The sequence below is a fragment of the Schistocerca gregaria genome, chromosome 6, assembly GCF_023897955.1.
Source record: "Schistocerca gregaria isolate iqSchGreg1 chromosome 6, iqSchGreg1.2, whole genome shotgun sequence".
NCBI lineage: Eukaryota > Metazoa > Arthropoda > Insecta > Orthoptera > Acrididae > Schistocerca > Schistocerca gregaria.
This window is the reverse complement of record NC_064925.1, coordinates 355,406,569-355,478,657: the sequence shown is the minus strand read 5'-3', so window position 1 is coordinate 355,478,657 and position 72,089 is coordinate 355,406,569.

Genomic DNA, 72,089 nt, shown 5'->3' with positions numbered 1-72,089 from the left:
TGAGTACACCATCGGAGGAGCTCCTGTCTGTGATGAGCGTCAAGGGTAACCGCAGTCATGGTCTCCGAGCTTGTAGTCCATGCTGTTGCAAACGTCGTCGAACTGTTCGTGCAGATGGTTGTTGTCTTGCAAACGTCCTCGTCTGTTGACTCAGGGCTGCACGATCCGTTACAGACATGCTGATAAGATGCCTGTCATTTCGACTGCTTATGATACGAGGCCGTTGGGATCAAGCACGGCGTTCCGTATTACCATTCTAAACCTACCGATTCCATATTCTGCTAACAGTCATTGGACCTCGATCAACGCGAGCAGCAAGGTCCTGATAGGATAAACCGAAATCACGATAGCCCCAATCCGACCTTTATCAAAGTCGGAAACGTGATGGTACGCATTTCTCCTCCTTACACGAGGCATCACAACAACGTTTCATCAGGCGACGCCGGTCAACTGCTGTTTGTGTACGAGAAATCGGTTGGAAACTTTCCTCATGTGAGCACGTTGTAGGTGTCGCCATTGTCGCCAACGTTCTGTGAATGCTCTAAAAAGCTAATCATTTGCATATCACAGCATCTTCTTCCTGTCGGTTAAATTTCGCGTCTGTAGCACATCATCTTCGTGGTGTAGCAATTTTAATGTCCAATAGCGTAGCTTGGACGAAGGTGGAATAGCATTTAATAAATGCACAACCATCAGTACTCAAACGGTAGTATTAGGTAGTGAAGTAAATACCGAAAAGACGTCACTATTGTTTAGTGTGTTCCCACCCGCAGCAGATTCAGACTGTGCGGTTCTGTTCTGCAGCCAAACAGGCGGGTGTTGTGTGGTGGCACGGAGCGCAGTAGAGGGGCAGGCGCGGTGCATTGTCTGCCCGGCGCACCTGACGGACGCTAGCGGGCCGTGGCGAGCTGCTGGCAGCCAGACCGCCGCGCAGTCTGGGGGCGGAGGGGGCGGCGGCGGCGGCGGCGGCGGCGGCGGCGGCGGCGCTCTGTTTGAGGAACCCCAGGCGAGCGAAAACCAATTCCGGCAGCCGTCTGGAGGGGTCGCGGAAACATCTCTGGGCGGCGCGGCGCCACTTTCCACTTTCAATTTCCCGGGAAGCGCGGAGGCAGCGGGGGTGGCAGAAGGGGCGTGTACAGCCGTGTGAGGGAAAAGCGAGTGAAATGTAGGTTGTCGCCGCCGCTCCACGCAGCCCCACTCCTCTCCGGCGTGTATGGGAATAAAAGCGAGGCGTCTGCCGTCAGCTGTGGCGGACGAGCATTTTTCCTACGTGCAGATTCAAGTGTCTGTGTTTTCGTGCCTTGCTTGTGACTCCTCGTTCGTGAGTCTATATGTGTTTGTGTGTGTGTCTCTGTGTGCTTGCGTTTGAATCTGTCTGTGCCATCTCATATGGACGTGCATAGAAATACATCAAACAACAGCTTCTATTTCGTCTCTGTTCCTTTCCATTTACCTCCTAGCTGGTCCCCTGTGTAAGAGAAAATAATATTTGTACGGAAGTAGTTTTAGTGATAGAGAAGTTAAGCAGTTTCGCTGAGTACTTCGCCGTCTACAAGAAATTCGGTAATGCATATAATAAATCGTATCCTATTGTGTAACAATAACTTTTGTTTATTACGGCTACAAGCTGTTTTGTTTGTTTTAATTGTTGTTTGACCGGACTTATAAAGTCAGTAACTGACAAACGTTTGGCTATCGGTGTAGAGCTTGTCTTTTCCTAACAGGGATTAAACGGTGTCGTTCGGTACTTTCTTCTGAGATTGGTCTTACAACGTCATGGTTACACTCCGAGCCACATAAAGTTAGCTGAATGCTAGGCAGTTACAGAACCAAATTCCCTGTCAGATCGCGATCAAGCACCAACTTCCACGCAGCCTCGAGATAATGCCAAAATTTTCGAACTACTCATCAAGTGAAGCTGAAATAATTCCTTGGAAAAGAATCGAACTTTCAGGAACATTGCAGACACTTGAAACTACGACTGTGACATTTCAATCGACGATACCTGTGTATAAGTCAAATCCAGTCAACCTGAATTAGCATATATCAGCATTGTAAGCTCCATGAGAGTTCAGTTTTCATCTGCAATGGAAGTTTGACGGCAAATTTCACGTAAACGGTATGGATTGGGAAACGAGTATACTGATCACAGAAGGCCATGCATCATAGTAGACACACACATTCACACACACACGCAAAGCTGAATTGAACCCACTGCATAATTTTGAATGTAGTGAAGGAAAAAATATGTATAATTTCTATTGAATATTCATTAATTCAAGATCAGAAATGCTTCGAAAACCAAAAATTATGGCGTCAGAGTTTTTTATGTAAAAAATCACCATATTAAAACTAGGCAATTTAGCGGAACATGTTTAAACTGCTATCTGTGGAATCTTACTTTGATGCAGATATGTTTCCCTGCTGTTGCTCTGCATCACTGCTAACTTTCTCACATTTATTTAAACCGATTTCTGTACATTTTATTACCATTACAGTACCAAAACGGGAGACAACGAAAAAAATAACGTTTACATAATCTCGATTCAGTTGCGAAAACGGAGACACATGTCTGATTACTGAAAGAAAGAGCAATCAAAATGACTGACTAAAAACATTCCTCTGGACTATCATTTCTAATAAATGGTAACATAGCACTGTTCTAAACGCACAATTAGCTATGGAACTAAACGATGAAACAAAATATTGATGGTGCTGGGACGGTTATAGATCGTGTCGGCGTGAAAATAAAAAAAATAATCATTCATTTGATGTGAAGACGGAGAACTGGAAGTACTCTGCGCTTAATGAAACAGAATTTATAGTTTCAGCTACGTAGAAAGTATCTGGAGTAAAAAAAAAAAAAAAGAAAACAACATAATGACGTCTTTCAGGTTACAAGCACGCATGCTACAGGATGAAATACTTGAAACTATCTCTTTTCGAATGGATAAGCTTTTTCTAAACCAGTGTCGTATGGATCTCTGTTCAGTGCAAGCCATTCGTTTGGAGAATGAGATTTTCACTCTGCAGTGGAGTGTGCGCTGATATGAAACTTCCTGGCAGATTAAAACTGTCTGCCGGACCAAACTCGAAGTCGGGAACTTTGGCCTTCGCAGGGGAACTTCTGTGACGTTTGGAAGGTGGGAGACGAGGTACTGGCACAACTGAAGCTGTGAGGACGGCTCGTGAGTCGTGCTTGGGTACCTCAGATGGTAGAGCACTTGTCCGCGAAAGGCAAAGGTTCTGAGTTCGAATATCGGTCCAGCACACAGTTTTAAGCTGCCAGGAAGTTTGATTCGTTTGGATGTTACCGCCGCAGCTTGCACGTCAATATAGCCACCTTTGAGATGCATGTAGCTTCTCATTTGGCCTCACTGGCTAGTGGATACTTTAGCACAGATTTCAAGTACATTAAACTCTAATGTGATTACCCTAAATCGATCCCAGGGTCTCCTCGTCACTAGGGAATAAAGCAAGACACTACAAAATCTTTCTTCCTAATTTTTTAACTATTATTAAGGGCCGCCTTCCACCCCTACAGTGCGACTGCTACGGTCGCAGGTTCGAATCCTGCCTCGTGCATGGATGTGTGTGATTTCCTTAGGTTAGTTAGGTTTAAGTAGTTCTAAGTTCTAGGGGACTGATGACCACAGCAGTTGAGTCCCATAGTGCTCAGAGCCATTTGAAGCACCCCTACAATCCACAGTGGTGAATTTATCGTTCTGGTATTTTACGCACGCCTTATCATCCATAAAACCAAATAAATATCACAGTACGTTTCCGAAGAATGAAATGCCAGCCAAATATGCTCCTAATTGGCTGTGAATTTAGACGAAGCTCATACACAGAAATTGCAAGAAGCCAGTCGTGGAGCCTTGACTTACTCTAGACACTTTGGTACCTAACTAGTTCCAACAGAACTTTATCGGTCCGTTGTCTTCCACATCTGTTAAGAGAATAGAGGCTGATGGGACGTCGTGTTCAGGCTTTGAATAATCAGTAATGATGAATACTCATCAAAACCTTAAGCCTTAGTACTGCTGATGTTATCTTCATTTGGTTACAGGTGCATCGTTCTTATTTTTGCAGGAATCTTTTTAAGTTCGACAAATCATTTTTTTGTAAGTGACGTACCAGTCATTGCTTTCCAGGGGTCATGCCTTCCAGGGGAGATGCCTTCCAGGGGTAATCGTTTATGGCCGCACAGACAACAAGCTGTCACCATCATCGGCCGTGTCATAACGTTTAATTTCCTAGTGTTCATGTATGCTCTACAAAAATATTATCGCGTGAACTTTCTTGCAATGATTTCACTGTAAGTAACTTATTTGGCACTGTTTTCCATGCCGGCTGGAGTGGCCGTGCGTTTCGAGGCGCTGCAGTCGCTGGTTCGAATCCTGCCTCGGGCGTGGACGTGTGTGAAGTCCTTAGGTTAGTTAGGTTTAATTAGTTCTAGGCGATTGATGACCTAAGAAGTTAAGTCGCATAGTGCTCAGAGCCATTAGAACTGTTTTCCATGCCCACGTGGCCACAGCTGCACAAACAATGAGCTCTCATCTTAGCCTAATGTAAATTGAGAAAGAATATTCACATTTGAATTTTGTCACAACAAAGATTTATTAAATACTGAGTAACATATCCCCTTCCCTTCCAAAAGTCACATGGGAATGACTACGCAGTCAATGGGCACCCGCCGTTCTTAAATAACTTTCTTATCACGCTGTGTGCGTGTGTTAATGCGAATTTGTTAACAATTCTTTTGTGTCAGTTGTAATCGATACAGCTGCATAGACAACTAAAGTTCACCAGCTTTTGGCTTTTGTGGTGGTGTGCGATCTATTAGGCTGAAATAGCGACCAGCTCACAATCTGTTGGCAACGGCTTTGCCGCAGTGGATACACCGGTTCCCGTGAGTTCACCGAAGTTAAGCACTGTCGGGCGTGGCCGGCACTGGATACGTGACCATCAGCCGGCATGCGCTGTTGTCATTTTTCGGGGTGCACTCAGCCTCCTGATGCCAAATGAGGAGCTACTCGACCGAATACTAGCGGTTCTGGTCAAAGACAACCATCATAACGACCGGGAGAGCGTTGTGCTGACCACACGCCCCTCCTATCCGCACCCTCCACTGAGGATGACACGGCGGTCGGATGGTCCCGATGGGCCACTTGTGGCCTGAATACGGAGTACTTTTTTTCACAATCTTTTGTTAGTTACGGCCTTTCGCCTATCTTTTGCAACTACTACGCAGGTTTGCTGTCTGTATGTACCGTTTGTAAACGTTCAGTCTCTTTTCTGCTCGCCAACAAAAGCTGCTAGGCGTATGGTGCCCCAGTTGGTTTCTGAGAGATTGAGAGTGAATGTATTACGCCCCAGCTGTAAACTCTGCAAGTTAGTTATTGATCACACTTCTCTCCTATATCCAGTTCACTACACTAACATTACACTTATGTTAACATATCTCACATCCTGATTTGCTTTATGTTCTAACGTTAGAGCAGGTCATGTTACTGTGTTATTCAGGTAAGGACCTGGTGAGGGAAGGATATGTGCTGGAATTTGGACCTCTAAATACAGGTTCTCCCCACTGCACGATTAATTCCAGTACAGCTCCTACCCTGCTTTTCCTCTCTATGGATTTTACGGAGATGCAGAGAAAGGAAAATTGAAACCCGCAACGTAATGTTCATGACTTTTCACGCATAATCGTGCAGCTACTCATATCGGTGAATAGTGGGAGGCAAATCCTCTCCATGGCAACTTGGCCTCTTCTAACATATTTTAGAACTTCATGACAGTATTCTTAAATAAACAAAGATGCTCAACGGTTGATCAGGAGGATTCACAAACAATATGTTGCAAACCTGTCAACTCTCAAAAACAAGGATGTAGGCTTCTGCTGTAAAGAAATAAGCTACATAGAAGAGATCATATTGTAGCAATCTTCGCTATGCTATAACATCGCCTCTAATTGAACGCTGTCATATACGTCTTTGGCCATTAAGTATCCCTCACACATATTGGTCAGAAGTGGGGACAATTGTCCAGGCAATTATATCATCCAGAACGATTGGAGTTATTGATCAATTTTCAAGGAGTTCCTTGCGGGTTGGGGGAGTGGCTACGTAAGCAACAACCAGTATTCCGTTTGAGTCCATAAACGTCTCACGGCACTGCACTGAACAGATATTTGAATGTTGTGCGGAGGCAACATTAAAAGGCTTTTATACTCGAAAAATGTCGCAGATAATTACAAACTATGTAGGGTAGTTGATTCAACAACATTAGAGAGTTTTTTAAACCTTGTCAAGAAACAAGTGCGGCAGGATGTTTATAGTGCTGATATCATAGATGATAAATGTAAACCTCTTCGTAACACGTTCCTCATGCTTTTTGAGAGTTTCTTTCCAATAGAACGTTCTAAACGGTGTATTAGCATTAATTGGCAGCCCGAGTCGCGGACAAGTTGGATAAGGATGTCATGTAGAACAAAGCGAACATTATGTCAATATGTTACAAGTAGTCATCATCAGGCTACTATAGTCCGTTATAAACAGTATTGTAAGGTGCTAGAAAATGTTATTAGGAAGGCAAAGAGTATCTGGCATGCAAATAGAATAGCTAATTCACAGGATAAAATTAAAACCATTTGATCAGTTGTGAAGGAAGCAGCTCTCAAATCGAAACTGAAGTGTTTCCTCAATGGCCACTCCTTCTATTCTGTCGAGGAGTTCCTTTAAAGATTAAGCTGATTATTGTTGTGTTGTTTATTACGTTTACTTAAACTTATAGACTTTTTCCGGGTTCATATAAATTTTATTTTCATCTATTATCACTTTTCTGTTCATTTTCTGGCTTATTCCATGACCTTGGAGATTTGCTCCTCAGTTTGATCCTACGGAACATGACGTATAAATAAATAAGTAAAACAGAATGATATTGCTGCTGACTGTCAAAAAAAATGTGTGTTAAATCTTACAGGACTTAACTGCTAAAGTCATCAGCCCCTAAGCTTACACACTACTTAACCTTAATTATCCTAAGGACAAACACACACACCTCCATGCCCGAGGGAGGACTCGAACCTCCGCCGGGACCAGCCACACAATCCATGACTGCAGTGCCCCAGACCGCTCGGCTAATCCCGCGGGACTGCTGATTGTCCAAACCTCTGTAAGAAATACATCAGACGCCGGGCGTCGTGGCCCAGCGGTTTTAGGCGCTTCAGTCCGGAACCGCGAGACTGCTACGGTCGCAGGTTCGAATTCTGCGTCGAGCATGGATGTGTGTGATGTCTTTAGGCTAGTTAGGTTTATGTAGTTCCAAGTTCTACGGGATTGATGACCTCAATGTTAAGTCCCATAGTACCCAGATTCATTTTTTGAACTACATCCGACTGGGTCCCTCGGCAATATGTGAAGTGTACGATCTAGAAGTGGATGTAGCACTTATTGATGACTACGCTCGTCTATGTACGACAGATGGATCTCTGAAAGCCACTGAAATGACATTCCCAAATTTTTGAGTCTGCTCTTATGGTTTTGTAGTATATGTTGTTGATTGCTTCTAACAACAGAAAACACAGTCAGTTATAAAATAAACTGGAAATCAAATGTACTTTCTATCAGTCAGCAATTATTGTTTCAGTTGCTCACCAAGTAAACGAGAGAACAGTTGGTGAAATACGTAAACTTTATTTTCTGTTTTGTTTTAAATAAACCAAAGTTTTCTAACGAAAATTGGAAAATAAAGAAACAGGAACCAAATTAACGTGCAAGCAACAGAAAACGGAAAAAGCAGAACACAAACGAAAACAGCAACGTAACATAACAAAAATCAAAATTAGAACTTGAGAAACATAGAAACTATTTTTTTTTCATTGGGTGGAAGTCGCACCCGAAGGATGGCTGCTGAGACCCCCAGCTGCATCCCCTTCCACATCTTCATGAACATGCTTGGCAGCATCCATTAGGGTCTCGTCTGCCCCCTCCTCTACTTCTTCATGGGAATGGCCAGTCTTATAATCTGTGAGACTGTCAGGCGCTCCCTCCTCCAACTCGTCACGCGCTTGGTCGATCTTCACAGCATCAACGAGACCCTCAGGTGCTCCCTCCTCAACATTTTCATGGGCATAGTCAGTCCTGTCATCATCTGTGAGAGGATCAGCTGCACCCTCCTACGACACTTCGTGGGCTTGATCCGTCTCCATAGCACGAATGAGATTCTCAACTGCTCCGTCTTCCGCATCTTCACGGTTTCGGTCCATCTTGGTAGGAACCACGACACTGTCGGATTGCACCCTCCTCTTACAGTTTATTGGATTCCTCCACTTTCAAAGCATCAGGGAGACTTCACGGACTCTATCACTCTCGATACTGCTCATCTAAGAAACCACGGTAGATTTAACTGCATTCTCATACTACAAACAACATTATTCAACTAGAACTTACATCACAAAATTTAGAAACTGTGATGAAATAAGAGATGTTATAGAGCATTATTATTTTGAGAATGATACAAAATGAGTAAAGAAATCAAAATCGGAACAGTACAGGTAACGATTGGCAGCTGACAAGGTAGATGCAGAGCTGTTATTACCAAATAGAAACATTGAAGTTTATGAAGTCAGTATACGGTTTGAAAAAGAAGGCATCATCTGTTCTACAAGATAGCGATGAAGATCTGATATTGGCAGTAGGCCTGTAAAGAAAAAGTTTCACTAATCCATGGTAAGTTATCAATTAAACTAAATCATAACTTAGTTTCTCAGCAGAAATGGCTTGGATATGGGTATGGACAGTGTTAGGGAATTCTCTCTCCTGATGGTATTGTTTTAGTAAAAGTCTTCTCATTGGGAGTTACCCTACTCTCTGTACATTATCACACGAAGAAAATTGTGTCGTTATAAGCGCTGTGTGATTTGGAGATTCACTAATGCTACAGAATTCCTCATTTGCTCTTATTATTTGAGTTAACTGTGCTACACATTCGGTCTGCAGCGAGCCATGTCCTCTCAGGACAACTTTCTTAACTTTAAACATATACAGATAGCGACCATATTATTCTTAGTATCAGGTTATGTGGGAATTTTTTGTAGATAGTGATGTGGCAGCGAAGAAGAACATATGCTGCCTACCTCTGCAACGGGTAAGGTCTCACTCTATGCAGCAGCGCGGCGTCAGGTCGCTCTAGGAGGAAGGTAGCTGCGCGTGGATGCTATAGCTTGGCATCTGGCTGCTGTGTGCCTCATCCCAACCAGTGACTTGGCTCAAACTACTCGTGCGGGTCCGTATTCGACTGATTTGATTGCTTCCTGACGGATGGAGTCCTTCACTGTACACTACATTTCAAAAGAGTACTCCCAAGTTCCTGACGAGCGAGCAGTCAATAACTTGGCTGTGACTTTTGTTCTATTGTACTCGTATGACACTTGGTGTCTCAAACAGCAAAATTCATATACTTTCATCTGTATGGTTGCTTGGCAATCAAACATTTCCTCTATCAGAGATCGTTAAGAATTTGTTACAGATTTTAAAATAGTTTTCACGTATTTTCTCTCGCATCTTTCTTAATGCACTTTCGATATTTTTTGAAGTTCTCTGGCTTTATTTTCGTATTGGTACGATACGCTGATCTTGTACTGTTACACCCAAATAATAGCAACTTTTTATGCTTCCGTATTTTCTGTATGACCTTGCCACATTGGTATGACTTCCGTGTCCAGCTCTGCAGATAGCGATACCTTAGATTAAATGCAAACATATTGAACAGATGACTGTGGATAGAACTGACTAATATACCGTTCCAGTAGAGGATTAACAGCATTTCCAGTAGCTTCAGGAATAGCAGTTCCAATGAGTAGCTACACTGGCACTCCATCGTCAATAAAGAAAACGAAGGGGGCAAACTGCTAAGCAGTTCGCGTAACTATGAAAGAAAAGATGGACTGTTTTCAACAGCATAGTGGACGTATTATTGCAGCGAAAGAAACAGGAAGCTAATTCGCATATCCTTAGAGCTAGTATACTAGATTACAAATGCCGGAGACAATTAAGCTATGAGAGTACGTGTGAGGAGAGAATAGAAGTTACTCATGGAGTAAAAAGAGCGAAATTTTTATTGTGGTCGGACGCTTGAATGTGGAACAGAAGGAATTAAAAAGGAATGCTCAGGGTTATCATTTTAAATTGGTTTAAAAATCATGAAAGGTGGTTGCGTGCCTATTGCTAACCTCGAAAAATCAAAATGCTTCAAAGAGATGTTGTTTAACAAGACATAAATATGAAACCGAAACTTTAAACTTGTCAACGTTTACAGGAGCAATTTTGGACTCTCCCAGTAATTTTCTGTGCATTTACTGCTTAGTGAAACTGATGAAGGTGCAGTAACGTAGGAAACCTGGTAAATGGAATTCAAATAAGTTAAAAAACCCACAATTTGGCGATTGCTTAACTGCGAATATGAGGAAACGATCCACTAAAGAGGAGGAAAGCAGTGGATCAGAAAACGATAGCTTGCGGATCTGAAATAGAGAAAACAGTAAAGGATCAAATTCACGAAAGGACAACTTCCAGTAGAAATCCTGGTTATCTCGCCAGATATTGAATTATATTGTGGAAGGAAAAAAATTAGAAAACAAAAAAGCAGACTGGATGCAGAAGGAATGTGAAACTACAGAAGCCTGCGTAACAACGGAAATATATGTACCACATACAGAAAAATTAAGGAAAGCCAAAAAGAATTGAGATTCAGATACATGAATATCAAGACCTTAGACGACTGGTCACTACGAAGCAAAGGATGGAGGTCTGGAAGCTACATACAACATGTGGATAGGTCCTAAAAAGGAATCAGTGCAATAATAGTGTTATGGGAAGAGGAATCCAACGATGATTAGATGTGAGATACAATAAAGTGAAAAGAATTTCACTGAGCAGTGAAAGACCCAAGCCGAATGAAGGTACCTCGAGTAGACCACATTGCTTCAAAGTTATTGAGATCACTGGCAGGAATATGGAAAAGGTTGTCTACGTGATATGTAAGACACTCAAGGCAGAAGAAACACTCTCAGACTTTGAAAAACATGCAATAATCCCATTCGCGAAGAGCTGAAATTAATACAAATGTGATGTTAACAGAATGTCTACGAAAACCCTAAACTGAAAATACTGGTAGCAGAGAATCTCCCGGGAGATCAGTTTAGGTCCCGCGAAAACGTAGGGACAAATGAAGAATTGGGGCTCTAGGACTCAGAAGATATACGAAAGAAAGGCGAACTTACGTAAACAGCATCGGGACTTCTGAACGTAACAGGGATAAAATACATTGAGCGAGAGGTTATCCACAATTGCTACAAAGACCACAATGCGATTATAAGAGTCTAAGGACTTCACAGGCATACAGTAGCCGAGGGAGATATTGTGAATTATCGAGCATTGCGCTCTCATTCAAATATATGGCCGAAAGTGTCAGACTACTCGAACTGTGAAACGAACCCTCTTGTCCAGGACCACGTCCCACAAAGGGCGCAGATTCATTAGAAGATGGTATACTGTCTATTGTCTATTGAGGCCTAAGCGCTGTAGTGTGCGAGTGAGACAGAAGAGAACCTACGTCTGAGGGGAACACAGAGTGTGTCCGTCTGCGGCTGAAGAGATGTAGCAGTGTTCAATATGGCGGACCTAAGATCGGATGTAAAGCGAAATATTCATGAAAACTGTTTAACTCTGTAGTAATGCAAGGAATGAAGTGAGAGTAATTTTCATCTGTGTGGTGTGCGTACTGTAAGAATTTCGGTACACACACCATCAGATTATTTGACTTGTCGCTCTAACGAAGTAGGCGAGTGTTAGCAATGTGTCTCGTGGTCTTATCGTGGTGTGTTTATCTTCTGCTGTTAGGTCAGACTATAGAAATGCCACTTGCACTCTTAGAGTAGCAGATTGACGGTGACAAACTTTAAACAGAACTTCATTAATTTTCACACACATTTATTAAAATAATAACAAGCATACAATTACTTAACTTGGTTCTGGATGCTATTTGCAGTTCACAATCTGAAGTTCCTTAGGTATTGGTACGTTACTCTTATTCTCACATATCTCTGATACTTGACAAAAGTGTCAAGTATGTTCCTGGCTATGTACAGGAATATGGTAATCATATTAGGCGCAGACTGAAACTTGCCTATAGACTGGTACAGACTAATGCAAACTGGTACAGACTGGTGCAGACTAATGTAGACAGACTGATCGGAGGTCTGTGCACTCGTTATAATACCTCGCGTGTTCAGGTATCACTGCGCGAGTGTGATCCGCGAGGAGAAAAGGTTAGCAGCAATATCATTGGCTGCGTATTAATACGCGGATCAGCGGAAGCAGAATTTGGTCCGTCTCTAAGGCAGCTCAATCTCGTAGTGTGTAGACGGACGAGCGCTGCGCCTGCGCTGTTGTGCTTAGCGGGGCGCGGTCTAATGGAAAAGTTGTGTACGCCCTGACTACGCTGAACTATGTACACAACAATCTGCCATCCTCAATAAATTTTCATTCTGATCTCAATAAAAGTTGAATACTGATCATATCTATAATAGTTTAGGATTTACTGTTAAAGAGAGAAATTAACAAGTATTGTAACAAAGACCTGAATGCTAAAATCCGAACGCTTTCGTCAATCATAGCGATCAACATTTCATACTCAGGCGTATCATTACAATGACAGACTTTGTAAATATCAACTCCGTAATTTTATTTGTTAAAAGATATAGTAAATTTAATTTATTAGAATAACCAGTTGAGCATCAGATCATCATTTCCTCCACACATCACGCTGGACGATGACAGCATGAAAACTTATTCAATCATTAGGTAACCGAATATTTGTTGTAAAGTTCAGAGCATAATGAAAAGTGAAACGACTTACAAAGTTCCGGGTTATGTAGTATCGCGTGACTCAGTCTGTTAACGGTGAGCAGCCGCGCGCCTGCTGTGAACTCCAACTTTTCGCGTAGATAACTTGTAATTCACGATGAGATTGTGAATGATCGAACTGTGTCAAATGGATATGCCCTAGAGTGTAACAGTAGTTCAAAATACGACCACTTTCGATTTTAGCTTTCTGAAAATATATTATGCTAACCAAATCGCAACTGTGTGGCCTACATCATTTATGGGTCGTTAATTTAGTTCCCGGTATTATTATTACTTTTGCTATATGTTATCGGGTATATCACGTAACTAATGAGGAGGTATTGAATAAGAGTGGGGAGAAGAGAGGTTTGTGGCACAACTTGACTAGAAGAAGGGATCGGTTGGTAGGACATGTCCTGAGGCATCAAGGGATCACAAATTTAGCATTGGAGGACAGCGTGGAAGATAAAAATCGTAGAGGGAGACCAAGAGATGAATACACTAAGCAGATTCAGAAGGATGTAGGTTGCAGTAGGTACTGGGAGATTAAGGAGCTTGCACAGGATAGATTAGCATGGAGAGCTGCATCAAACCAGTCTCAGGACTGAAGACGACAACAACAACATATATTATCTTAACTTTGTATTTCGCACACTTGCCATCAGGCAGAATACTTAACCAAAGGGCCCAAAGTGTCTAATTTAGGGCGTTTAATGCGACACGTATAGTTCTACTCCTATCCGAGTTTGGGCGAAGACATTTTGACGAAGAAGAACTGCATGAGAGCCCGAATATCTTTGGGATGTTAGCTCGCAATATGTCTGTAATCTATTCATAGTGTTCTTCAATGAGTACGTTCAGTAAGTAGAATGATAAGTGAAAAGAGATTAGAAACAGGGATTAAATTTTGGGAGAAAAAATAAACCTTCAAGACCAGTCGATGGAATTTCAGGTCTGTCAGAGACAAAAATTTACGTGGGCTGTTAGCTGGACGAAATGGGTAACGTCTTGAAAAGAGGTTACCAGATAAACATAAACAAAAGAAAAATTAGTTTTGAAGAGTACACTACAGTTAAATCAATAGCCGCAGGAGGAAATACACACTCCTAGAAATTGAAATAAGAACACCGTGAATTCATTGTCCCAGGAAGTGGAAACGTTATTGACACATTCCTGGGATCAGGTACATCACATGATCACACTGACAGAACCACAGGCACATAGACACAGGCAACAGAGCATGCACAATGTCGGCACTAGTACAGTGTATATCCACCTTTCTCAGCAATGCAGGCTGCTATTCTCCCATGGAGACGATCGTAGAGATGCTGTATGTAGTCCTGTGGAACGGCTTGCCATGCCGTTTCCACCTGGCGCCTCAGTTGGACCAGCGTTCGTGCTGGACGTGCAGACCGCGTGAGACGACGCTTCATCCAGTCCCAAACATGCTCAATGTGGGACAGATCCGGATGTCTTGCTGGCCAGGGTAGTTGACTTACACCTTCTACAGCACGTTGGGTGGCACGGGATACATGCGGACGTGCATTGTCCTGTTGGAACAGCAAGTTCCCTTGCCGGTCTAGGAATGGTAGAACGATGGGTTCGATGACGGTTTGGATGTACCGTGCACTATTCAGTGTCCCCTCGACGATCATCAGAGGTGTACGGCCAGTGTAGAAGATCGCTCCCCACACCATGATGCCGGGTGTTGGCCCTTTGTGCCTGGGTCGTATGCAGTCCTCATTGGAGCAACAGTGTCCCTAATTTGCTGGGAAGTGGCGGTGCGGTTCCCTACGGCACTGTGTAGGATCCTACGGTCTTGGCGTACATCCGTGTGTCGCTGCAGTCCGGTCCCAGGTCGACGGGCACGTGCACCTTCCGCCGACCACTGGCGACAACATCGATGTACTGTGGAGATCTCACACCCCACGTGTTGAGCAATTCGCCGGTACGTCCACCCGGCCTCCCGCATGCCCACTATACGCCCGCGCTCAAAGTCCGTCAACTGCACATACGGTTCACGTCCACGCTGTCGCGGCATGCTACCAGTGTTAAAGAGTGCGATGGAGCTCCGTATGCCACGGCAAACTGGCTGACACTGACGGCGGCGGTGCACAAATGCTGCGCAGCTAGCGCCATTCGACGGCCAACACCGCGGTTCCTGGCGTGTCCGCTGTGCCGGGCGTGTGTTCATTTCTTGTACAGCCCTCTCGCAGTGTCCGGTGCAAGTATGGTGGGTCTGACACACCGGTGTCAATGTGTTCTTTTTTCCATTTCCAGGAGTGTATTACCAAATGTCTTTGAAACTGGTACAGTGAGCTTCGGTCTTCTGTAAAAAATAACAGATGATTGCCAAAGTAAAAGTGATGGAAAAATAAGAATGCCAATGCCGGCCGTTGAGGACGTGCGGTTCTAGGCGCTTCAGTCTGGAACCGCGTGGTCGCTACGATCGCAGGTGCGAATCCTACCTCGGGCATGGATGTGTGTGATGTCCTTAAGTTAGTTAGGTTTAATTAGCTCCAAGTTCTAGGTGACTGATGACCTTATAAGTTAAGTCGCATATTGCTCAGAGCTATTTGAACCATTTTTTTCAGAATGCCAATATTGTGGGACAAATAACAGAACGTGGAATATAAATTTCAGTGTCAGAAAGTCTTCTCTTACAGTATTCTGATTACTGGTGCAGCCTGGTACATGATGAAATGTTTACGATATTTAGAATTTGAGATCATACGGTTTTGAAATATTCTTCTCCAGGAGAGTGCTGAAGATTTGTTGCTTAGAACGTGTAACATGCGAGAAGGAAGTGTTCAAAACGGTGAAAATTGTCTTTGTGACACAATTTGACTAAAAACTGGTATCAGTTAATAGTGCAGATCATGCGGCTTCAAAAGATTTGTTAATAGCGTAATGTGAGAGAGTCAGTGGCAAGCGGAGTGGGAGGGGAGTAAAAAATTCTACAGACGGAGAAGGATTGAACAGAATAAAATGAACGTGTGTTGCAGTATTTAGAGAGGGGCGAAAAGGTTCTCGGAGAATAGACTTGTGTGGCGATCTGAACCACTCGAGTCTTAGCCGGACAGTAAGACCACGCATAGATTTTTTAAGCGTTGCCTGGACCTTCCTTAGGAAGAGGTTAACGCCGTACTGATGCTATTCATACTAGAAGAGTCTTTAAGACTAAATGGACGTAACCTCACACGAAAAACGTTCTTTCGTGGTATATTCTGGCCGTAGTGGCCAACTGATAATACGTAAGAAAGCAGCTGTTCCAGCAGTTCCACATTCTATAGCTTCATTACGCTTCTAATATTCGACGCACTTTCTTTCGCCACATTCTTTAAATTAACTACTGACCCTTTGCAACACTTGACTCACCTAGTGGCTGTCTTAACATTCCCCCATACTGTTCTAGATTGAAGAAATGACAGCACACAAAACCTTATCTGTGGTCCTATATATTTTAGAAAAGCGTCCCATATTTAATATCAATTACTGGTCACAATCGGCAACTTTTGTGGCAGCTCATTGGGTTTCTCTTATAACGTTTTCACCATCGACATACCTGATACCTTAAGAGTGCACAACGCTGAATTTTATGAGGAAGAACGCAGTGGAACCCGTTAGTTAAGTAAAGAGTTATGTCATCTGCCTTGATACTCGTAGCATTCTGGAGCCTTTCTAGAAAACGCAGCTACAGGCAAATGCTCGAGAACACGCTGGGCAAATCGGCAGGTGTGACGGTTTAAAATATTCTGTGGCTACTGTAAGTATTGTATGCAGTTATAATTAGTTTCCCCCTTTCGAGAGTGCTGTCTACATTTATTGTAACTTTAAAATTTCTTAGAATTTGTTATATGAGATTGTTAGTGACCGTAGTCCCGAATCAGAAAAGTTTCGCGAGTCTATGTACCAAGTAGCTACAGGTGATCACTGAATTTCTACCCATGTTTTTCTAGTGTCTTAACACCAAATCACTTTACTGAATAACAGACGCTTCAGTTCCAGCAATTGAAAAAGAATCAACAAGATCAGCTGAAAATTTCGCATGCTGTTCTGTATGCATTGCACAAACCACAATGTAGCTCCATTTCGAATTCAGTTCTGGACGAGTTGTTCGTAGGCAGTAGGTAATCACTCTCACTTCTTTCACGTGACAAGAAACTGCTAAGATGGGATTCATTGGAAAGGATACCCGGAGACTCGTACCAGACACACCAGAGATATCTCAAGTACTACACTCTTCCGTGGATATTGTAATTAGAAGGACTAAATGACATATTACCTTTTCTGCAATTCAATGAAAGTGGAGACTCAGTGGTAGGATTAGGGAACCTGTGCAGGAGATCAAGTTACCAGGGAATAAAAGCAAGATAATGCCCGCTCACACACTGCGAGTTTCCATTGCTTGCCTCCGTGCATGACAAACACTATCTTGTCCAGCAACGTCAACTTACCTCTCCCCAATTTAGATCGTTGGGAGCATTATAGGCAGGGCCCTATATCTAGCTCATTATTTCGATGACATAACGCGCCAATTGGACAGAATTATGCCTCCGAAAGACATTCAACAAATTTACCAATGAATTCGAATCCGAATACTTGCTTCTATAAGGGACAGTTGCGGACCAACGAGTTACTGATTTGCTCAACTTGTGAATCTCTTTCTCTTAAATGGATCATTCAGCATTTGTGAAACTGTTATCATTTATTTGTCTGTACATGTACATCAGATCTAGTGATTACCGAGCCATTCGGAAAATTTCTTCTTGGGGTGTTGATTTTTTTTTCTTTTTGTTGTTTTAGTACAATAGCATTTGAGGCATTGTGCTATCGCAGAATGTTGAAGAGTGTTTTCGCAGGCCGGACATCAAATGGAGAAGCGCTCTAGAGACGGAAGAAGAGAAGACATGTCTCTTTAAAAACTATCCAACACAGTAGTGACACATCGGCCGATCATCTCCTGAGACATGATATGGCCGCAGGAAAGTATCACTGAACGGACAGCAGAAGGAAATATCCTAATAAGCAAATCTAGAGTAGAATACATCAGACATATCATGGACGATAGCAGCTCGACCATTAATGTCACTATCAAGGGGACGGCTCTAGACAGAATTTCATGGCGAGCTGCTGATCCCCTGCCTGATGGCTGAAAACCTGAAAGTAGGAGATTTCTGATAAGTTTTGGAATTGGTGCAAATATTCCCAACACACTTTAAATATCGGGAATGTATATGTGACATGAGTGATTACGGTTCTCCTGTGTTACATATAAGGACTGAAGGGAAGCTTTGCAAGAAATGGTCCTCTGTTGGACTCCATCCAGAAGTGAACTTCTTACCAACCCGTGACAGCACTGTCAAAGTAAACGTTGTTTCTTAAAAACATCGACTCATTAGTGTTAAGGTTTTGTCCAAACTCGATCTGCCTGGAACTGAGTAAAATCCTCACTACTGATCCAGCCGTAGCTTAAACAGTTTAAACACGAAATCAGCATGCTCCTCTATCTAGAAGATAAGGGAATTCCTCATTATAGATTAAAATGTGCTATGGCAGTCGTAATACCGTGTTCATTCCCTTTAGGTTCACAAATTTCCATATTAATGATGATGGAGACTGATGTGGACGTACAGGTGAGATGACTCCCAACTCTGTTCTCGCAGTATCGCTAGCAGATACTATGTCGAGGCATACACCTCTGATTCACTCGAAGGAAAGGCAATAACACATCGTAATAACTTATGCCACTGATTTCATGTCCTCTCTACCAGTTGCTCTTATCGTCATCTCATACAAATAGTCTTGACTGAGAAACTATTTACAAGAGTACGGACGTTTGCGTCCACATTTCAAGAATCGTTGGCAGGGTCGTTATAGAACAAAACAGACTCCACTAAGGTACAATAAAAGCTCTCAGTAGGTCAGCTGTGTTGGAAGACAGACTAAGAATGTCTTCGCTTGGATCGCAGGATAATATATTAACACAGTGGCAACGTTTATGAGGTCCTATTTATCCTGGTCATTTGTTTCAAAGAACCAAACCATAATACTCGATGCCAAGCGTACTGAGTAGATAAAGTGCTTTTTGCATCTCAGTCATCTGTGTTAGATGGGACATCCCATTCTCCAAGGCATCAATCTCTTGGGTGTTGTAATTGGTTCTGAGTGCTTCCTCCGTCCTCTGCACCTTCATAACATGTTCATTGCTGGTCTACATGGCGTCATTTATTTCCATCTTCTGCTTCATATCCACTAAGACGTGGGTATACTGCTCCAGTGTCCAGGTCTGCTAACTGGTTTTCATAATCTCACTTATATAATTAAGTGCACAGCAGTTTATTTCTTTGATAGAGATACTGCTTCGCGCAAGTATCACTGTTTAGTTTGTGACAAATGTAACACCCTAATTATATAACCCATAATCAACACCCTTTTGGTGCAAAAAGAAATAGAAAAATCAGTCATTCTGACAGTGATGACAGTTCGTGACAACAAAATTTACACTCCTGACAGTCTGATTAACAAGAATGTTACGTAAATACTAAAACTTATCACAAAGAAAGGACCGCATGAAAGAATACCACGTGATATTAAACATAAACTTTAAAGAAAGAATTCAAAAAATTATTATTTACGAAGTTAAAGCCCAGACTGAAACTGACCAAAGATAACAGTTAACCTATAAGAGAGTTGTAGCCTCATCGAGGTGTACGTTCTCTGTGACTAGAATGTAACCCGGCAATGGAAATGTTAATTTAACTTGTACTCTTGCAATAGTCGTACGCATGTTAAGCGCTACTAGATTGATTTAAAACTGATCTGAAACTTACAAGTTTTACGGTTGGAAGTATTAGTCAGAAGTCGGATAAAGTAAAATCATGTGTAGCGTATAGACAAGTAACGGGGTAGTTGATATATGTGACAGAAAAATAAATCGTGTGGCAGCTGACTTGTGATGGGGCTTAGCCTTCATGATACTTAACAGTCACGAACATCAAAGGACACAGAAAGAGACTGATCGCCGAAGTAAACTCAATTATTAGACTTGAGTAGGAAACAGATAAATGTTACGAAGAACCTAGAATTCCTCAGAAGATCCTGATCTACAATCCGGGAAAAGAGATATTGGAAGACCTAGAAAAATGTGACAATTACGCAGTGTTGTCAGAAGCTATCGTCAAACTCAGAGTTGCTGATGCTAACAGACGCAATTCCCTGAATGAAAAATTGGTTTGTGTGCTCAGTGTAGGGACAAATTATTACGAAGAACAATGAACTTTAATCCAACTTTAATTCTTCGTGTCTCATAGATCATTTATAGGACTTTAAAGTGTATTTGTGGAATTAACTGATTCTTCGGGTAACATAAAAGTGAAAAGTGATTTAGTGACAATTTAACTGTAAACAGCAATAGGTTTACACCCAAATACGAAGCATTCAGAACATTGCTCAAGGGTATGTTATCTCTGAATTTACGTCGTGTAGTTGTTGAATACGCAATGTAGCGACGCCTTGACGACGGAATAATAAGTAACAACTCAATATCCTCCAAAATTCATGATGTGACAGCTTTGGTGGTGGATTGATGATTCAAGACATATTTTCAACATTTGAATATCCATTCTCAAACCGGGCATAAGAACTGCAGTCAGCAACTTCACGTGAACTGAATAGTCTGCCGCGAGCATCCAAAGGTCTTTGGGTTATCATTTCAGATCAAGGGAGTCATCGCGTTATCGAGTGGTGCAGTCGCTATATTTGTAAGTGGAGAAGATCGATAGATATAGAACACCATTGCTTTAATTACAAGCAAGGTTGGCGCACACACTCCGGCGTGCTGTTCCATCGACACTTTGATATCAGTTCTGAGAGACAGTATCAGAAAAATAACCAAACCACGCGAGGGGTTGGTTTTTATAATAGTTACAGACTGGCCTTGTCGTGATCGGCGGACGCCGTTCCACGTTATCACGACTGGGACAACCACCACCATCGAGCCGAGACAAAACGATACTTCACGCTGACCAGAAGAGCCTATGCTTGTGCGTTATATGTTTACATTACAGATCAGCATCTACGAAACTCCCATTCTTCTTGGAAAAAAAACTGTGAAGGATAAATTCTAGGTGAAGCAAGAGATAGTTAAAATCACTTGTAACCAGTGAACAGTGAACTATATCGAGAGCGGTTGCTTCAGCGAAACTATGCATCTCTCCAAGAGACTAGCAACACGAAGATCGTATTCCATACAAAACTGCCACAAAACAAAGTTGCACTACGCCAGCAACGACTTTTCTCCAAACTGAAATTCACCTGCTAGTCTTACACCATTGCCTCGTACCTACAATACTGATAGAACAATGTGTCTCCGACTGGCAGTAGATGTTGAGGATTATGTAATTAATTTTGATCTCTGGTTCCTTAATGGAAGTATTTTGTTTTAAAATATGATTATAACTCATCATTCCAATTTTCTTGTCTTGCGTTCTTAAAAGGCTTTCAGTTAAATGATTGCTATTTGCCTGTTTAAACGTTTGAGTGAGTTAAGAGAATATATTATTTTGTAATTAGTACTGATTGTTCCTTTTAGGTAATACCTGACTCATGTGTCCAGTAAATGAGTGTCTAGTCAATGGTGATGCACTGTCCTATTGCTAGCCTACCCCTTCCACTCCACAGCCTATTGAGCTGCTTTGTGTCGACATTGTGTTCAGAACACCACTCTGACCTGACATTTCACCGTTATCGTCATATTTTTCGTCTGTGATGTGTTAAACAGTGCCGTTTCCCATCGTTCCGCACTGCGAATACGCGTCACATCGATAACGATTTTATTGAAACTGGAAGTCTTTTGCTAAGCTTACACCCTTCCCTCAAATTTGCAGCAGTGGTAGACGGATGAGTCTCCAACCAGCAGTAGTCTTTGGTCAGTTGTGACTCGCACATGCATTGGTCTATAATTTTTTCTTATCAAGTTCTTTGAAGCTGCATTGTGTCACACAACCCAAGGTTATTTTATATCGAACCACAGTATTCCGCAGAAGTTACAGTCTGCAAGACCTAAAATTTACCTCATGGTCTTGTAACCAATGTATTAAAATATTTGACAGTAATAATGTGAATCCCTTAAATAGGCATTATTAAAAACACGAGAGACGACTGAATTTGGAGTTGTTGAGGCTTGTCTAGTGTCAGAAATTCTCTATAGACATTATCGGGCAGAGTGGCTGAATCTGCAATGCGTGCTTTCCAGAAGTTGTTGCTCTTCCTTCGCTCTTACCCTGTGTGAGCCTGTCCTGTCGAGCCTGCTCTTCATGGCAATAATGACACTGATTTACCTCAGAGGGACACTCCTGCAGTTTCCGCTCAAGTCGCTTGCGACGATTGGGATGCGATGGCTTGCAGTCTGTTTTCGGTGGTGGGCATCAGACGGTGGTATTTAATCGGCCACATTTCCTCCATGATGCGCTCAACAACATAGCCTTGTGGATAGTTTCTTTTTACCATCTGTTATTCAGCTAGGATGGCTTATGCCTAACAGATAGAAGACTTTAGACCACCGACTTAGGTTTGTTAAACAGTCTGTGTATTCATTAAGCAGCCCAATATGACGGCTATTGAATAATGTGAAATGCGTTGCTATAGACGTCTGTTAAAACTTAATATTAACTGAGAGGCACACGAACGAAAAGCCAGGAGAATATTTTCATCTAGGATAGTTAATATAATAAGCGTTAAGTTGACATGACTACTGCTAAGGTATCCAGAAATAATGAACCCATGACTTAAAAGGAAAAAAACAACGGTGAAAAGATAAGTACAAGGTTTGGAACTGTAATAGTGGCAACTATTTATTTACAACTCGTTCAAACTAGATACTTGTTTCAAAGTTTTACTGAACTTCAAAGTAGTCACCAGCATTGTGTGTAACCCGTTGCCAATGACGTGGATGTCGTAAGATGTCCTTAGCAGTTCCAGGTGTGTTGACAGTTTGAGCGACGCGGTATATTGCCCGACGAATTTGTAGCAGCTCTGAAACGAATGCCCTAAAGTGTTTCCTTCAGTTTAGAAATCGAATTGAACTTATGATGGTTAAAGTCATTGGCGGGGGGGGGGGGGGGGGGGGGGGGAGGGGGTATAGCACTTAGCAGCCCCATGAGTTAAACAAATCAGTAACAGCTTGCACTGTATGTACTTGAGCACTGTCCAGCAAAATGATGGCAGGTCCTACAGAAAGTGTCATCACTTCTGTCTCTATGCTGTTCATTTTTGGAACACAACCTACAACCAGCTTGGAGACAGAAGAGATGACACTGACCATCATTTTGCAAGACAGTGCTCAAGCACATACACTGCAAGCTGTTACTGACTTGTTTGACTGATGGGGCTGCTAAGTGCTATACCACCTACTAAACTCCCCTGAATTAAGCCCTCGCAAGTTCAACTCGATTTCTAAACTGAAAGAAACAATTCAGGGCGTTCAGTGTCCTACGAATTCCACATCGCAGGCAACGGGATATACATAACACTGGTGACTACTCTGAAGGCCAGTAAGACTTTGAAATAAGGATCTATTTTGCACGAGCTGTAAGTAAATAATTGCCATTATTACAGTTTCAACCGTCGTATGTAAGAAGCACGTTATTGCCTATGCAGTGTGTAGTACAAAGGAAGATAGAAAATAATTAACACACGAAGGAAGATGAAACAAGTTAAGACTTACGACTCGAAAAACATATTGCATTGTCTGTGATGCTTTTTTGTTCACTTATTCCCATAGTGCAGCACGTGTATACATACGTACAGCAACTACGTAGCAAAATAGGCAGGCAACTGCAGGAAAGAGAACTTGGATGTATATTTATAATACATTTTCAACCTAATATGTCAGCTGATCGTCCCCGTTGTCAATTGAATATACGTGCTGGCCAGTCTACCTGAATTCAGATTCGGGAGGACTACACAAAGAGACTCTACGGCAACAACGTTTGAGTCCTCACAGCCTAAACCGCTCTGTTAAGTATTCTTGTTGTCTGTTTCTGTTAATTTTTTATCCACTACTACCTTTAGAACTCGATTGTGTCCGCATGGATCTTGAACCTGCATCAATTTTGAAATACACTAAAGCTTATCATCGGCGAGAAAAACGGATATAAAAACTGAAGGTGAAGCTGTGGAAAGGGCGTAACAAGAACTGATGTTCGTATAAGCACGGATGCAGATATTTGAAGCACGAAGTGATAAGACCTGGGTAGGGGAACGGCATAGCTATGTATTTAACGAAATTACGAAAATTAAAGAATTTCTTTTCGTATAATATTTGGAGTTTTGCACATAGCAGCTACTATAAACTTTCTGAGAGATGTTATACTTATGGAATTGGGATGCAGAAGCGGGGTTAAGAAACTCTGCCAGATTAGTACCATCGCTTTGGTCCAAAATCACGTTTCTTGTCCAATATGCCACCTCGACCCCATGAATTTATTCCAAAATTCATTGGTTTATTTGCAGCCACTTGATCATTTTTAGGCGTCATTATTGCTCATTCAAAAGACCAAGAATTTTCATTACGTGTTACTTGGGATACATTTGCATAAACGAAACGAATGAGTCCCTCTACCGAAGGAACAATTATACAAAGGCTTTCTGTCGGAATAACTAAGAATGAAGGAACATAAACGAAGACACTAATACGAAATCACAAAAACTGTAACACTTCACTTACATCGGTGAAAAACGATAAAAATTCTGAAGATATATGATATTGATTTTTAGAGTAAACTCGACAAATTTATCAACGATAATGGGCTTTCAGTGCCTACTCCACAGAGTTATCAAGGATAATAGTTACAGCTCATCAACAATGAATTCAAGAATATCTTTGGACCGCGGATTTAACGTTATGATTGTCCGCAGCTCGTGGTCGTGCGGTAGTGTTCTCGCTTCCCACCCCCGGGTTCCCGGGTTCAATTCCCGGCGGGGTTAGGAATTTTATCTGCTTAGTGATGGCTGGGTGTTGTGTGAAGCCCTTATGTTAGTTAAGTTTAAGTAGTTCGAAGTTCTAGGGCATTGATGACCATAGATGTTAAATCCCATAGTGCTCAGAGCCATTTGAACCATTTTTTAAGATTATGATTAATACGATAAAACGGCCCAAAATACGACTTTTCGTGGATTATATCGTTTCTATCCTGTTTTGATTAGTTTCGTTTAATAAAACATATTGTCTCACGATTCTTTTCTTCCAGTATACTCAAATGTTCCTTACACGAAACTGGGTCGATCCATATAAAAACGGACAGTTCTATTCATTTTTGTGGACACCTAAGGTTTGACCAAAAGTTTCATTAAGGAAATTTTTTTTCTACAAAAACACCTAAATGTTCCTAAGACGGTTTCCCTGTATCCCATACGGTTTCTGATTTCTCCGTATTGACGCAGTCAAAGAAATACCATGTATGTATAGATAACATGTGTTGCAGGCAGCGTATCAATATGAAATATATGCCTTATTTTAACTAAGACCTATGCGTGAAAACTGCATCCAATTTTGTGCACTAGATTTGTGCGATGCATGTGCAAACATACAGACAAACAGACCTAACTTCTAGAAATAACTGTTTTCTCTTCTATCACTGTTATAAAGACCCGTCACATTAAGGTTTCTTAAATATCCCCTATGTAAAGACATCAGCTAGTTACAATTTAATTGCAAGTATAGATTCTTCAGGTTTCTAAACCTTCATCGCATGCGGTCTTGATAAGGTTCACAAATTCTGGAAATGTAATCTGCATTTCGTCTCGCTAACATCGTTCACGTTTTTCCTCAAACTACTGCTCAGAAATTTAAGTCTGGTTATGTCTTCTTTATTTCTAAGAGCGCCAGCCGAAACAGCCGAGCGGTTCTAATCGCTGCAGTCTGGAAGCGCGCGACCGCTACGGTCGTCGTTTCGAATCCTGCCTCGGGCATGGATGTGTGTGATGTCTTTAGGTTATTTAGGTTTACGTAGTTCTAAGTTCTATGGGACTGATGACCTCCGCAGTTAAGTCCCATAGTGCTCAGAGCCATTTGAACCTTTTTTATTTGTATCAGTATATGCCCACTGCAGTTAATCAGTGCTTAGTTTTACTCACAGGTGCTCAGACTACACTCCGTATGGTCGTACATTGTGCACTGGACATATGAGACAGCACGTCGAACAAGCATTGGAAATAATGAAAAACTGAGTCAATTGTTAAAGTGCTTTTATAGCTTGTGTAGCAAATGAGTGCTATAGTCCGAATCCCATGTAATTTTACAACAGCATCTTAGTTTCCACATTTCACTTTAAATTTACTTTCGGATTTTTTAACCAGGGCTACTTAGTATGTTGTTGTTGTGGTGGTCTTCAGTCCTGATACTGGTTTGATGCAGCTCTCCATGCTACCCTATCCTGTGCAAGCTTCATCTCCCAGTACTTACTGCAACCCACATTCTTCAGAATCTGCTTAGTGTATTCATTTCTTGGTCTCCCTCCACGCTGCCCTCCAGTGCTAAATTTGTAATCCCTTGATGCCTCAGAACATATCCTACTAACCGGTCCGTTCTTCTTGTCAAGTTGTGCCACATTCTCCTCTTCTCCCCAATTCTATTCAATACTTCACCATTAGTTAAGTGATCTACCCATCTAATCTTCAGCATTCTTCTGTAGCACCACATTTCGAAAGCTTCTATTCTCTTCTTGCCCAAACTATTTATCGTCCATGTTTCGCTTCCATACATGGCTACACTCCATACAAATACTTTCAGAAACGACTCCCTGACACTTAAAACTATACTCAATGTTATCAAACTTGTCTTCTTCAGAAACGCCTTCCTTGCCATTTCCAGTCTACATTTTATATCTTCTCTACTTCTGCGGTCATCAGTTATTTTGCTCCCCAAATAGCAAAACTCCTTTACTACTTTAAGTGTGTCATTTCCTAATCTAATTTCCTCGTCATCACCCGACTTAATACGACTACATTCCATTATCCTCGTTTCGCTTTTGTTGTTCATCTTATATCCTCCCTTCAAGACACTGTCCATTCCGTTCAACTGCTCTTCCAAGTCTTTTGCTGTCTCTGAGAGAGTTACAATGTCATCGGCGAACCTCAAAGTTTTTATTTCTTCTCCATGGATTTTAATACCTACTCCCAATGTTTATTTTGTTTCCTACACTGCTTGCTCAATATACAGACTGAATAACATCGGGCATAGGCTACAACACTGTCTCACTCCCTATCCATCCACTGCTTCCCTTTCATGCCCCTCGACTCTTATAACTGCCATCTGGTTTCTGTACACATTGTAAATAGCCTTTCGCTCCCTGTGTTTTACCCCAGCCACATTCAGAATTAGAGAGTATTCCAGTCAAAATTGTCAAAAGCTTCCTCTAAGTCCACAAATGCTAGAAACGTAGGTTTGCCTTGCCTTATCTTTCTTCTAAGATACGTCATACGGTCAGTATTGCCTCACATGTTCCAATATTTCTACGGAATCCAAACCTATCTTCCCCGAGGTCAGCGTCTACAAGTTTTTTAATTCGTCTGTAAAGAATTCGCGTTAGTATTTTGTAGCTGTGACTTAATAAACTGATAGTTCGGTAATTTTCACATCTGTCAACACCTGCTTTCTTTGCGATTGTTATAATTATATTCTTCTTGAAGTCTGAGGGTATTTCGCCTGTCTCATACATCTTGCTGAAAAGATGGTAGAGTGTTGTCAGTACTGGCTCTCCCAAGGCCGTCAGTAGTTCTAATGGAATGTTGTCTATTCCCTGGGCCTTGTTTCGACTCAGGTCTTTGAGTGCTTTGTCAAACTCTTCACGCAGTATCGTATCTCCCATTTCATCTTCATCCACATCCTCTACCATTTCCATAATATTGTCCTAAAGTATATCTCCCTTGTATAGACCCTCTATATACTCCTTCCACTTTTCTGATTTCCCTTCTATGCTTATAAGTGGGTTTCCATGTGAACTCTTGATATTCATACAAGTGGTTCTCTTGTCTCCAAAGGTCTGTTTAATTTTCCTGTATGCAGTATGTATCTTACCCCTAGTGAGATAAGCCTCTACATCCTTACGTTTGACCTCTAGCCATCCCTGCTTAGCCATTTTGCACATCCTGTCGATCTCATTTTTGAGACGTCTGTATTCCTTTTTGCCTGCTTCATTTACTGCATTTTTATATTTTCTGCTTTCGTCAATTAAGTTCAATATTTCTTTTGTTACCCAAGGATTTCTACTAGCCATCGTCTTTTTACCTACTTGATCCTCTGCTGTCTTCACTACTTCATCCCTCAAAGCTACCCATTCTTCTTCTAATGTACTTCTTTCCCCCATTCATGTCAGTTGTTCCCTTATGCTCTCCCTGAAACTCTGTACAACCTCTGGTTCTTTCACTTTATCCAGGACCCATCTTCTTCAATTCACACCTTTTTGCAGTTTCTTCAGTTTTAATCTACAACTCATAGCCAATAGATTGTGGTCAGAGTCCACATCTGCCCCTGGAAAATGTCTTACAATTTAAAACCTGGTTTCTGAATGTCTCTTACCATTATATAATCTATCTGATACCTTCCATCTACACAACCTTCTTTCATGATTCTTGAACCACGTGTTTGCGATGATTGTTATGCTCTGTGCAAAACTCTACCAGGCGACTTCCTCTTTCATTTCTTAGCCCCAATCCAAATTCACCTTTTATGTTTTCTTCTCTCCCTTTTCCTATTCTTCAGTTCCAGTCACACATGACCATTAAATTTTCATCTCCCTTCACTACCCGAATAATTTCTTTTATCTCGTCATACATTTCTTCAATTTCATCATCTGCAGAGCTAGTTGGCATATAAACTTGTACTACTGTAGTAAGCGTGGGCATCGTGTCTATCTTGGCCACAATAATGCGTTCACTATGCTGTTTGTAGTAGCTTACCCGCCTTCCTATTTTAGTATTCATTATTAAACCTACTCCTGCATAACCCCTATTTGATTTTGTGTTTATAAACCTGTATTCACCTGACCAAAAGTCTCTTTCCTCCTGCCACCGAACTTCACTAATTCCCGCTATATCTAACTTTAACCTATCCATTTTCCTTTTTAAATTTTCTAATCTATCTTCCCGGTTAAGGGATCTGACATTCCACGCTCCGATCCGTAGAACGCCAGTTTTCTTCTTCCTGATAACAACGTCCTCTTGAGTAGTCCCCGCCCGGAGATACGAATGTGGGACTATTTTACCTCCGGAATATTTTATCCAAGAGGACGCCATCATTTATCCATACAGCAAAGCTGTATGCCCTTGGCAAAAATTTCTTTAAAGTACCAGCACAGCAAGGCCGTTTTTTTAATGTTGGAAAGCCAGGTCAGTCAATCATCAAGACTGTTGGCCCTGCAACTACCGAAAAGGCTGCTGCCCCTCTTCAGGAACCACACGTTTGTCTGGCCTCTCAACAGATACCCCTCCGTTGTGGTTGCACCTACGGTATGGCCATCTGTATCGCTGAGGCACGCAAGCATCCCCACCAACGGCAAGGTCCATGGTTCATGGGGAAGAGAACTTAGTATGAATGGATTGCAATGAAACGCGTTCCTTAATCAATGATACAAGTAAAAGATGAGTTATCTGATAGGGAGGATGGTTCTGCAGTACATACAATTAGAGATGTAATTTGTCTTTTTTTCCTCTCGCCCTTTCTTGCTGCTTCTTCTTGCTTCCTCTACTTGGCCTTCCCTGCACGGCTGTCCATCCACGTTCCTTCAGATTTCTTCTCTTCCTTCTTGATGCGAGCATCAGGGTCTGGAGTCAGTCGAAATGGGAAGATCTCTAAGATAGGCGGATATTCGAGCTCCCTCCTCTCCTTGAAGCGACCATATCCTACAAACTGTGGGAGATCTGTTTTTACCATTACTTATTGAGATAGGAGGGCATATATCTAAAAAAAATAGGAATACTCTAGACATTTTATTTACAATAATTGAACAGATTTTAAATAACGTAAACAGTCCATAAGCGTAGAGTTTAAGGTGTCTACTCAGCGGAATGGCACTTGAAAGGAAAAATTATGTGTACTTGCAGAGGTTATAATACATGAAACAGATTATTGCCGATGCAGTGTGCGGTAAACGTATTGGTATAAAAGATTAGCCTATTAAAGAAGAATGAAACCAGTCAAAAGAATTATGTTCTAAAATCATAATGCAATATCTGTAACCAGATCAGTAAATAACTATTACGATGGTTTTTTAATTTACTAATTACAGTTGTATACATACGTGCACGGAGATCTACGGGAAATACATATTTAACTATGTAGGCAATTGCAAACACGAATGCTTGTTATCGAAAATGTAAACTTCTACCGACAATACTACCCTAAATCATCTGAATAATTAAATTCAGTTAACGCTTCATAATGTGTTTTTGTTGATAATATATATCTCAGGTGTTTTGATAAATTATTTGTTGAAATAAGTTTAGTTGCATGTAATATATGCAGACTCATCGCACGCTGTTCTGTATCAGTTTCTGAAATTCTGTAGTTGTTCTACAGTTATTAACTCTTGTTTTTTAATAATTCACACCAATAATGTTTGAGCCATTTCCTTTTAGTAATTCTTCTGCAATATGGCTTTCTTTCGTCTGGGTGTTTTCGTAAGTAGGGATTTCTTTACCTGTCACTTACAGAATTGCTTTAAATTTGCGAACTGGTTATCAGTTTCTTAACATCTATCTTTCATTGCTAATTGTTCTTGCATTTTTGTAGTTCCAGCATCTCTGCAGCATTGGAACGAAGTCTGTATTTGGTCATAGAAAAATGTGGACGTGTTTTCAAAAGTAACAACGAGTGAGTTTTAATAAGTGACAATGCTTTCAATCAAATAAACCCTATTCATGAACGCAAGGAGCTTTCTAGTCCATAGCCCACGAACCCCTAGCCAAGATAGTACGGTCCCAGAGGGCATCATTCCTTGATCATTTCGATTTCCATAGGATTTCCAATAATAAGTATTCCATCTCGCACCACCGGTAATCTCTAAAGCTAAAATCCAAACTTTCATTCGTTTTATGTCTCCTTCAGAGAGCATATCTTGACTAGGTGACGATGTCATTATAGACAAATCAGAGTCGACATGGAGTCACTTATCGCCCAAAACGGTCCCCTTTTTGTGACGAAATAAACTGTCTGTCTCCTTTAGCTAGATCTCTGGAATACTGAAATTGTTTTCACCATACTGCTTGATGTCATATTCACAGTATTTTCAATTCTTGGTCACAGAATGCCTGTCTTAGCCATAGGTAAGACAGTTACCGGAGTAAGAAGCCTGTAAATGTAAATTTCGCTGATTTGCTATCTTCATACTTCGAGGTTTGGGATTTGAACCTCGCTGTGTAACGTGTGGCCAGAGAAGAATCTGTGGTTTACAAGGTTTCCTGTTTGTTTCCATACTTGAGTCATCATTCAATGGTTCAGCTCCGCTCGAGTAACTTCAAAACAACCGCTGCTGCATGCAATGTGATTAGAAGATTTCAGGGTCGTCTCGGAGATCTGCCTCAATCTGAGGTAGAAGGCAATTTCTCCAACGCTCTTGTTGTACATTAGAAAATCAACCTCGAAAGCAGCTTACCGCTGTCGTGAGCTGAGAACCAAATTCCATATTTCTGATTACAGTTTGCTATCCGATACTGACGGTTTCGTTTCATGGTCCTTTTACTTAGAGTACTTTTGATGTTTTCGATAACATACTCCAGGAATAGAATATCCTTTGGTCGACGCATTATGTCGATCAGACTATGTACCTAGAAGACTGTAAATCATGTGGTTCGGTCCAATGAAATACAACAACATTTTTCTCGACTTATCCCAATAATCCGCGTATGCTAGTATTAGCTCTTACACATTTTAATATAAACCGATTATGTAATTAATTTACTTACGAAATCCTACTTGTTTCAACCAGTCACCTAGGCTTTTACTATTTAGGTAGTCGAAATTACTCTCGGTACCTGTTTCGACAGGAAGAATCTAGCTTACTTGTTACAACTCACACGGAACCGCAAGATGCATTCTTCTCGTTTCTACGATCTACGTTCGTTGCGACCTCGCCTTCTTGTTCACATTATTCGTTGGGGGCTGTGTATCACTCACACTTGACTCATGTTCTCCTGCCTATCTCTTTTCGTGTCCTCCTACACCTCTCTCAGTCCATCTGCTTCTTTTCCCTCTCTGTCCAATTGTCCTCCCCCCCCCCCTCTCTCTCTCTCTCTCTCTCTCTCTCTCTTCCACTCCCCTCTCTCTCTGTCCTCCTGCTCATCACTACTATATCTCCTTCACCCCTTGTCCATTCTGTCCTCCACCTTCTAATTCTATTTCCTCCTCCCCTATTCTATCTCCTCACTCACTCCAATCCATCACCTCGTCACCCCTCCTCTTTCTATCTCCTCCACCCACCTCTCACTGTCCATTTCCCAGCTACCACTGTTCATATCAGAAACCCTCCTATCTCGTCCATCTCTTCATCTGTCTTTTCTTTGCTCATGTCCTTCTGCCCCTCTAACTGTCCATTTCCTGCTCCTCTATTTTTCACTCATTTCCTCCTCCCTGCCCCAATGTCTATTTCCTCTCCCCCTTTCTATGCCCCTCTCTTCTTTTCCCATGTTACCGTCCATTTCAAGGCAGTTCTGACCCCCACAGTGATTCTTTCCAAAAAACTAAGTGATTTCTTTACCAAACTCAGCGGATATCGGTCAGTTGGTTTAGGTGGATATGTGCGACATACATATATACTTACACACATACATATGTCATCCATTTTTATAATATGTATGGATATTGATATATTATTGATATTCGACATATTCTTTCCTCATGGAATTGATATTTGTCGCCAGTGAAATCTCTGTTCAGTGTGAGATTGAATGGAAGCACCTGTACTACTCCCTGAATTAATAAAATGATTTAAATGGAAAGAAAACGTAAACGACAAGATGGAGCGAAATAATGACTTCCAGCCTCACACTGGGCATTGTCGCAATGCAACGGAAGGAATTGAAAAATTGTCAGAACGTAACTGAACCCGCAGCTACGCTTCTCTAGAACTGCTGTCTTGAACGCCTCTGACACCGGAAATTCTTTCCGTTACACGCAAATTGCCAACTTACCGCTTGCCGCACAGCAACGACGACCACCCTTATACCCCTTCTCCCAGATTTCTGATACTCCAAGGAGTTCGGACGATGGTTGTGCATCCACATTGAAACTTTCGCACCAAAGAGCACTCGCGCCCATAGAATTACAAACACCAGTTGGAGTGGTGTCTGTTGTGTTAGACATGTCTGACAAGACACCATTCGAGATGAAACAACTGGGACAGAAACATGAAAACTTGTTGTGGAAGGAATAGCAAGCAGGTTGGATCGGTTAGAGACAGGAAGGAAATAATGGCTTCCAGCCACAGAGGAAGCTGCGGCAATGCGACGGCAAGACTGATGATTTGTGCCGGACAGGGACTCGAACCCAGCTTCTCCGTTTCACTGTAACAGTCGCGTCAACCGCTTTGGCCTTCCAGACTAGCTTTCCAACCTACCTGAATTCCCAGCTTCCCGCTTGCGTTACAGATGTGACAGGGGTCTATCCAGTCAGACATCTCCGACAGAACAGATGGAAAACTGTGTCTAGATGGCCGAGGCGATTAAAGCCACTTTCATAGAGAAGCGAAGCAGCTGGATTCGACTCCCGGCCTGGCATAAATTTTCGGCCCTCCTCATTCCACTGCTACAATGCCCTGTGCTGCTGGGAGTCATTATCTTCATCCTTCATAACGGGTTGTTTTTAACCATGAGTAGTTAAAGCACTTTCCCTAATCCCGGAAGTTCATACAGCGATATGCAGAATGGTATTATGGAAATGACAGTATCGGTTTGTATCTACTTACTCGTTAACCACACTGTGGCGTTTTTAATACCTCCTGAAGTAACTTACCTAGTTAAGATACACTTATCCGGAACCACAGGCTTTCTTCCAGTCTCTTTTACTTGAGAATTGCTCCACACAATGTGCTGGTTTAGTTTTTGTCTTCCTACAGGGAAGATGCCTCATAGTACCTATGTAGACAGAATACAATCACAATATGCGTGATTCAGAGTTTAGACGTTAAGCCAGCAATGGCGGCGCCTCTAACTTCGCTTGAAGAGAAGACCAGAGTGGGGAATTTTGTGTGGACTGGCTCCCCACAAGGATTTGGCCCTTTCTCAGTTTGATGGAAAAGTTTCTTGCTACTATGCAATCTGCGATACTTCACGATTTTCCTCCAAACATAGAGAAAATAGATCGTTATTAACTTCGATCAGTTCTCCACATTCAGTGGGACAATGCCACAACGCGACCAGTGCGGAAAAGCAGATGTTTTCGAATTATTATTGTATTACGTCACATAAGGCTTGATGAGACACAGTGTAGGTTCACACATATTTTTGCAACTTTTATCCTGGGCGAACAGGATGAACATCTTGCCAAGTCATAAGACAGAGACAGTGAGAAAATAACACTAGTAGTGTTCAGCACGTTCACGGCGAATGGCAGTTGCAAACAATTCGGAGATAAAGCCTGCAGTCTTATTAGCATCAGTGACCCCAGGACACCCTTCTGAGTTTAAACGCTCACGATAGCCACCAAACTCCCCAGACCTGAATATTATTGAGCATATGTGATATGCCTTACAACGTGCACTTCAGAAGACATTTCCACCCCTCATACTCTTACAGATTTATGGACAATCCTGCAGTATTCATGGTATCAATTCCCTCCAGCACTACATCAGACATTAGTCAAATACATGCCACGTCGTGTTGCGGCGCTTCTGGGTGCTCGCCCGGGACCAACCGATATAAGATAGGTGTACCAGTTTTTTTGGCTGTTCAATGTATTTATACGAGTATTATGTGGAAGACAGAGGAAACACCTTTCCTACAGGGAAAATATGGTTCCCTCCGTTTCGTTAAATTTTAAATTATAATTTTCTCCCGTGATTCGACTCATGAAATAAAGCTTCTACGTTTCCCCAAGCTGCGTTCAAGTCACCAGTGAAAACCCCATGAAAGCGTCTACTGGTTTTGAATTATTAGCTTGTTCAAATATATAGGCAGACGATACGGTTTTTAATATTACTTTGAAGTTAGCCGTCAGTTTTGTGATCCGGTTCTGATAAAACAAAACCTGTAAGTTTCCCGAAGCTACGCTCAAGCTGTGAAAACCCCATAAAATTCATTTAGTAATTTTGGAGATTATCGTAATCAAAGAAAGAGACAGACAGACGGTTTTACGTTTCGTTATTTGTGTACAGTAGTACAGGTATAGATTACTAAATGAAGCAAGAAGTTCATTGTTGGGACTCTGAACCGTATGGAAAACTTTGGCAACAAATGCGTGGTCAGCGATCCACAAGGGTAATCGGAATTTAATATAAAAGAAAACACTATCGCTGTGCTCCAAACAAACGCGCATCACCATAAGATCCCTCAGAGAATTTCTATCACGAATTCCCATTACAGTCCAATTTCCTGAGTCTATCATGGGCTACAGCACCGCTCACCAATGAAAAGACGCCATTAGGGAGCCGAAGCCGTGGTCCGTTCCCATCAGAATTCCGCTTCGTAGTCGCAGTCTGGCGCCAGTTACCAAACACGTCCACTGGAATCTACGAACCAGAGCGCTGACAAAAGCAGACAGTTCATGTCGAAGACTGACAACTGAAGCGTTCCTTTCTGCATGGTCGTCAGCGTTTATGGAAGGGAAAAGCCTCAAAAACTGCACTTTACACAATCAGAACTGATACCACGACATGCTGGTATTCAGAAAGGCTTAGCACGTCTTCGCCTATTTGTATCGGCGAAACAATCAGGACTCTGAACCTAGCTGTCCGCATTCATCATCGCGACTCCGGAGGGAACGCCCACACTTCGACAAGAAAAATCACAGTCTCCCCGGACGTGTTGCGTCTCTCAGACCAGCTCTTCAACGCAATCCTCTTTCTGATCCTTTAAAATAGCAAGGAAACTATCCAGTATCGAGGGCAGCACTGTAGGCTCATCCTGAAACTCCACTTCATCAGCAGTTCCCATCTTTCTCTCCTGCAGTACCTTTAGTCTGCAGCAGACGGAAAGCGTGTTCATTGGTCTGGCTAGCGACGGAATAGAGCCGGACCGGTCACATAATGTTTGTTTCTGGGCGTCCCCCATCCACAGTTTGCGAGAGTGTAACGTTCACACGTAAGCTGACAGAAGTCCATAACTGTAACTCTGCGGGCACATGCACTGATATACCATCTTTTCACAGAACGTGTGTGTGGGGATGCTAACCTGCGCATCCTCGTCATGAGAGAAATTTGCCTTTGTGTAGCCTTACACCGATAATCCTCACTACCCCCTGATAGTAGTTGAAGTAGTTGCTATAGAGATGCGAGCGGGATACTCATTCCCATGCTGCATTTGTACGAATTTGCCTACGGGATGCTCGACTGTGACAAAACGGAGATACAGGTAGATACACTTGAGACGTGGGACACACACTTAAGGATAATTCAACTCAATAAAGACAAGGCAATACTTAACAATCAAACAAAAACTTTAATATCCTACAAATATTAACACCCCAGAATAACATACATAATCACCTAGAATTAGAAACAGTACTAAACAAAGTGTCTACGGGCGTCAAAGCTCACCCGAAACAATAAATAAATGTAAAACCCACTTTACACAAATCTTAAGAAGCAGACGACAAACTAATGGTTTACCGAGAGAACTTACACAGAAGTCGGACACCTTTTAAGACATAACAGCAGAAACAACAAACAATTGCTCTCAGAATGTGACTTTAAAAACCCAGTGCAATGAGAGGCATCTTTCAGGTACTGCAAAATTTCAGTGACAAGTGCAATAATGGTTCAAATGGATCTGAGCACTATGGGACTTAATTTCTGAGGTCATCAGTCCCCTAGAACTTAGAACTACTTAAAACTAACTAACCTAAGGACGTCACACACATCCATGCCCGAGGGAGGAGTCGAACCTCCGTCAGGACCAGTCGCACGTCGCTATGCACTTTGCAAATTAATAATTAAAATGTTCATAATATAATCACGTTGCAAACAGTGAAGTTTATAACTATGCCACTGGTTCTGTTCTTCTACTTACAGCTTCAGCACTGAGGGAGGAGAAGTTAATCAGTAAGAGTTGCTAACTGAAACAACAAATCTAAGATTATCTTCTTCTGTTAAAAGCAACACATTAATAATAAACTTCTCACATTCTCTCATCTTTTAGCAACACAGATGCGACCATCACCCTTTCACTAGATGCCGTACACACTCGTCGACCCCACGCACCTCTGTCCGCAGCCCCACTGCCCACATGTCAAAAAGGGGGCAGAGTAGGCCCCAGGACCGACCGCCGACAACCAGGCTGCAGACCGGAGCAACCAACCAACCAACCGACCAAAACCAGCCATCTCCTTATTCTTTTCTTTGTTGTGATTTCATTTCCCTGCCCCATATGGGCAGGCGAGGGCTGTCAGGGGCACAAACCTTCGCTCTTCAGCCGAGTAACACTACAACTAAAACAAGAATCAAATGATACAAACATAAGAAGATAAAAAGGAACATAAAACTGAGTAAGGGGAGAAAATGGAGGTAACATATACGCTGACATGACGTTCATGAGGGACAGTTAAAAAAGTCACCAGAAAGTTAAAAAAACACAATTGGCAATTCTTAAAACACAGACAAAACACTGAATAAGCAGGTACAGGTTAAAAGCCGGACACAGTAGTAAAAACACTCCAGAACACACTTAAAACCCACTTGGAGCTCATACGACGAAGAATAAAACTGCGAGGTGGAACCTGCCGAGGGAAAAGGTCAGAGAGTATGGAAAAGGAGGGGAGAGCAAGGTGCAGCTGGGGAAGTGGCAGGATGAAGAGAGGAGGGGCATCTGTGGGTTCACAAGAGGCAGGAGACACCTGGGGCAGGAGAGGAAGAGGGAAGACAGGGCAGGAGGGAGCGCAGAGACACTAAAAGGAGGCACAAGAGGTGAAGGGAAGCCACCTCCTTACAGCGACGTGCGCTTAAATAGACAAAAAGCCACCACATAGGAAAACCGTAGCCACGCGATAAAGAGTTAATCGCAGAGATCTTAAATGAACAGAGAGAAGTGACTGGCGCCAACGATGCCACATGTCAATACTACATATGAACAGATGTCCCAACTACTCTCCTGGAAATGGAAAAAGAACACATTGACACCGGTGTGTCAGACCCACCATACTTGCTTCGGATACTGCGAGAGGGCTGTACAAGCAATGATGACACGCACGGCACAGCGGACACACCAGGAACCGCGGTGTTGGCCGTCGAATGGCGCTAGCAGCGCAGCATTTGTGCACCGCCGCCGTCAGTGTCAGCCAGTTTGCCGTGGCATACGGAGCTCCATCGCAGTCTTTAACACTGGTAGCATGCCGCGACAGCGTGGACGTGAACCGTATGTGCAGTTGACGGACTTTGAGCGAGGGCGTATAGTGGGCATGCTGGAGGCCGGGTGGACGTACCACCGAATTGCTCAACACGTGGGGCGTGAGGTCTCCACAGTACATCGCTGTTGTCGCCAGTGGTCGGCGGAAGGTGCACGTGCCCGTCGACCTGGGACCGGACCGCAGCGACGCACGGATACACGCCAAGACCGTAGGATCCTACGCAGTGCCATAGGGGACCGCACCGCCACTTCACAGCAAATTAGGGACACTGTTGCTCCTGGGGTATCGGCGAGGACCATTCGCAACCGTCTCCCTGAAGCTGGGCTACGGTCCCGCATACCGTTAGGCCGTCTTCCGCTCACGCCCCAACATCGTGAAGCCCGCCTCCAGTGGTGTCGCGACAGGCGTGAATGGAGGGACGAATGGAGACGTGTCGTCTTCAGCGATGAGAGTCGCTTCTGCCTTGGTGCCAATGATGGTCGTATGCGTGTTTGGCGCCGTGCAGGTGAGCGCCACAATCAGGACTGCATGCGACCGAGGCACACAGGGCCGACACCCGGCATCATGGTGTGGGGAGCGATCTCCTACACTGTCCGTACACCTCTGGTGATCGTCGAGGGCACACTGAATAGTGCACGGTACATCCAAACTGTCGTCGAACCCATCGTTCTACCATTCCTAGACCGGCAAGGGAACTTGCTGTTCCAACAGGACAATGCACGTCCGCATGTATCCCGTTCCACCCAACGTGCTCTAGAAGGTGTAAGTCAATTACCCTGGCCAGCAAGATCTCCGGATCTATACACCATTCAGCATGTCTGGGACTGGATGAAGCGTCGCCTCACGCGGTCTGCACGTCCAGCACGAACGCTGGTCCAACTGAGGCGCCAGGTGGAAATGGCATGGCAAGCCGTTCCACAGGACTACATCCAGCATCTCTACGATCGTCTCCATGGGAGAATAGCTGCCTGCATTGCTGCGAAAGGTGGATATACACTGTACTAGTGCCGACATTGTGCATGCTCTGTTGCCTGTGTCTATGTGCCTGTGGGTCTGTCCGTGTGATCATGTGATGTATCTGACCCCAGGAATGTGTCAATAAAGTTTCCCCTTCCTGGGACAATGAATTCACGGTGTTCTTATTTCAATTTCCAGGAGTGTACTTCCAGAAACTACTTCCTGACACTTAATTCTATACTCGATGTTAACAAATTTCTCATCAGCAATGCTTTCCTGGCCATTGCGAGTCTACATTTTGTATCCTCTCTACTTCGACCATCATAAGTTATTTTGCTCCCCAAATAGCAAAACTCCTTTACTACTTTAAGTGGCTCATTTCCTAATCTAATTCCCTCAACATCACCCTACTTAATATCGACTACATTCCATTATCCTCGTTTTGCTTTTGTGGATGTTCATCTTATATCCTCCTCTCAAGACACTGTCCATTCCTTTCAACCGCTCTTCAGTCCTTTGCTGTCTCTGACAGAATTACAATGTCATCGGCGAACCTCAATGTTTTTATTTCTTTTCCATGGACTTCAATATCTACACCGAATTTTTCTTTTGTTTCCATTACTGCTTGCTCCATTTACAGATTAAATAAAATCGGGGAGAGGCTACAACGCTGCCTTACTCACTTCTCAACCGCTGCTTCCCTTTCATGCCCCTCGACTCTTAAAACTGCTATCTGGTCTCTGTACAAATTGTAAATAGCCTTTCGCTCCCTGTTTTTTACCCCTGCCACCTTTAGAATTTGAAAGAGAGTATTCCATTCAACATTGTCAAAAGCTTTCTCTAAGTCTACAAATTCAAGAAATGTAGGTTTGCCTTTCCTTAATCGATTTTCCAAGATAAGTCTTAGGGTCATTATTGCCTCACGTGTTCCAACATTTCTGCTGGATCCAAATTCATCTTCTCCGAGGTCGGCTTCTACCAGTTTTTCCATTCGTCAGAAAAGAATTCGCGTTAGTATTTTGCAGCCGTGACTACTTGAATCATACACACACAGAAAAAGTATTACATTACCCCTTCGTTTCAAGATTTGCGGCAGCTAAAAAAAATGGCGCAGGCGTGCTTATATATCCATAGCAACCAAATAAACAACCATTTGTATGGCGATAAAATCTGTTTCCCATGGGAGATTCTTACCTTTCTTGAGCAACGTCAGTACGTGTCGGTACGTCATCTTGCACGGATGCAGTCTGCAATCCATTGTGGCGTACCACCAAAGACGTTATCAAGCTAGAAATTGTTGCGCTCTTCGAGTATTCTGAGTAAGTTGTGTAAACTACGTGGACATCGTCGGCGTCCAAAAAACAGCCAATTTCAGTCGTTCACATAGATGTTGTGTTGGATTTAGGTACGGGGAAATAGCATAAAACCCCATTCCGGTGAACCTACCATGATGAAGATATGCGTTCACGAGAATAGCACAATGGTTAGGGGAATTAGCGTCCATCAAGATGGAATTATCGCCAATTAGTGGTGATACGGCCACGCTATGGTTGCAGAATCTCGTCCCTGTACGGTAGACCGAGACTCCACTACTAGATGTGTGCAGAGGCCCAAGTAGTGCCATCCGTAAAATCACTCCACCTTTTTTTATATAAAGGATGGGGATCCTCCACGCCCACACCAACGTGGTGACCAAACCAAAAGTTCTACTGTCACCTCAGTAAACATGTTAGTTTTTTGAATCAGGCGTCACAGGATATGGGCTGTGATATTGTCCATGCGTCTGGGTAAGATAACTCATTAACATGGTCAATCAGGAGATAAAAGTGGTCGATAAACGATTGAAGGGTAGCGATTATAAGGGGAGAGGAAAAAAAATGGCAAGGCAAGAGCCAAGGGAAAAAACCACTGCGACAGTAGGACGGGTAGTAAGCACCATCCTGTTGGGCATTTGGGACACAGTCTTGGAGTCGTTAAATTTTCCTCATTAAGCAGCTCAAAGTGTCAATACTGGTGCTCCCATTCTGCATGATTTCTTGCCCATCTGTAACGGAGCACTTGAAGTCTTGGTGTACGACAAAGTGACCGTTATAGTCGTCGGGAATTGAGATTCGCATCATTTATTTGTCCCCTAACATGACGTCATGTAGCCTCTTAACGGGTAAATCCTTTTATAGACCACTAACCCCTGCACCTTTTACTTAGTCGTAGATGTCAATCATCCTGTGCAATTATCGAACTTGGACGGTCTGTGTGGTTGAAGTCCTCAACACTACCCATCAGTTGCAAACGATTCCATGACCGCGCCACATCACAATGAGTGCAGTGCACACGTCGAGCACTAACTTGATTGACAAGCCTTCTTGTAATGCACTGATGCAGATTCGTTCACTGGTAGCGTTAGTCCTTCGACTAATAATTTATTTTTGAAGTAAGTAAATGCTATCAGTTCGTCCTTGCCTTTAACGTCTTTAAGACTGCACCGTTATTTGAAAATGTAAAATGACCTTGGTTGGAGTAAAGCAATCCGTTGTGACCTGTCGGAATCTTTCAGGCATTGATGTGATGTGAAAAAGACCCCCATCGTCGAAACTGAGTTCAGTAACTTAATAAATTCTTAAAAACTAGTATATCCTCAAACTTAAATACTTTCAAATGGAGAGAGACGTTTTTCTTGGATGTTGTATAAGATAAATTTTTAAATAGATTTGACAAGTTTGTATGTACTTTGTGTTACAGACATCTGTCTAAACAATTGAAACATTGTTGGCCCCTATTTGAAAAGGTCCGAGCTAGTTCTAATTATCAGGTGGACTCGTTTCGGGAGAGGGTGGGCGTGGTGGATTACAGATCGAAATGTGTAAGGGAGAAAGGGAGCTTACAAATTCAGTGGTAAGCGAAAGGGACGTAGTTATATGTAATATCGTTACAGCACTCCTATGGGGTGGAATGTTTGCGTTGAGTAATACATCATAGCAATGTCGAGAGTAACACAATAGTGTTAAACAGTTTTCATCCGTCAGAGTACAAAATAACACTGGCGCTTGTAACACTCAGCTTGTTCGGATGTGGTAAGGCAACAGTATCTACCACATTATCTTTCATCGTACCCTGTATTCGAGGCAATTCTGTGTTCTCGAAATCTGTAACATCAGCCTCAGACGTCCATACGGCTGCGAAGTCGATAGCATAACGTGATGGCGTGCGTTGTAAATAAAGATAATGGAGTTTAATACTCCATTTACATTGTTAGTAAAAGGAGCCGAACACCCGAAGACTATAGCTGGAACGATGGAGTATAACAAAATTGTGTACATACCGCCTGGCAGCTGCGTTAAATTCTAACCACGTAAGAGCTTGATAACAAATTATTAAGGAAATTACAAACTAGTGTTTGGAACACGCTTAAAATTAATGTGAAATTAAACGTGTCTTTGGAGGTAAGAATTTAGACTGAAATTATTTCGGTATTATGCAACACGTTAGAGTAGACTATGATTCACGACGAAAGATGTCTATATTCCTGTCATTTCTCGTAAGACAACATATAACGAAGGCTATATGGCAGGACTATTCCAGCTCTTCAGTATCGGTGTTTCCCTTTGAGGTGACGATGTCCCTTTTATGGGGAATGTTTAATAATCGAACTAGGCTTTCTGTGTGAATTGAACTGTTCTACCACGCTATGACGGATGAACATAAACAGATGCATCCCGCAGATATTGCCCGTAAAGCAAATGAAATTGTTCTTAGGGAACAGCTGCTAATATGCCCCATAGCTGTGAAGAATGTGAAATTAAATTAAATGTAGAGGAAACGGAGCGTAAATCATCAAAGTCACAAAATACTTTGACAAAAGTAGAATTGTAATCTGGCGATATTTCACGCATTGGCAGCTGTATCATATATAACGTTAAATGAAGAGATTGGTGATATCGTGTGAAGTAAAATATAATTAGAATACGGAATAAAATATACAACCGAGTTCGGTTCTAATTACTGTGGCGTCGATGGGGCGTTAAACGGCAAACATTCTGCAAAATGTTAAACAACCTGAGCCTTAGGTTTCCATACTTAACAGGTCATAATCATGCACTCTACTGTATTGTTATAGTGCCACATCTGCACAGGAATATGGCACATGTATCAGGGATATATTAACTGTGAAATGAAGAGCGAAGCTTAAAACATGTGTCTGTAAGTGGTCCACGATTGAAACAGATTAAGTACACAGATAATAAACAGATTAGAGCCTACGTGGACTATCCTTTCATTTTCAAAATACTATTTCACCTCACAAACTATCAAGTCTCACTGTGGTCATATCCAAGGGCGTCAATTAAGTGAGAGTGCCCTGGTATGTCTTATCTTAATGTAAAAAAACTGGCTGTGTGCCAACGACGTTACCGCATTAAATGGAATTTCATCCTATTGAATGATGTCCTCTAATTTCCTAATATCTGACAAAACTGCCTTTATGCCTCCTTGTATATCTCCTAAATTCATTCTACTGTTGGTTTTGCGTAACCGCTATACCAAAATCGGAGTTTAATTAGGAAATCTCTCTATGTATTAGCTACATTTGCTTATTGACCAAGGAAAAGTAACTGTCTCTATGTGTCTTATCTTGTTCCTGTAACCATTTTAGTCTTGGAAACGTGGGAAGAATCAGTTATCATAAATGTGGTACTCATCAAAGAAAGCATGAACATTTGAGAAAGGAAAACAAACTAACGACAAGACTTACAGTAACCCCCACAATTCTACAAAGAGTTTTCGGTCAAAGTGAAATGGTGCCACTAAATAAAAACTTGAGCCATAAACCAAACCTAAACAATAACAAAAAACCTGAGACAGCATGTACTTACTAAACATAGCCGTAGATTTTGCAAACCTAAACAACATTGAACAAACAATCCTAAGCTGCAGTGCTAATAAAGCACTGATGGTTAGGCAACAAAAACAAATAATGTTCGAATAAAAGTACTTAAATCCGTGAATAACAAATTTCAAAATCATGATGATACGGCAGTAAGAGTTGAGAAGTTCCACAAGAATTATGCTTAAAGATGACTATATATTAGATAACCACTTACAAAATTTCAAATAAAAGCTACTGGAAACTAACTGGAATTTTCATTTTCAGAACAGCGAAAGTTGTCAAGACATTAAAGATACTTTTCAAACATCACTAGCTCCATGGTACAAGACCTTCTTCCATTTCAAGGTACAAAATGGTGCACGATCGACGAAGTATGGCTGAATCATCCACACGTTACGTAACCAGTTTTAAGTACATATAGAATTTTACTGTATAAAAAACTGTAACTGACCAACTAACAATATTTGCCAAATAAATTTGGCACATTAGGTAGCACTTGAATATTTCGAAGTTATAAAAATTCCAAACGTTGCACAAAACACAGCCTCATGCATCTATAACAAGAAAAAGTAGTAGATACAACCGGAAATTGGTTACGGCGATCGGTAGTGGGCATTCTTTCAAGTGACTCTAAATTGGTCAATATATTGAAAGACCACCCAGGAATCATCATATGTTGCAGTTATAGTATACTCGAGGTACAACACTTATCACAATTATTTGATGTAAAACGTTGTACTGATCAATCCTGTTGGCTTTTGGTGTGTATTACTCATATTTATTTACTATACTTGTTTTCCATCAGTTGGTGGCCACCGCTTATCATTTTAATACGTTGCAGTATCGTGTCTCGTATGTTTATTCCTTTTCTCTTATGACAAATCTTTCTTATAATATTTGAAATAATGAGATGCCTTCGTTTATAACTTTAGTCTTATCACACATCTAACGATGCGTGAAGCCAAAACACGTTAGCAGAAATAATAAAATTCGAACAAGACAAACAAATTCGGTGTTTAAATTAAAGATCTGTTGTTGGAAACATAGGTACAGTAATTTTATGACTCTGTGCACAGTTACATTGCCGGGGTGGCCGAGCGGTTCTAGGCGCTACAGCCTTGAACCGCGCGACCGCTACTGTAGCAGGCTCCATTCCTGCCTCGGGCATCGATTTGTGTGATGTCATTAGGTTAGATAGATTCAAGTAGTTCTAAGTTCTAGGGGACTGATGACCTCAGCAGTTAAGTCCGATAGTGCTCAGAGCCATTTTTTTTTCGTACGCGGAATTTTTCCGCCGTTCATACCTTGTGTTCTGTTTGTGATAGAAATGAAGGGTTAAGTGTTTTGGATAGGCCTAACGCTAGAGATCTGTATGCCGAACAGAAGGATAATATCGTAGAACTATCCTACAGCTGATGGTCACTTTTTGAAAATCACACACTTCCTCTAGGTTAAGCAAATGGAGCAAATAGTTGTTTATTTTGCATTATATGTTGTCTACTACGCCCCTGAAGGGGCTTATGGAGACACATTTACTTCGTGGGCGACCTTTTCGCCGTCAATAACGGCTAAATAACTATCAGCAGAAAACTGCTCCTATTTTTGCAGTGTAGTCGCCAGATATTTATCTTGAAGTGCCATCTACCCTTTATCATACACCTTTATTTGCTATGGAGAGAAATGTCTAAGCATGGTTTTATGGGTACCAAAACGGAGCCGTGGATTGCAAGTGAAAATTATCTTGTTTTCGTTATCGGTTTTCGAGATACCGAAGTTCAAACTTACCCTATTTGTACATGTAAAATACGCACGTAAATTCCGGTGTGGGGCTAGAACGTAATTTATATAGAGACGAAGGACGGACGCATAAGCATCAAGTGTCTCCATTATCATCATAAAGGTCTTGGGAACCTCACGTTTTAGTACTGAAGCAAGTATTATGATGTTTGTGAACTTGAAGTTCTATACCAGGTGTCAAATTAGTTTTGCGTTACTTCAGTTTCAAGTAAGTAAACAAAAATAAAATTCTTTAGTCACGAAATTCTTTTCATATGGCTGACATGCCCTGCTTACCAGGGAAAAGAAGGGAACCAACTTAAAAACGATCCTATCGGAGCACAAATAAGGCGAATACGCTTCTGTCTGAAAGACTGACTGAAAAGTGGGGAACCAGCTGCATTCTTCCACCTTTGAAAATGTTCGCAATAAATTTGAGATGCCAAAGGAATCGTGCCTCTTTATGATGGAGGAGACACTGGGAATGGGAAAGAGACGCAAAACTGATAAATATTAGAAGACAGTAGAGGATGGTTGTGGTATACATGGAAAGAGCGAAGGTGACAGTGGAAATGTGACAGAATGAGATGTAACAGGGCCAGTGGATTAAAGTTGATAGTGGCAGAACAGTGCGAGGAGAACAGTGAAAGAAACAATGCCAATTGGAGAGGAACAAAGACAAGGAGAGAGTGAGGTGAGTGAGAGACAGTGGCAATGAGAGACAGAGTCCATGAGAATAACAAAGGGAAACAGAGAGCTGGTGACAATTAGAAGAGACAGAAAATACCTGTAAAAAGAGAGCTATAAGGAGACTGTGACAGTGAGAGTAGGCAGTAGAAGTTGGACGGACCAAAGGTGACTGTCGGTAGGAGAGACGGGACGATAACAGAGACACACAAATATAAGGCCAAAGAGAGAGGATGAGTCAGTGAGTGGGAATGGGCGAACATGAGTGGATAGGTATGAGCGACTTACAGGGACAGACTTCGTTAGTGTAAGGGAGTTACAGTTAGAGGAGCTTGTACGAGTGAGAAGTGAGTTGCATGTTAAGAAGAACGCCAATATATTTGTATACAAAATTTTTTTTCAAAGTTTTTAAAGGTACTGAAGAAGGTAGAATGAGGCAACTGGTACTCCATTTTTACTCAGTCCTTTAAACAGGAGTACATTTGCCATTTCTGTGCTCCGATAGGAGCATTCTTCTGCAGGTTTCTCGTTACTTTAGCTCACGACCCACTAACTTCTTCCTTGTTCTAACATTATGGACTTGATAGGAGGTTATGGTCATTTCTGTTGTTTTTGGAATAATTTACGTATTTTTTTCGTGTATCTGGTCTCGAACAGTTTAACGATAAACGCCCGTTAGTACTTTTTCTACGTCTTAGTCGTCTTCGGTAGGTGCGATAAGCCATTCGTTGATGCGAGATCGCATTCTGTATTCCCACGAATGTATCGCTATCCAAACCGAATTATAACTTGATGGATACGCACATGCTACTTAAAACGGAGACACTCCCATAACAATAAGAACCACATCCCTCTGCTTTTGAACGTCGCCAGACCTACTGCTGCGTAACGCTCGTGGGGTGGAGCAGTGAGAGCCATTTAGGCGCATACCCATCACGACGCACCGGCATTTTATAGCGGGCTCGGATCGAATGGCGCTACTCGGATTGTATTCGCAATCTCGCGCCCCCCAATTACGCGTGCGCTCACACGATCCGGGTAGCATCAGCTGGCAATGGCCCCCACAAGGAGGGGACAGATAGGGGCGTGAAAGCGGCCCACCCCTCTTACGAGCTCGTCAGCAGGGTCGGCGCGCTACGGCGCCGCTGCCGGCAGGAATTTCCCCTGCGTGCTCATCGCGCGGCAAACCGCTCAGCTCTGCAGCTATGTAGTGCAGCTGCTCCCCGCCGAAGCAGGAGGCAGCTGTTCTCCAACAGCTGTACCGATAAACGCCCGTTAGTCCACGTCGGTAGCTGCGCCGATGGCGCAGCGGATTGCCAAGAGAAGATGTCTTTTGTGGTACCGTGAAAGTGTCCTCCTGTGCTGTATAAAACACTGTCATGTCTTTGACAATATAGTGACTGCTACTCCCACACATTACGACAAGTTTCTGTAACTTTTTCTTGCATTCAGCACACCACGAACAACGGGTTCACATGGGGTAGTGTTGGGTAGGATGTGACTTCAAGCAAGTAGGGTCACGTAGTCTCTATTGCTCAGTTCCGTCTCTAATATCTAAGTTGACGAATCCGGGTAACCAACCGCGATGGGAAACAGTCACAACGGACGAGAAAGACAGAAATGATCCTCCGAAGAATAGTAGGTTCTGGTAAGGGTCAACAAATCGCATCCCAAAAAATGCTTTATTATGAAAGCGCAAGGAAATATAGCCGGATAGACCCTTTAAGGCAACGACATGCAAAGTAACAAACAATATGGGAACTGGATCTTGGAACGTGCAGACATAATATGGAATTGTAACTCTTGGGGATCTAATTGGAAAAGTGTAGACCTACAAGATAGATATCATGGCCTTGCAAGTGATAAGGTCCAATGGACAGGGTACTTTCAGAAACAACTGTGTGCTCATGAACTACAACGGCATGGATTTATAGTCAACGAATGCACTGATCAACGTGTGATGGAATTTAAAGTAAAACTTCCAAGGACATGTCATACACAAATAACGGGGAAATCCTTTAGCTATCGTGTCGTAAGTGCGTAAGTCCCTACTGTGGACAAGATAGGCAGAGGAGTACAGATGTTGATAGGAGATACGAGGGCTAAGGTAGAACAGGAGAAGGGCTTGTCTCCTGCCAAGTTACATGCAGCCTCCATAAATAGAGAATTAATGTAATGGAGTAATATGTGAATAGCGTTTAAGTCTAACAAGTTATCAAATAACGTGAAACTATTTGTATAATAGGAATTTCTGATAGTGTTTCAAAACAAATGCTGAGTCTTGGCTACCTGCCTGTATCATTTTCTCGTTGGATTTCTCTGTCTGAACTGCTAGCATGAGGTTGTCTCTAATTTTTTGTATTATTTAGACTAATATTCCTTGTTCCAACTTAGTTTTTTAAATGATTTTCCAACTTGTTTGAACGGTGAGCTTCGAGTTAAGTTGGAGGTTACTACTATGGTGATGGTATTGATCGTCCGCCATTGGTGAAGCCTTGGATGCATGGTCAGTAAAATAGCCTTAATTTAATGTAAATTATGTTACGAAGCCGGATACCTTTTAAAAAATCGTTGCAGTGTAAAGCAAATCCTGATATATCTTCTCATGACCATGCATCATCTTGTTAGCAACGAGCTAACAGTAACTGAATACACCGATATCCGTCTCAGCTCCCGTCCCGATTTATCTTCTAGCTGGTAACCAACAACAATCAAATTTCAGTATTCAGTTCAAGAGAAAGAGGAATTATAATTACAATGGACACCACGTGATACATTTTTCAGCATAACTTAACACGACAGCACATGGTTGCAGTATAATAAATTACAGAAAGTGATTTGGGCGTCACGAGATAACAATACGAGAAGCGAAACTGAACGCATGTTAGTAGATATCAGGAAAGTCTCTGATGTACTAGACTGCCGTAGTTTCAGGGGATCTAATCTGGACTTCGATTATTAAGTCCTCATAGCAGAAGTAACATTGAAAATTTTGATCACGCACAAAGTACAAGTAGAAGAAAGTGTAAGTATAGTATCTCAGACCCAAGAAACGCTGCACACTAAGCTAATACTGTAGAAACTGGACTAATAGAAATCCTCCATAACTACACTCATTACATAAATGAGCTATGGAACAAAATCAGGAGCGAAGTATATGGTGGTGCAAAGGAAGTGATATGTGTGGAATAGCAGAACAGAAGGGATGAATGGTGTGATGAGTGTGTGGAGGCAACAAGAACAAAGAATGAAGCATAAAAAAAGATGCAGGTCAGAGGAACGAGAATGGTTGTTGATCGCTATAGAGGAGAGCAGATTCCGAAATAAAAGATAAGAAGCCTTGTCGGATGGCAGTTGCAGAATTCTGAATCACTGAACAAAGCTAATGAAAGTAGAATTTTTTAAAATTATGCAAAGGAATAATTGGTGAACTAATATCATCACAGGAGGAATTGTTACATATTTGCGTCGCCACGTTAAGGAATTATCGCAAGCTGAGATTGCAGAAGCATGGGATTTGACTGAAAACCAACAGGTGCGAGAAAATGGAATGTTCTCGATGCTAGAGAGTCGGCAAGCAATAAAAGAAACAGCTAATAATGAGTCACCTGGAAATGACGAACTTCCAGCCGAGCTTATTACGTGTGATGGAGATCATCTTCTCAGATGCCTAAATGTCCTGATCTCGGATTTATGGGCGCAAAATGTCATCCCGGATTATGGCAATATGGGAGTAGGAAATGCTATACATAACGAAGGGGACACCCCAGAATATACAGACTTATTGAATACCGCATATCAAATATTCTTCTCCGTGCTTTGCACCAAAGTAATTTTTTTTATAGAAAGGCAATCAAATATTGACAAAATATCCACACTGAAGCAAATATTGTAAAAAACAAGGCAACGAAACATTGAAGCACCTCATGCAGACGGAAAAAGCTCAAAACCAAGGAATTTTGTAATATAAACCAAAGTTGGTAGGCGTATTTCTTCAACTGGCAGATGACGTCTATTTAAATATCGAGTCAGTATTACCACAATGAGGATACAAATACGGCTTGCTTTAAATACACTCTATAAGGGTCATGAGCTTTAACTACGTTAGAGACTGGTCGATTAGACGTGATGAGTTATATTCACCAAAAAGCCTCTTTGTCTCGTTTAAGGCAACACAGACGCCATTATTTAACCTCACTGAGTTTGAATGAGGTCATTTAATAGGGCTGCAGGAAACTGGATGTTCCTGTTGAAATGTTGCAGAAAGGAGACAGCCACCGTACATGACTGGTCGCAGCAGTTGTTTCCAGAATGTACAGTCGCAAAAGGACCAGGCTCCAGACGGCCATGTGGCAATACTGAGAGGGCAGACGATAGTCTACATCTACATGGTCATTCAGCAATTCAGAATTATGTGCCTATAAAAGTGTTCATTCAACCACATGCAAACTATTTCTCTATCGCTCAGCTCTCGAGCTGCGGGGAGGGGGGAAACGAACACTCTTTCTGTGCGAGTTCTTCTTTGAGCATTTTTCGATGTCCTTCGTCAGTCCAATCTGATGTGGGGCCCACACCTCACAGCAAAACTCCAGAAGAGGGCGCACAAGGGTGGTGTAAGCAGTCTCTTTAGTAGATGTGCAAACATTAAGATGTGACGATAGAACAGGCTGAGACAATGTGTCAGCATTATATATAGCAAATTGGGTTGCAACAGCGGTATGTAGGCGAGAGATAATTTTGGATAAAGATCAGCATGTGACAACTTCAAATGAGGTTCAACGTAAAATGAACGTTTCATAACTAAAAGATATTTTAAGGCTTGATGATGACAGAAAAGTTTGTCGAAACCGGTTGTTTTGAATAAACAAATATTTATGGGTCCTTGGCGGTTGAATGCTTTCAGCAGGTAAAGCAGATGGCTCCTTCGGTCTTCTCAAAGTGAAAAGAAAATCAGCTCGTTAGTAGACCTATAGCAACATCTTACTTGTTAGCCAATAAACCACAGTGTTTAGCTTTCTCCACAACATTATCTATGTGATCGTTCTGGTTTAAGTTATTCGTCATTGTAATCCCTAGGTATTAGTTGAATTTATACCCTCTAGATATGTGTCATTTACCGTGTTATCGAAATTTAGCGGATTTCTTTTTGTATTCATGTGGTTATCTTCACACTTTCATTATATAGGGTCCTTTGCCACTTTTTGCATCAGAGATATACTTTCTAAATCATTTTGCACTTGTTTTTGATCTGCTGATAACTTTACAGGACAGTTAATGAATGAAACATCTACAAATAGTCTAAGAGGCTGCTGAGATTGTGTCCTATGTCTTTTATGAGGGTCAGGGGCAGTGCTGGGACTATTACACTTTCATGGGGAGCGCCAGATATTATATGCGTTTTACTAGATGACTTTCCGTCAGTTGCTATGTATAGTAGCCTTTCTGACGGAAAATCACGAATCCAGTCACACACCTGGGGCGATAACTCCATAGGCATCCAGTCTGATTAGAAGGCGCTTTTAAGGAAATATGTTGAAAGCTTTTTGAAAAACTAAAAATATGGAATCAGTTTCATATTCCCTGCCAATAGCACTTATTATACCGTGAGAATGAAGAGCTAGTTGTGTTTCACAAGAATGATGTTTGCTGAATCAAGCTGACTATCAATAAATCGTTTTCTTTGAGGTGATTCATAATGTTCGAACACAGCATACGTTGCAAATCAATGCTAGTAATATTTGTCTGTGATTCATCTGATTACACCTTTTTTTCTTGCGTATAGGTGTGGCTTGTGCAACTTTCAAGTATTTAGCTACGGAACTTTCGACAAGCGAAACTGATTGCTAAGTATGGAGCTATTGTCTCACCATATTCTGAAAGGAACCTGACTGGTATACAGTCTGGACACGATGCCTTGCCTTTGTTAAGTGATTTAAGTTGCTTCGCTACACCGAGAATGTGTACTCCGAAGTTTCTCATATTTTTAGTGGTTCTAGATTGAAATTATGTGATATTTTCGTCGTCTACGTTGTAAAAGGACTTTCAAGAAATCGTGTTCAGTAACTCTTCTTTAGTGACACTGTCGTCAGTGACATCACCATTGTCAACGAGCAGTGAAGGTATTGGATTGCGTCTTGCAGCTAGTATACTTTATAGATGGCCAGAATTTATTTGGGTTTTCTGCCAGATTTCGAGACCGAGTTTCGCTGTGGAAAGTATTAAACGCATCTCGTATTGAAGTTAGCGCTAAATTTCACAGCTAAATTTCTGTAAACCTTCACCAATATTGGGAATTTTGCGTTCTTTATATTCGGCACTGTTTTTCCTTTGGTTCTGCAGCTGTGTTCTGACCATTTTTGTGTACTGAGGGGATCGGTACCGTCTTTTATTAATTTGTGTGGTATATATCACCTGCCGTCAATACGCTTACATAATCAAATCGGAAGGAGTAGAAAGTGTCTTTCAGATAGGCGTCAAGCATTTTCGACGTATAGTTCTGCTGCATCACACTGCATCTACAGCAGGAAATTGAGCACGAGCTAGCGCCGTATATATATAATAAACTCTTACTTCAAGAACTGCTCCGAGCCAGACGCACTGTAGCTTGCGTTGCATTGTTCCTATACTACAGCCATTTACGACTACAAAGGTGTCAAGCGGGAGTCCACTTAATATGAGAGCAGGAGCACTCTTGTCATTGCCCCACGCTCCCTAACTCCTAATGAGTTCGTCAATAAGGTGATTCAACCTGTTGTGTTGCCATTCGTGAACAGCATTCCCGGGTGTATTTTCAAAAAAGACAAGACTCGTCTACATATCAACATTGCAAAGTAACATGCTATACAGAATGCTGATGTAGTATCGTGCCAACTCGTCTAATTTAAGGAGCCTAAGAAGCGGTTTTCTCTGTCCGCTAGACAACTGTTCAAGCAAATAATGTTAATGGAGTTTCTTACAAAAAATTAAATTGACAATACTTAAGTTTGCGTATTCAGAAAGATGTGTCGCAAGCAAATGGCGACATGTCAATAATCAATGTCCTTTCATACATACAATTTCAATGCGACAGAAACAGAACATTTGATAACTCACTGTCATGGCGTTATGATGACGGATTGTCTTCTACCGCCAGCAGCTAGCAGCGTGGCGTAGTTTCTCTTCGTATAGATGCCGCTCCCGTCTTGTTGTCGTGCTATTCAGCGTACTATTGGCTGACCTCGTCTCACAGCCTTCTCTGCTCTTCCGTTCTTCATTGTCCTGTTGGCGCTTGTGGTTGCGCCGGAAGAGTTGACATGTTTCCTTGTCCTGTCCTATAAACAGAACTGCCTCCAGTCAGTGAACATATGGGAGATCACTGCATGACAAATTCAGTTTCATCCACGTAAAGCATTAACTCTTTCTGTATTCACAGACCAAGTGCAAAGACGTGGAACTCCATCTAGCAAACTGACATTTGGCACCTGTACAACAAAACGTATGCTCGTTTGCATGCTTGTATTCAACATTCTGGCGATTACAACTGTTAATAATAAACAATAATTTCACATATGCTGTATCTTATCTCTAATGTACATTAACCTTTGTTCTTGCAATGTTAATCACTTAAATATGTTACCTAGACAAATTTCATTACTCTACCTTAATTAATTTTTGGTGTTTCAGTTTTTTTTCCATCAGCGGATATTTGTTGATTTTCAAGCAGTATATGATACCAAAATAAGGAATAACCTTGTGGAAGGCACGAGTTAACTCGGCATAACACAAAAGCTGTAAGTTGGCAGAATAAGTGAAGGTAAATTTCGCACCTTACATGAGAGTTCATACATCTTAACCAGAAGGTGAATATGATGCCTAACTTACTTTGGAAGTAATGAGCAGATTTGCCTATAAGAATATAATATAAAAGGGATGGCTCTCAATTGACAGTATTAACACGTCACTCCTACATAATGCATGCCAATGGGCACAGTGTGAAACAAGCAGTGAGAGGAAACATTTTGCGTGGAAGCCAGCATAGGCAGACGCAGAGATGGCTCCCTGGGAGGCACTACAGAAAGCTCTTAAGGGAGCGCATCCTGCAGTGAGAGTCAGCAAGCGGACAGGTGATGTATACTGCAGGGGGAGCAACGGGGCCACCAGAAGTAGGACAGAAAGAAGCTTTAGAAATCTGCGTTTCGGCATTCCAAATGGATACGAACAATACCCGTGACACATTCGATCACGTGAACTGCAAGTGATGATGATAGATACATATAACGTTTAAGGCGTCTGGAGCAGGCACAAAACCTCTGATTTGCGGAAACGCTCTGGGAAGGAGTGAAGTGCCGAGATTTCGATGCAATTCAACGGTAAGACTCTTGCAATTGGTAGTGAGAGTTTCCACAAAATAAAAGGAACGCTCCTATTGGTCGAAAAGCCATCACGTTGAGAACGAAAGAACCCAGTTGGGGAGAGAGTTCAGCGACGAGAAAGACAAGACGGAAATTTCAGGGGGACTCTTCTCTGAATTGGCGTCAAGTGTAGAAAGGAGGGCGTAACACTCTGTACGACACAAAGGAAAAATTTGTGAGAAGACTGCGTTCACAGTGGCTGACCTCTAGCTAGATATTAACTGTAGCATCGTTGAGGTCCGCTGTGGAGAAACGAACCAGCCACTCATTTAATTGTTCATCTGCGAAGTGAGAGAGCATTATAATATTCACTCTGCTCCAGCCATGGCTGTGTATACTGCCATAGTCTGAGACTAGGGATGAGTTCATAATCTCTCGAAAATCGAGTAACATAGAGAGAGTTTCTGCTGGGAAATTCAACACAGACTTCATTAGATTTTTTAGGAATTTCAGTGGGGCAGAGCAGCGATGCAGATGACAACTCATCGCAGCGAAGGTAAATACCACATGTAGAGGCATAAACTTTTTAGTTCACCAGCTTGCGTCCACTGTAAGCTTGAGCAACCTTGGGTAATCTTTTGCTCGACTTGTTACAAAACTAACCATCCTCTGTAGACTTACTTGTCATCCTAAAAGTAGTACCGAACTCTGAACCGGAATCGGATGTGTTATCGTAGTGCTTGCGAACATCATATCGTAATCCATAGAATTGTGTAAAGAAACTTCTAGTTAAAATTTAGTGTTGTTGTATTTAGGATAATTTAACTTCCTGTGTGTTACAAATTAATACTGTGGTGTTTAGAATTAGTTCTTATTCAGAGACCAAGATGTGTCATTTTGACAACTGCGTTAACATTGTCACATTGTTAACTGTTTCATTGTGTGTATTTCTGTGACAAAATTGTAATATTACACAATGTTATTACAGCTTACACAATTGTGTTCAGTCATAGAACAAGATACCACCTAACTATAACCTTACAAATGGCGACCCTGCCAGGATATTTGTCTACCTGGATGGCAATTAGTCAAATTGGAAAGGGAAATTAAAATTTTTTGATTCAAAACATTTTTTATCTTTTTTGGTTTCTTGTTTTTGTCACGTGGGTATCCAATGTTTAAGTATTGCGGTCACAGTAGGGTAAATGTGTGATCCAAGGTGTAGAAAAGTTGAAATACTAAAAAAATTGATATTGGTGTTCGTGGAAAAGTAGCTTGTGCATGGCCTTGCTGGCGCGCTTGAAGTTTTTCACGGCATTGTTGCGTAGAGTTGAAATTCTACAAACAGCGTTGATAGGGCCGTGTACATAGTCTAAGAAACGTTCTATGATGTTTTGGAAACGTGTAAGGTCATATAACTTGATGTTTAGGAGAACGCAAGCTCGTGCAATTAGAGAAAGACATACGCTAATTGATCGGAGGTGGCGGAATAACGGAGATTATCGCAGATAGGGCATATTGAAGATCCTGACAAGATGGATATTGAGGTACAACAAAAAGTGTCGAGTGAGAGTAACGGAACAGAACGTAGTGATAGTGCAGAGAGAATGGTGGTGGTTTCGCGATTGGGGTCACAGTCTGGGAATTCACGAAAACAAATGACGGAGCTATTGCGTCAGAAGTAGAATCAGAGGACGAACGACTTCAGTACGTTGAAAGAAATATTGTGATTCTAAATCATACAGGACAGTTTCCAACAGAACGAATGTGTGTAAGTGCGTCCGCGCTATGTACGGGAGTCGGTGAGACGCCACGTAAAAGACGCTAATGGCCAAATTTAGACCAGATGGTGGTAGGCGAAGATGGTGAAGAGTCAGATATTGTGTTTGCAATGTTGAAGCAACTCACTATTATCGAAAAGCAAATTAGTGGCCCGTCAAATGCAAAGTTAGCAATCTTAAGACCGAAACAGGAAACTTAAAAACAGAAACAAATAAAGGGTTAACAGATTTAAAAACCAAAAAGGCGAGTTTAAGAACAGAGAAAGCGAAGTTGAAAACCGAGGCGAATGCTGCCCTCAATGGTCTCCAATTTGAAAGCTATGCTAGGTTCGAAAAGTCCCCAAAGATCAACAAAAACTACGAGCATATGCCCATGAACAGTTTACTGAAATCCGGAGAGAGGCGAGAGACTCGCACGAGCTTATATAATCGTTAATGGCTGACCAGAAAAAGATGCCTTTTGACGTTGACCAGCAGCAGGGTGCAGTGGCTAATGTTATTCAAAGAGTGAATATGTTAGCACGTAAGACGTCTGGTAAGGAGCAACAAATCGTGGAAGAGCTTGATCTCAGAAAACGTGTCACGCGAGTCGCATTACAAAGATTCCATACACGCATTGGAAACATAATCTCCGAAATTCAGAAGCAATATGAACAGCTTCGTACAGAACTGACGCAGTTTATCGACAGCCGTACAGACAGTAGTTGTGAGGCAAGGGAATCGGTAGTATATACCGACATAGTGATGGACAGGAATCCAGAAGTAAACAAGTCAGTTGTGCAGTCTTCCAGAGCAGTAGCGGAAACCCAAAGAAGGCATGATATTCCAGTCGTTTTTCCACAAGAGGTTGCGTCAATGATTACCGAAACGAAACTGGAGCATAGAGAACAATCGTCACAGGTGAGAGAAGCAGGTAATGTGCAGTCACAGCTAACAATGGAACTAGAAACGGTAAACGCGCGCATTCCAACAGAGCGGCAGCCGACCCTCCTAACGTACGCGAGTGATGTGAGTACGGAGCAAGTTACGGCGACAGATGCACCAATTCCGCAATTTCCAAGTGATAGTACAACAGATTATAGACCGCAAGTCAATATGAATCAAATAGGAAGGCAAAACACTTAACCAGTAACGGGAAAATGTAAACGAATCTTTCAGTCAGATACACGAGGAACGATACGGTTTAGATCGCTGCACACCACTGCGTAGATACGATGCTAGACGGGACATCAATAAGTCATCTGAAGACACAAATGTGGTAGAACGAATACAAGAAAACATGACACAGTAGCAGGGTACGGGTAATGTTGTGAAAACAGTAACGCTGTGTGGTGGAAGAGAAAAATTTGATAATGATAAGTTTTTGACAGTCAGAAAATTCCAACATTACAAAGAAAGCGGGGACAGCTTACACCCACGTACGTTTGTAAGTCAATTCCAGGTCGGCTTGCCAGAGCATTGGCCACTTAGACACAAACTTGACTTTGTGGGCACATGGACTGCGCAAAAGCGGAAACCATGCAAACAGTAGCTACAAACTGTAAATCATGTGAGAAATTTAAATCAGCATTCTTGGAGTGACATTGATCCTCGGAAACGCAAAACAGAATAAAGTATGAGTTGTTACAGAAAGAGTTATTCGAAAATTCAGGAGAAAAGAAACCGGTAAGATTTTTCAAAGAAATGACAAAAAAGAGAAAAGAATCAGTGTTTACGTAATCCCTACAGTGATGGGTAACTGATAAGAATGTGCACAATGAACTTACCGTTACGCTATCAGCAGTCATAGGCTGGTAGGACAGGGGATAATATAGAGGTAATTAAAGGGATGTTAAGAAAACTGGAACTCATTTTCAGTGAAGATGACGCGGAGAAACAAAGTGCAGTCAGAGGAAAAATGGTAAGGGAGTAGCAGCAACCGATCAGGTTTTAATAATAATTACAATGGCAATGATAACATAGGAAATGGTAATTTTTTGGGAGGAGTGGCGGTTGCCCATGGGATAAAAATAACAACTATAGTTTTGGAAATCCACAGAGGTTAAACAATAACTATGGTTTTGGAAACATACAGAGGTCTAATAATAATTATGGTTTGGGTGGGCCACGGAATTACAATTGTGGATTTGGTCCTAAAATCTATGATAACTATGATACAAGATATAATCCCCGTGCAACCTAGCCGGAAGGTTTAGAGGTTTTGAACAACAAAATCCAGGTTACTCAGGTGGAAATGGAATTGCCAGAAGGCAGAAAGTTTGAGGAAATCAAGCTTCAGCAGGAAGAAAACCCTCGAAATGAACCGATACAGGAAGTGAAGTTGAAGCCGCAAAACCCAGGTAAACGACAGAATTGGCGAGATGAATGGTATGAAAATCAGTCACAAGAGATTCAAACGAATAATGGAGTTGATTATATAATGAAACATGTAAATAGACTTAGTTTTCAACAGCGAGGTTCAGAAGTAGGTTTAGCGAGGAACTGGATACAAACAGCAGCATGCTGGGATCCAATTGACTGGGAATCGACCTATGATGATGTACAGGAGTTATTAATAGTGAGTATAGACAGTAGCACAGAAACTGATGATAACCGAAATGTAAAAGATGTAGCTCACTTGGATGAAATGGAGAGAAAAATAGTGTGCCAACAGCATAATGTACCAAAGATTTGCAATATGTAAGTCATTTAAAATTATATAAAGACTACAAATATTAAGAAAGAATAACTCCATAAGAAAACTTGGTTGTACTAAGTGTCTATAAATTAAAGAGAGATAGCAAAATGTGCGCAGATAAACTATTAACTGACAGGAAAGTAAAAACAAAAGTAACTCTTCTGCAAACGAAATGTCTTCTGGGGAAAGAGTAGAAAACAAGGAGAAAGACAGTTATTAGCATGTACATAATTTGATTAAAAAGTAGTAGATTCTTTCTTAAAGACAGAGTGTAAAGGAGAATGAAGATGATATTTGTGGACATAAGGAGGTAAAGAAGTAGTAAGGAAATAAAAATTAAGATAAGAAGGAGATAGTCATTTCTAATTTGTTTCTTTGGCGATGGTGAACAAATAATTGAGATATTTTTGGGAATATGTGAAGCATAGATGATTTGTGGACAGTACCACAATCTAATATAGAAATAGAGAGATGAGGAAAATATATATAAGAAATTTTTAGGAAGTAATAATTACAAAAGAGAACTGAATTATTAAGCTCAGAAAGAAACATGTTATTTCGTGGAAGGAGGTAAACAGTGTAAAGTAAGATTGACCAAGAAAAGATTTCAATAAGTAAGAGTATGATGAGGGGAGAAGGAAATGTAACAGTTTACTATGGAGAAAAAGGAGAAAGTGATAAATACAACAGAAAAACAACTTTTAACTTTAAAACAACACAATAGAATAGTTGAAAAAAATTCGAAAAGGGAAAGAACAGAAAAAAATTGTTTTTCAAGGTCTGTAACAAATAACGCCAACACGAAGGGATTGCTGAGAAGAAGACACTGAAGTCGGAGTCAAGGTGCGACGATTTCAAAATAACATAATATACTTCTAGTTAGAAACATAATAAGCGATATTGGGGAAAATTCACTGACTTACTAACCGTCATCACCATCAACTTCACTCTTACTGTTCATCGTGATGAAGATGGGGAAACCTTGACCTTTATCTTAAGGATGAATTAAAGAAAATTTGGAGAAAAAAAGATAAAAAGGTAAATACTGTGATAAGAAAACAGTTTTGGATATAATTAATGGCATTTTTTGTAAAGTTATAAAACGTTTAATGTTTGTAAAATTTGTGACGTAAGATAAGGGAGTAAGGCTTATAATAAAATAAACAGAGATAGCAGAGGAAAATGAGAAGATATGGATGCAAATAAAGTAAGAAAATGTAGTCAGAAACAAGCATTGTATTAGATATGAAGTCAGTAGACAAGGTGCACCATCATTGCAGTCAGATCACCAGCAGAACTGAGGAGAGCAGTTAGGAATGAGAGGAAGGGACACTGAGGGTGAGTGCCTTGTACATCACCTTATTAGATGTCGAAAGAAGAGGCCTTGGTAAAAGCAATTTTCCTAGAGGATGACACCTCTGTGGAAAAGTGTGGAGAGCAACAACGGGTCCTGGATACAATCATCGTGTACCATGAAGTGAGCTTTACTCATATGTAAGCCATCTACAACCTTGATATCAATGGTATTGCGAAAGTGTTAGATGCTTGACGCTTCTATCACTAACTGTTCACAGCAGCATAAGGAGAGATGAGGGATGTCCACCGAACCGCAACGGAGGTGGACATGGTACAGCGAGTAAGAGTGAGCGTTTAAATTTACCACAGGAAGAAGAAGATAAGCGTTTCTGTAAAGCAACTTGCAGAATAGGTTAAACGGTTATCAGAACATACCAGATGCAACAACTGCGGAACAACCCCCGAATACTCATGGGATGAAGCAAAACAAGAATGGACGTCTGTCCAATCTATCCATATGAACAACCTAATACAGTAAAAGAATACACAACTACTTCAAAGAAGACGCCACAGGAGCGGATTATGTGAAACTGAGGTTCAGCAGGTCTTCAATCCCAATTCCCGGTCTAGAGAAGAACGGAGAAGAAGGGATGACACTCAATTGACAATATTAACACGTCATTCCTACATAATGCATGCCAATTGGCACAGTGTGAAACAAGCAGTGGGAGGAAACATTTTGCGTGGAAGCCAGCACAGGCAGACGCAGAGGTAGCTCCCTCGGAGGCACTACAGAAAGCTCTTAAGGGAGCGCATCCTGCAGTGAGAGTCAGCAAGTGGACAGGTGATGTATACTGCAGGGAGAGTAACGGGGCCACCAGGAGTAGGACAGAAAGAAGATTTAGAAATCTGCGTTTCGGCATTCCAAATGGATACGAACAATACCCGTGACACATTCGATCACGTGAACTACAAGTGGTTCACAAGTGACAGACACATGTAACGTTTTAGGCATCTGGAGCAGGCACAAAATGTCCAATTTGCCGAAACGCACAAGGAATGAGTCAAGTGCGGGGAGTTCGATGAAATTGGTAGTGAGAGTTTCCACAAAATAATAGGAACGCTCCTAGTAGTCGAAAAAAACCATGTTTAGAAAGAGAGGACCCAGTTGCGGAGAGTGTTCAGCTACGAGAAAGACAAGACGGAAATTTCAAGGGGACTCTTCATTGAACTGGCGTCAAGTGTAGAATATAGCGCATAACGCAATGTATGACGCAGAGGAGAATTTTATGTGAACTTTGTGTTCACAGTGGTTGTCCTCCAGTTAGAAATTAGCTGTAATATCGCTGAGATTTAACTGTGGAGAAACGAACCAGCCAGCTAGTTAATTGCCCTTGGAGAACTGACAGGGCGTTATAATATTCACGCTGCTCCAGCCATGTGCGTATATATCACCGTAGTCTGAGACCAGAGATGAGATTACGATTTCTTGCTTATCGAGAAATATAGGGAGAGTTTCTGCTGGAAATTCAGCACGGGCTCGGTTAGAATTTTTATGAATTTCAGTGGGTCAGAGCAGCCATACAGACGCCCATTCATTGCAGCTAAAGTAAATACCACGTGCAGACTCGTAAACTTGTTGGTTCTCGAGCTTGTGTCTGTCAACTCGAGCGACCATGGGTAATATTTTCTCGACTTGTCACAAAGCTAACCGTCTTCTTAGACTTGATTGAACAGGAATCGGATGATTTATCGTAGTACTGGCTAAGATCATAACGTAATCGTAAGAAGACTTTGTGAATAAACTTCTAGTTAAAATTTAATGTTGTTGCGTTCAGGATTACTTAAGTTAGTAATAGTTAAAATTTAATACTGTTTTTCTTAGAATTGGTTCACATTCAGAAGCCGAGATGCGTCATTTTGGCAACTGTCTTAACATTGTCACATTGTAAGTAGTGTAAAAGCGTGTAATTCCTTGACATAATTGCAATATTAAACAATTTAATTTGAGCTTACATACTAGCGCTCAGTCACAAAATAAGAAACCACCTATCCATAACCTTAGACAGTTAATGTCTCATACGTTTGACTATGGTAAAAGAATTATGTAAAGGTTGGATACAAGGAATTTTAACGCTAATTTTTGAGACTGAGGACTGAAGCAAGGGGATGCACTCTCATGCATTGTTTTTAAAGTAATAAGACGAGATGAACTCAAGACAACAATCACAATGTACAATGTAATGGTGAAAACACAAATAGCTCCTTAAGGAATTTATAGGGCACTAGTGGCATCAAGAATAAGAGTGAGGCTAGAAATGAACATCAGTGTAACCAAATACATGGGAATAATACGACCATGACTTTGCGATCTGATAAAAATTTACCACACACAAACAGAATACGTTAACGTATTTTTCTATATGAGCGCACCAGTAATGTCAGAAATTAATATTGGTCTGGATATAAGCGGCGTATCCAGTTACCTAGTAAATGCAGTTACGGACTTGGCCCACAACTTAAGACCAGAAATCTGTCCAGCAAAACAATTTGTTAGCTGTATCAAAATTTAATAAATGAAACATTATTACATGGCTCAAAACCCTGAACCTTACACGACATAGTGAAGAGCTAATAGAATGTCTTGAACAGACGGTTTTACATAAAATCTTGGGGCGACTAATGAATGGGGAGTCTGTCATAATTTTGAACTTTTTAGGTTCTATTTGTAAACACGGCGTTCCCCTGGTGTTCATTTCAGTTTTTTTCAGCATCGAAAACAAAAGAATAAACGTATTTATAGTGTAAGATGTGAACCATGTCCAAAATCAACCTATCATGGAAGACTTTCGCGTGCACTTTTTTTGTCTAGAGGACGAGCACAGGTGGCTCCTAAGGGGTCTCTGCCGACTTCTCTCTCTGAGACAGTCCGCCAAAGAGGCAGGTGGTTCTTAGCTTGGAAGCTCGTAGGGTATGCGGAGCTAATGGCGGTCCGGAGTCGTTCGCTGTGGTTTCGACGGCAGGCGTGTGGGTCACTTTCCACAGTAGTTAATGGTATCGCAGGAAGAGGGAGGTTTTCCACTGCAGCCAAAGGACTCGTGCTACAAACCACCGCCTGTGTCAGACTTCTACGAACTGCCACGGACCGCAAGTTGCATGTTTGCGTATCTCCTATAAGACCCGGTGAGGAGCTGGAATCTCTTCCTTACATTTATCAGTGCAGCAGCGCTGTTATAACTGCACTTAAGACACATCATACCAGCCGAGTATGTGGCAAGGTGCGCTAACTTGAGTAGTCCTCTTTAATCGGGTGGACCTCTGTGAAAAGCCGATAGTTATTATCATCCTCGATCAATCCATTTGAATTGAAGCATTATTTGACTATTTCTGATCTCTGTGATTTTTCTGTATGTTAAATACAGCAAACAACTTGTTCCATAGAGGTTTAAATTTTATCTTTAGCCGTTTCTGTGAGACAGCCATTCTGGTTCAGCTGTGGAGGTATATTTAAGACATATGCGACGAATTAAATATCTTCAGATTGGGTTATGCTACAGGAATAAAATTCCTAAAATTTTATCCAGAATATTTTCTTCTATAATTTAAGCCTACAAACAACAACAAAAAACTAATGTTAGTTAGAGGAAATGGCTACCAAACGTTTAAATCACGACCGAATAAAATACAGTTTTCAAAGCTTAAAATTTCAATGGAGGAATTGAATACCGGAACCAGGCTTCTTTACTCTATGGGATATGATACACAACACAACAGTGACGAGTAATAACACAAATATGTTTCCTTCATTTAAAAAAGTATAAAAACATGTTTTTTAAGCTATGCGTCTAAATGTATGGTGGGATTAAGTAGGAAAATCTTTTTCTTTTCACACATCTAGTACGTATGTGTTAGTGAAGTACAATAAACATGTCGTTGTTGGTATTTGATGCTGAACCCAGTCATAATTTTCCAAAGTTAAATTAAAAATGGGAATCAGACTGGAGAACAAAATTAAGCGAATTATTTTTCACTACAGTTAACTTATAGAAGAAGAATGGGTACCTTTGAGGGATGAAGTAGTGAAGGCAACAAAGGATCAAGTTGGTAAAAAGACGAGGACTAGTAGAAATCCTTGGGTAACAGAATAAATACTCAATTTAATTGATGAAAGGAGAAAATCTAAAAATGCACTAAATGAAGCAGGCAGAAATTAATGCAAAAAATGAGATCGACAAGAAGTGTAAAGTGGGTAAGCAAGGATGGCTGGAGGACAAATGTAAGGATGTAGAGGCTTATGTCACTAGGCGTAAGATAGATATTGCCTATGGGAAAATTAAAGAGACCTTTGGAGAAAAGAGAACCACTTATATGAATATCAAGTGCTCATATGGGAACCCAGTTCTAAGCAAAGAAGGAAAAGCAGAAAGGTGGAAGGAGTACATAGAGGGTCTATACAAGAGCGATGTACTTAAGGACAATATTATGGAAATGTAAGTGGATCAAGATCAAATGGGAGGTATGGTACTGCGTGAAGAGTTTCATAGAGCACTGAAAGACCAAAGTCCTTGGGAGAGCCAGTCCTGACAGAGCTCTACCACCCGGTGAGCAAGATGTATGAGACAGGCACATACCCTCTGACTTCAGGAAGAATATAATAATTCCAATCCCAAAGAAAGGTGTTGACACATCTAAAAATTTTCGAAGTATCAGTTTAATAAGTCACACCTGCAAAATAATAACGCGCATTCTTTACAGACAAACGGAAAAGTGGTAGAAGCCGACCTCGGGGAAGTTTAGTTTCGATTCCATTGAAATATTGGAACACGTGAGGCAATACTGACCCTACGACTTATCTTAGAAGAACGATTAAGGAAAGGCAAACCTACGTTTCTAACATCTGTAGACTTAGAGAAAGCTTTTGACAATGTTGACTTGAATACTATCTTCCAAATTCTGTAGGTGGCAGGGGTAAAATACAGAGACCGAAAATCTGTTTGCAATTTGTACAGTAACTAGATGCTAGGTGTAAGAATTGAGACATAAAAGGGAAGCAGTGTTTTGGAAGAGAGTGAGAAAGAGTTGTAGCCTCTCTCTGATGTTAGTCAACCTGTATATTGAGCAAGCAGTAAAGGAAAAAAAGAAATTCCAAGTAGGTATTAAAATCCATGGAGAAGAAATAAATGCATTGAGGTTCGTCGATGACTTTGTAATTCTCTCAGAGACAGCAAAGGGCTTGGAAGAGCAGTTGAACGGAATGGACAGTGTCTTGAAAAGAGGATATAAGATGAACATCAACAAAAGTAAAACGAGGATAATGGAACGTAGTCGAATTAAGCTGAATGATGCTGAGGGAATTAGATTAGGAAATGAGTCACTTAAAGTAGGAAAAGAGGTTTGCTATTTGGGGAGAAAATAACTTACGATGGTCGAAGTAGAGAGGATTAAAAATGTAGACTGGCAATGGCAAGGAACGCGTTTCTGAAGATGAGAAATTTGTTAACATCGAGTATAGATTTAAGTGTCATGAAGTCGTTTCTGAAAGTATTTGTATGGAGTGTAGTAATGTATGGAAGTGAAACAAGGGCGATAAATAGTTTGGACAAGAAGAGAATAGAAGCTTTTGAAATGTGGTGTTACAGAAGAATGCTGAAGATTAGATGGGTAGATCACGTAACTAATGAGAAGGTATTGAACAGAATTGGAGAGAAGAGTAATTTGTGGCCCATCTTGCCTAGGAGGTGGGATTGGTTGGTAGGACACGTTCTGAGGCATCAACCGATCACCAATTTAGTACGGTAGGGCAGCGCGGCGGGTAAAAATCGTAGAGGGATACCAAGAGATGAATATACTAAGCAGATTCAGAAGGATGTAGGTTGCCGTATGTACTGGGAGATGAAGAAACTTGCACAGGATATAGTAGAATGGAGGGCTGCATGTAACCAGTCTCAGGAGAGAAGACGATAACAAAGAAACAAAACTTATAGCAATTTTAAGCATACTTTCACAAGTTTCCCTAAAGTACCCAGTTAATTTAATATGCTTATTATAAACAATTGATTATATTTGGGACTTGATTGTGATTTCTCCAACACCGTGAGATTTATGTGAATATCTTGTGCCTTTGGTCTTCTGAGAGTTTTCGAATATGTTTCTAAGTTTCTAAATGAGAGTGAGACTTACCTCTTTTGTGGAAAGGAAAATTATATTCCTTTGACATTTTCTGGGCAACAGGTGCACATTTGGTCACTATTCAGAGTTTGATCTGTTGTAATGCTTTGTAAGCTGGCGTTAAGTACTTCATTCTTGTTTGTGCCACCCAATCCATCACAGACATTTTTTCTGTAGCAAGTTGAAAAAAGTGCCATTAGGTCTGTAATAGAGAATCTTCTATGTCATTACAAATATTACTAAAATACGTATTTCCTATTCTTATATTAATTACCACTTCCATGTGAAAAGTTGACTACCTTCTCAGCTTTAGGTTAATTTCCTTTAATAAAATTTGTCACGTCGGACTGAAAGGCATGTAAGACTGTTTCTTCAAGCTCTAAATAGTTCCCTAAGATACCGACTGAGAAACTGGTGAATTTGCTGTCCATATTCTTAGAATATAAGACAAGTAGATCAGCAGTTGCCTGGTTATTGGCCAAATGGTATCTTTCATTTGCATTGTGTACAATGTATGTAAAATTTTCTCTAAAGTCAGCAAATGTTAGACATTCAGTTTCACCAAGACTGTCTTTCATTTCTCTGTCCCTGAATTGTTGAAACGAAGTAATTACTTTTTATAGTTTTTAACTTTTAAACAAGTTAATCAGAATATTCTTCTTTTTATAACTGTGATCATTTCAGCACTGCCTGCAGTGACCCATTGCTTCTACTATGCACTGTCTTGAAGTTTCTAAGCTGAATCGGTTAATATTTCAAGTAGGCGTTTATTTCCAGGATAACCTTTACACAAGCCCATCATACAGTCATAGCTGTTAATGTCACACACCATCAAATCAAGTAATTCTTTACAGCTAACACTGAGTATGGTGGTCCTCAACTTGACGATCTGATGATAAACACAGGCGCACATGGAGTGTGTACCTGATCAAGTCAAACATGCACCATTCAGGGTTTGCTTCACAGAACATGAATTTTCCTATTCATCATTAGGAATGAAAGCCAAGTGAAGTTCATTCAAAATGTACTGCTATAATCTAATTTTTTCACTGCTTCGTTTCCATCTATAACGACTTTGGTATACTGTTCTTTACCTGCACATGTCCTACTGTTTCAGCACTTTCAATGAGCTGTTTAACACCTATCCCTTTCTTACTCCCTTATGTTGGTATAATACCTTGTTCTTTTATTAAATTTCTGGTAAGTCTGAACATACGATCGATACTTGAAACTATCTAGTAAATTTTTCTTTTGATCATGTACAGTGGGCCAGATTAACATTTTCACTGCTTCTTCTTTAGATGATACTGAACATTTTTCTTTTAGTTATCGATTAAACCAAAATACTTTTTGTCTGAATCACCAATTTTTATTCTGTAGTTATGTTATTACTAACATTTTCAAAGTATATTTGTAAATCTTTCCTCAATTTATCGCTGACTCCATGAAATTTAGAATCAATGGCTATTTGTCTCTTCCCTGAACTCAAATTTCTAATTTTAGAAGCAGGAGACATCCGTAAAGTGTGCCAAGAATCCATTTACTGTACAATTTCGTGATCAGGCTTATATCTATCATCCTGACAAATATTATCACATATTACTTTTGGCTTTGGATTCTAAACACAGAATTTCACAAAACAATCTTTGCAAAGAGATATCAGTTTTAGTACTTAAGGCATTTAATTAAATCGATATAAAATAGGCTCTCCATATTAAGCTAAAAACATACAAAAACAAATAATTATAACTTGGTTCAGCGTCACAGACCAAAAGTAAAATTTTTGCTGTAGTTTACTAGCACATAGAGGCATGATATGGAAGAAAATCAAATTTTTAATGTGGGAGAATATCAACACTTTTTACTTAGCCCCACCAAAAGCATTAACATAATATGCAGAACGTTTATTTGGAACCCAGTACTCTGTCAGTGTTATGTTGTGTATTACATCAAATAATGTTTAGAAAATTAGCTATGGTGATTTATTCCTTAATTAATATTTTAAGCGTTGAAAACTTAATTATACTGAGTTGTGGTTTGAATGTTTCATAGCCACTTTCTCTTACTGAGATTAGGCTAAGGCTATTGTTTTTAGACTTGAATTCCAGAAGGGAATGTTCTAAATAAAATGGTGTGCGTTTAGTTCCTACAGCATTAAACAGTCTGACGATATTCAATATGTCGTAAATATCTTCTTAGTCTCAAATAAACCCCAGACGTTCAACAAGAATGAAGGCCTCTTTGAGATGGCTCAAGATACAACAATTTTAAAACCTGTTTTGAACTAGTTATTTACCATATATTAATGAATTAAAAAAGTCATACACAGAGCAACCAGTAATTTTTTTAATCGCTTCATATCGACGGACCCTGTTGCATTTTAAAGCGTTTGATTCGTTTGACAAGTTTCAGCCTGCCATAGTGAAAGTTCCTTCTAATTACATGCATGCTAATTGTTGCATCGGTCCTCTGCTAAGACAGGTGGGTAAAGGTAAATAAAATGACATAAAGTTTGGTGCAGGTTTTAACGCTCCATATGCGTACTTGCGTCCAGCCCTATGATGCTGGCCCAGTCTGTGCTCTCTTAGTATTAATGGAGTGGTCAATTTAAGACCGGTAGTGCGGGTTTTGCAAGTAAAAAATTCCTACGTGTTGTAAATGAAGATAAATTATATTAACTTATCGTAGGTCTCTGTTGTATCACTGGGTACCATAAACTTTTATTTCTTTTTACTTGTCCAATTTTTGTATTTTAAAACAGAGTGATCATGAAGGAAGGCGTGCTGCTGATCTCTAAATTTAATCTCCAGAATTTTGGAATCAGCTTCTTGTTGCCACGATATACTGTGCGTGTAAATTTTATAGTATCTATTATAATAGTCTTGTGTATGTATTAGAGACATTACTGGCTCACGTTCTTGTAGTGTGTCACGGGAATGCAGGGTGCGAACCACTTGCAATACCAAAAGGTTGCTCCGAATATTTTGCAAAAATTTCACCTTGCAACATCTTATTGCTGTTGCTGTATACGCAAAAGTTTCACTTTCGAATTTCATATGGCAGTTACTGTGCACGTAAAAGTTACACTCTCAGATTTCCTATTACGGTTGTTGTATACGTCTTATCTTAAAACTGTTCTATTTCTACTTCTCGTAAATCAGAAAAATCGTATTAGCTTACAGTTCTATTTCTACTTCTCGTAAATCAGAAAAATCGTATTAACTTACAGTAGCACCTTGTTACATCACGTGGTACCAGGACTTTTTTTTACCTGCCATTTCTTTCACTGTAAACCGGAGTGATAATAAAGGAAGAGGTGCTGCTAATCCCTAAATCTAATCCACAGAGCCGGCCGGAGTGGCCGAGCGGTTCTAGGCGCTACAGTCTGGAACCGCGCGGCCGCTGCGGTCGAGGGTTCGAGTCCTGCCTCGGGCATGGACGTTTGTGATGTCCTTAGGTTAGTTAGGTTTAAGTAGTTCTAAGTTCTAGGGGACTGATGACTTCGGATGTTACTTACCACGCTATACTGCACTTGTTCGTTTTATTGCGTTTGTAATATTAGTCTTGTGTATGTTTCAGAAACATTTCATTTCCGCTACTGAGCCGCTTTCTCCGGGAGTGACACAGGTTCTACCGTGTGAACGGCTTGCAACACGGAAAGGTTGCTCAAATTACTTTAAAAAAAAAATTATCTTTAAATTTCTTACTACTGTTATTGTACAGCCGGCAGCTGTGGCCGAGCGGCTGTAGGCCCTTCAGTCCGGAACTGCGCAGCTGCTACGGTCGCAGGTTCGAATCTTGCCTCGGGCATGGATGTATGTGATGTCCTTAGGTTAGTTAAGTTCTAAGTATAGGGGACTGATGACCTTGGATGTTAAGTCCCATTGTGCTCACAGCCATTTTTTGTTGTTCTATACGTTGACTTTTTAAGAAAAAGTTCTTTAAATTGGTTTAAATGTCACTGGATGTACCTACTCCACTGTTCCTAGCTGGTAGTAACTGTGAGTTCCTGTACATTCTTTCACGCACTGCTAAAAGCTTTTAAGAGTTGTCTGATTGTGTTTAAAGTACACTCCTGGAAATTGAAATTATAATACCGTGAATTCATTGTCCCGGGAAGGGGAAACTTTATTGACACATTTCTGGGGTCAGATACATCACATGATCACACTGACAGAACCACAGGCACATAGACACAGGCAACAGAGCATGCACAATGTCGGCACTAGTACAGTGAATATCCACCTTTCACAGCAATGCAGGCTGCTATTCTCCCATGGAGACGATCGTAGAGATGCTGGATGTAGTCCTGTGGAACGGCTTGCCATGCTATTTCCACCTGGCGCCTCAGTTGGACCTGCGTTCGTGCTGGACGTGCAGACCGCGTGAGACGACGCTTCATCCAGTCCCAAACATGCTCAATGGGGGACAGATCTGGAGATCTTGCTGGCCAGGGTAGTTGACTTACACCTTCTAGAGCACGTTGGGTGGCACGGGATACATGCGGACGTGCATTGTCCTGTTGGAACAACAAGTTCCCTTGCCGGTCTAGAAATGGTAGAACGATGGGTTCGATGACGGTTTGGATGTACCGTGCATTATTCAGCGTCCCCTCGACGATCACCAGAGGTGTACGGCCAGTGTAGGATATCGCTCCCCACACCATGATGCCGGGTGTTGGCCTTGTGTGCCTCGATCGTATGCAGTCCTGATTGTGGCGCTCACCTGCACGGCGCCAAACACGCATACGACCATCATTGGCACCAAGGCAGAAGCGACTCTCATCGCTGAAGACGACACGTCTCCATTCGTCCCTCCATTCACGCCTGTCGCGACACCACTGGAGGCGGGCTGCACGATGTTGGGGCGTGAGCGGAAGACGGCCTAACGGTGTGCGGGACCGTAGCCCAGCTTCATGGAGACGGTTGCGAATGGTCCTCGCCGATAGCCCAGGAGCAACAGTGTCCCTAATTTGCTGGGAAGTGGCGGTGCGGTCCCCTACGGCCCTGCGTAGGATCCTACGGTCTTGTCGTGCATCCGTGCGTCGCTGCGGTCCGGTCCCAGGTCGACGGGCA